The sequence below is a fragment of the Amphiprion ocellaris genome, chromosome 12, assembly GCF_022539595.1.
Source record: "Amphiprion ocellaris isolate individual 3 ecotype Okinawa chromosome 12, ASM2253959v1, whole genome shotgun sequence".
NCBI classification, from domain to species: Eukaryota; Metazoa; Chordata; class Actinopteri; family Pomacentridae; genus Amphiprion; species Amphiprion ocellaris.
In genome coordinates, this window is record NC_072777.1 from 11,329,036 (window position 1) to 11,401,124 (window position 72,089).

The window sequence follows — 72,089 nt, forward strand, 5'->3', positions numbered from 1 at the left end:
TCTCTGGTCCTTTGTAATTCAGCTTGAAGTTCCGGCAGTGCCGGAACCCGCTGAGTCCGCGAGTGGGGTCTAGAATTTGCCATTCTGAAGTTCCGAGTTCCGAGTTGTTCAAAGTGACTGTTCGAACTGCATTTATAGGTTTCTGGGGCCGCTCATATGACATCATAGCTGACGTCACAGAGAGAGCCACTGTGACGTGTTTGCAACCCAACACTTGACTGTTGCAAACACTTGACAGTAGCTCTCTGTGACATTTGTCATAGAGATCTACTGTCACGTGTTTGCAACGTCCCCAACACGTGACTGTTGCTATGCGCCAGAGCTCTGTGGTTGTCATCAGCTAAAACTAGTCCTAATACTAAATAAAGTAAACGAAATGAAATCGTAGTACTTGTTGAGTCTAACTGGAGGTTTCTATAAAACGCTGAAATCTTGAAGAAATAACGAGTAAGTGTTTACACACACAGGTGCGAAAGTCAGCTGAGCGGAACCAGTCTGCCGCTGGGTTGTTACCTGGGGCATACAGAGAGACGCACACAGCACCTGAGGAGGAGCTGGTGAAGTGAGCTTCACTTTAAAAACGCGTTAAGATTTGCGGCCAGCTGTGTAGGACTGATTCGTGTACAAGGCCCGGGTAGCAGCCGGCAAGATGCGGAACTCCGAGCGAGCTGAAAGCGTTTAACCCGCCCCATGTTTGCTGCTGCATCCTGTGTTAGCATTAGCTTTAGCCACGGACAACGGCGCCATTCACGAACCGTTTGCAGCTTTAACTTTTTCATGTCTGTGTGCGAATAGCCGTCATGTGTTTTGTAATCGGTCAGTTATAAGTCAGATTGCAGGTAGATGATGGTGCTAATTGGAGTTTTGTAGCTACGGTTCAAATGCCAGTTGATTTATAAGCATGGTGAGTGGTGGAAGTATTTAAAATAGTTTATAGAAGGTTATCGGTAATGATTTGTTATTTGCACTTCATTTATTGGATTTGGAAAAGATTGGACTTTAAAAATCACTTAATGCATTTTAAATAGATAATTAAAAAAATATAAGTTAAAAATATAAATATGTTGAAAAGTTAACATATAGGCAAATCCATGTGGTACATGATTGGGTTAAAAATTAGTCATGCCATAATTTATTTGCTTCAATTGTTTCTCATGTGAAAATTGTCAAAGTGTAAATTCAGGATAATATTTGTCAATGAGGTGAAGTTGGTGCATATAAGGACATGTTTGTTACTGTTTGCTATGAGTTGCAGTATGTGAACATTGTTCCTCTGTGTTTCTGTTTAAAGGTTTTTCACCTCATCAACTTGTGAAGTTGTCATCTTCTGAACTAAAACGGCTAACTGCAAAATAAAAGAAGGAAAGAAAAACAAATCAACTGTTTGGTCAGTGAGTGGAGTCCAGCTCAAGCACAGGTAGATGAGATCATCCTTTTTCAAGTGTGGAAACTGCACATTAACTCTGAATTTATCAATGAAAATTGTTTGTCATTGAAGGTGGGAGAACACAAAAAATAAACAGCAATAAAACAGCACTAAAATATAACATCTGAAAGATTTAAAAGTAATAAAATGTCACCATCCCGCAAGGTATTAAAAGCCAAGCCACAGGAACGTTTTGATTAATAGTAACAATAATAGTAATAATAATCCTTGAAAATATGAAAATATATGAATTTACATAAATAAATGAAATAATAGAAATAGTAACTTAAAATCTGAAAAATCATGTAAATATGTGAATTGGTAGGACGCGAAAAAAATTGTAATTAATTACAGGCTTCGTATTAATCGTGTTTTTGTCAAATAGCAATATTTGACACAGTAAGCAAAGTTTTTCAATTCAGATGAAAATTTTGGTTGACAACTGAATCGATGAATGAATGCACGTATATGTAGCTTTAAACAACAAACATGTTTGTTTTATACACACATGGACAAAATTGTTGGTACCCCTTGGTTAATGAAAGAAAAACCCACAATGGTCACAGAAATAATTTAAATCTGACAAAAATAATAATAAATAAAAATTCTATGAAATTAACCAATGAAAATCAGACATTGCTTTTGAACTGTGGTTCAACAGAATTATTTAAAAAAAAATAAACTCATGAAACAGGCCTGGACAAAAATGGAAAAATGGAAAAATTGGGGTGTTCTAAAACTTTTGATGTTGTGAATTTGACTATATAAATAAAATTGAATTGAAATTGAATTCTAGTTATCAACCCAAATATGACATGTAATACAACGCTGCATATTTATTTCAGTTAAAAGTAGACAAGAAGCACTTGTCCACACACTCACATTGTCTCTTAACTTGTAGTTCTTGACTGGAAGCTCATTGGTGTCAAAATGTCTATAGATTCACAGTCATCCAGGTCATAGTAATCCTACATAGGAGACTTGAGGATATTTTATTTGCTTTATTTGTCATTTTGTTTCTCATTTTTGTTGTTTGTCCATTATTTTGTCGCTTTGTAACTTTTTTGTCTCATTTTTGTTTTGTTTCACATAGTTTGTCTCTTTTTTTGTAGTTTTGTTACTCATTTTTGTAATGTTTTGTCTTGTTTTTATTGTTTTTTTGTCTTTTTTTTGTCTGACTTTTGTCATTTTGATCACAAAGTAAAATACTATATCATTCATTTCCAGATGACTAAATGTTTTGTTCCTTGTAGTTACAGATCACATTACAACCTGTAGTTGTAATGTGTAAATGATGAAGTGAGGCATAGTGTTGCTGAAATTATTATTATTTTTCTTAAGAAATTTGAGGTTCATGATGTTTTGTAAAAAGATAATTCCTTAAATGTGAACATTTTCAGAATGTACTTTTTTTTTGCACTAAAACAAAGGAAAAATTTGGAGTTGTGATTATTTATAGGTTGTCTTGCTGTGATTTTACTAGTCCGACCCACTTGAGATCAAATTGGGCTGAACTAAAATGAATTTGACACCCCTGCTTTAAAGCAAACTTGTTTCAGTTTAGTTTCATATAAACATCATTTCTGCAAGATAGAACTGAAATCTTCAGCGACTTTTGCCATTGCTTTTCTTTTCGGCAATAGTATTAAAAATACTAAAAGCCAATATTTGTATTTGTTCAGTATCTAACTAATCAATGTACAGTTATCACTCAGGTGTAAGAATAGTTGCAGCTGCCTCTCCAGCATATTGCTTTTTATTTTGTCACAGCAGATCCTCCATACCTGGACAGAAATACCCACAGAGTCAACCACAGGAATGAATGACAAACATCTGCTGCAGCTGTGCGTCACTGCGTTCCTGCTCGACTCTCAGGTAAGCTGCTGCTGCTGCTGCTACTGCTGTTACTTTCTGTCTTTTTCAGACACATTCATCTTTCTCTTTCCTCAACACATCTTCTTATGTGCCTGCAGCTGCAGTCATTAATCCTGGGAAACTTTCAGGCTTGTTGTTTGTTAACGTGGCGAAGAGACGGAGCTGCACAGATGTTTGTGTTTGCGTCCAGCTGCAGTTTGACTCTGAAAGTTTGACAGTTTGAGCAAAAACAGTCGGATTTAGTGTCAACTTTCCACTGTAGGTTGTGGCGACACACAAAACTGTGCCTTTAGTTTTTAATCATTAACACGTTCAGCGACCAAACTGGGTTGGAAGTTATTTCGTTCCATCTCTGGTCTTTCGTCTGAGCATGTTTATTTAATAGTAACAGAACTGTACTCATGTATCATGTAGAGATAAGTATAGAGAGCAGCTCCAAATGCTGATGTGGAACTTTATAAGAGTCTCATTTTTCTGCCTGTGGAGATCTTTCAGCCTGTGAATGATGAATACACAGTGACTTTCATACTTTCCTTTAGTTTGAGTTCTTACATTTTGCTGCTATATAAGTGCCCATAAAACAGAATTTTCCCTTTTTACAACCTTCAGCTTTTCTATAAGACTATTTTAAGTAAGTTTGACACATTTTTCAGGCGATTTTGGGTTTAATTACAATCTGTTAAATTGATTAAGTGGGACGTCAGAACTAATGACTGAAATTATGCTGAAAAGAAGAGTTTGAAAGCTGTGAAACAGTTAAAATATCTGCATGAATGACAGCACGAAGGGACGAGTGCTGTACACAAGAGGTACTGATACTTCCAGCCCATGCAGCTTTATGCTTTAACTGCAGCACATTTCAGAGGGAGATCCTGCAGTTTGTACAGCTCTACATTCACCTGTCAGCTGCCGCTACTTTAAAGATTTAGTTTTGTATCTGGATGGGAGACGGGTTCAATGCTTTCTTTCCCCATTTTTGTCTGTTTCAATCTTCTTTGGTGCAATTTAAAGTTTGTTATTAACCATTTCCACATTGGACGTCTCTATTCGAGGCCCAACACAACCTGCCATCATTGTTATAAAGCTACAAAGCGGTGGAACTGTGATTAAAATGAAAGCAGCTTCATTGCGCTTCAGTTCTGTTGCATTAAATTTGGCAGTTATTTTGAAGTAACATCAGTGTCACACACTCATCTTCTTAAAGCTGTTATTAACTCTCCATTTAGAGATTGGTTTAAGTTGAAGTAAAAAAAAAAAAAAAGTCAGTTTCTGCTGCAGTTTTTCAGGTATCGCTCTGATGGAGACATGTAGTATTCAAGGTTGCTACTGTTACTGAGTTTGAATTTTTCAAGTGGAAGCTTCTTGACAAGTTTAAAAGGAGACAAAATTTCAACAAAATACAGAGTTATTCAAAAAGAATGAACCGATTTCATTACGCAATATTTTAATAAGGAAAAGCCATAGAAAACTCCAGCCAAGTCAACTTTTATTTGATGTTTAAGGTCATCAAATGACATCAAATAACAGCAGTGATCAACTCAGTGGTTCGTGATATGCTGATACACGTCTGGGAGCAATTCTCTTATCGCATTGATGTTGCTCATGCTGCAAGTAGTGGCCGCATTGAACACTTGCATGACAGGAAATAAAAGTTGATTGGGAGTACAATACTTGTGACTAAGCTGGAATTTTCTATTGCTTTTCCTTATTAAAATATTGCATAATGAAATCGGTTCATTCTTTTTGAATAGCCCTGTACATAAATATGAGGGTGTTTAAAAAGGTTCAAGCAGAGATAACAAAGCAGGCATTATTCTCTTTCATAGTAATCATGTTTTTATTTCTTTCACTCTGACACATAGCAGACGGTCCACTAAAGCAAACAAAACCTAAACCTTCAGAAAACTTACTGAAGTTGTTGTAAAAGGTTGGCAGGGAAACAAACAAAATGCAGCCAGGAAATCCAGTTAATAAAAAGGGTGATAGGCCAAACAAAGTCCAACAATAAAAGCCCAAAGATTGAAAAACAGCAAGGAGACACACTGGAACATGGTTGAGTGATGAAGGATACAAAAGAGCACGAGCTGGATTTTAGTAAGTCAAGAGACGAACTGGCGAAGGACAGAGAGAAACACAAAACTAAATGCACCAACCTAAGTAAGGACATATGGAAACATTCACTGAATCACGGGGGTGGGAATGAGACAAAAACAGGAAATAAAGCCAACTAAGACACACAAGAATGTAACTATCAAAATTAAACAGTAAGTGACATTAAAGATTAACTAACACAGAAAACACGAGGAAAAGGAAAACACTGGAAAGAAGAAACAGATGAAAAACAAGCAATATGACGACTTGACAGCCCGGTCTTTGTGTTCTAGATTTTTTTATATCCAAGCCATTATAAATCTTAAGTGACTGCAGACAGATTTCAGAAGTAGCCCTGTATTTTCAGTTGGTTTTCTTGGCAGCTGTAAAACCAGAAGCTTCTCCTGTGAGTGCTTCAGGATCTGGAAGAAAACCAGCAGAGGAGGCTGAACCCTCTCACACTGTCCACGTTTCCTTGTTCTGCTAGTAATACAACTTAAACCAGGAAATGATCAGACTGAAGATCAGGTAAATGTATTGGTCTATCAGTAAACAGCACCATGTTTCCAGGTATTTAACCCTCCTTCCTTCAGTCCGATCACGACTCATCGTGCGTTTCGAACCTCTCGTCGCTCTCATTTAGCTGATTAGGAGATAATTGCTGATTCGTCCTCATCAGGTTCAGTCTGTCTCTGATTTCAGCTGCTAATGTGAAATATAAACAAGCTGTTAACTGATGCTTTCTCTCTCTCAGTCATGTTGTCCTTGGCCACCCTCTCACTCCGTCTCGTGGCCTCTGGTTGCCAAGGAAGCAGGCGATCAGTAGCAACCGTCGTCTCCGGCAACAAGACATCCAAGTACGTCCACATCCGAATTCTCTCAGGTTGTCCCACTATCTACCTTCTATCTCCCTCAATCACACCAGACAAGCCGGAGTAAACATTTTCAGCGGATTAAACTTGTAAATGAATGACCAGAAACTGATCCTGGGTCTGTGTGTGCAGGTTGGTGAGGGATAGACTGAGGATGGAGGTGGAGAAGATGAGGGGTCAGTTCTCAGGGTTCAGGCCCAGTCTGGTCGTGTTACAGGTGAGTCTGGTTTTACAGCTGAGTCCAGAGCGTAAGTGTCAACAAAACAACACAAAAGTCTGTAGGTGATTCTACAGTTGGACATTTAAACCTCAAAATCTGGACTCAGTCTGTGTATTCAGTTGTGAAAAACACCAACGCTGTTTACTTAACCTGGCATAATGCAACTGTTTTCATTTTTAGCAACCACTATGAAAAGAAAATTCAGTCTTTGTTTTGTTTTCATGACTGACCAATAGTGGCGTGTCAGTGAAAATGTGTCAACATCATTTTTAACTGGCACTTTTGTAGGATTTCTTAATATATGTTTATAAAGGTTAAATAGTTTCGCCGCCAATTATAACTGTAAGATTATTAATAATGTTTGTCCACCAATGTATAAAATGTAGGATAAATGTTTGCTTAAATGGGGTTAAGGGTTCTATGCAGAGTTATTACAGAGTCTACCTGATATTCGACCAGCAAAGTATTTAGATTAGACAGATATAATAATGCAGCACATGAAACACTTCTTGTTGCACTGTCAAGAAGAGCTGCAGGAAACGTAAGGGGAATTATTTAGCTTGACAGGTTATGTATAAAATTGAGGTAGCTGGAATCTATACAAGTTAGGGACCAAAATGTGAACAACAAAACAATTGAGGCACTGAACTTATGTTTATGTACATTTATTAAACTAAACCAAACAATAACAACAACAATAACGCACATTACGATGAATAACAACATCACAAAACAAATATGATGGTGAGATGTGAGTGAAGGAAAAGGGATGGAAGAGAAGGCAACATTTTAACGTAACACTGGGATTAAATATTACGCTTGAAATATGGTGTTCTGAGTCAAAGGGAAAAATAGACCACACCTGAAAGCAGCCGTCAATTTCATAGTAGGCTAATTTGTTAGCTTGTATATTTGCTCTTTGAAAAGATAATTTGGGAAAGTTGCACCAAGTTCCAGTGACTGAAAGGTACTTGTGTGCCGTGATGATGATGATGATGATGATGATGATGATGATGATGATGATGATGATGATGATGATGATGATGATGATGATGATGCCTCGGTGGATGGTCTGGTCAGCCTTTGTTGATGTGGGTCAGAACAGCGGTGGACAGAGTGGAGCCTCGGACTCGGGAGAACTCGATGGTAAAAGAGAGCTCTGATGGTGAAGGAGGACTCCTCCAAAGGAGGATTCTGATGGTAAAGGAGAGCTCAAAGTGGTGCTTTCAGATGTGGTCTTTTAAAACAGATTCTTGCATCTCATTAAGTAAGGGGGGCACCTGGACCAACCTCTGTTGGAGAGGGCTAAAGTCCAGATGTCCCTCGCATAATTGCATTTGCAGATAATTTTGTGGCATCTATAACTACAAAAATATTGTAATTTGGTGAACATAATTTACCTAGATGCATTACTGACAGACAGGGGATCAGAACGATACCAAATTTGATCATGTGAATGATAGACATGTTACGAATTATCATATTGATACCAATCAGGAGGAATAAAAGATTAAAGGCAAGGTAAGGTGTAGATTGACCATGAAGTTATTGAAAAGTTCATGTGTTCTGTGAAATGGATGTACATAAGAAGGAGTTGAGTCCAGAATTGTGGGATGATTGTCTTTGTTGGTTCTGACATGAGTCCAGAGCTCCCTTGTCAGTGAGTGGACTGTCTTCAAAGTTGTCATCCAGGTTCCTGAGCCTCCCTTCAATGGCTCAGGAATCAGTCCAAATGTTTATTGGCATCCATTTGGTCCCTTGTAGGCCTGATAGTGGCTGGGAGTTTAAACCAGTCTCTTGTCTGAAACAGGCCTAATTTACATCCTGGAGATCTGTGTAGGGGAATCCTTTAAAGTCTGGTCTGGTGCTCTCCTGCTGATTCATCACTTTGCATCCTCGTACCAGATCTGGAAAGCGTCTTGCTTGCAGTGTCTTAGTGTCTCGGCTCCACTAATCAAAGCAAGCCCCATCTCCAACCTTTGGCAGTGAAGGTGTTAACCCCAGAGCAGGAAAGAGACAGACAAAATCTGTTCTTGTCCTGTTCCACTGTGTAATAATGGCTGGTGGATCCTACACTTTTTGCCTTTATATTTAATAGGTTATAACAATTGTTACGATCCAATCTCTAGGGTCAGCTGGACGCAATAAAATAACCAGAATGTTAATGGTTCAGGTAAAGGAATTTATCGCCCAGTAGCAAATTAACACAAAAATGTTCACAAAGAAAACAAGACTGGTGGGTGTTGCCAAATTAAAGAACAAAATAAAACCAAACTAAGGCTAACAGAGTTTGTAAAACTATCTAAAACACAAGCAAAGTAACAAAACTCCCTAGCCAAACTTAAATACAGTAGCAACACCCACCACAAGTAACAGAAACTAATACAAGGAGTGCACAATTAACAGAAACTAATACAAGGAGTGCACAGAAGGAGCTAAACAAAACTGGCACCTCTAAACACAGACATTGTACACACAGTACATGAAGACTCAAATTACTAAACAGCTTCTTCACTAAGTTGGCGGACTGCTAACTGGAGCCTCAGTCTCCACACCAAATTAGCAACCGCCAATAGAAGCTCGAAATGTCCGTAGTACCCACCACAAGTAACTACGGACCGACGGCTCACACAGGAACACAAACAATACACCACTCAAACAGAGGAACCAGGACCAACTGGTTACAAATACCAGCCGCCTCAACTGCGAACTTGGTTGCCGATATACACCTATCTGTTGTGGTGGTGGCTGCACCCAGATGGCTGAAGGTGGAAGGGAACTGGACGGTGGACCAGTCAGACAGGTCGGAAGGCGGGGAGAACAAGGCTGGAGTCCAGGTTGTCTACTTCAGAGTCATCATTTGAAATGGCTGGCAGCTGGGGTTTCGGAGAGGCTCTGAAACCAGCCACAGCTGAACCCAAGTATGCCATCTCCAGACACAAAGGCCCAAAAGGAATCCACCCCAGAAACCAGACGGCACACAATTACCTGTGGCCGTAACACAGTTGTTTTCATCACTATCATTGCGCATTTCCTGCACCATAACATGAGTTGTTTCTGGCTCCGGACATTGGTTAGCTCCAGTCAAAATTACAGTTTAAAGTAATGGTGGCTACAGCAGAGATGGATGTGGTTCAGTGTAAATGTTTTCAGCAACCAGGGCGTTTGGAAAAAATGGGAGTACTTTGAATGAGCACAAAACGAACATCACCGTCAGCGTAATGCACGAACCCCTGAAGAGAAACACACAGGTGTAATTCACCGTGGAGGCACTTCTCTCCTGCTCTCTGTGCTCACATATAGTGTATTTCAATAAGGCCAGATTCCCAACAAAGCTGTTCTCATTTAAGTGTTTGGCAATGAAGCAAATATGAAACAATAACTGGAACACAGCTCAGAAGCTTTACCAACCAAAACAATAAGTCTTCTTTTGTATTTATTTGTATCATGTTGTAGTTGCCAATTTAACCCCACAGTTTTATACTTTGAAATGTTAAGTTTAGCTGACATTTCCTCCTGTGCTGCTTTATGCAGTGACATACCAAAAAACAATAAACTTGAAAGAGTCATTTTGCTTTTTTTGTAGGAAAACTGGCTGTTTCGATTAACTGACTAATCTGCAAAACAGTCGTCAGATTAACTGATATGAATATATTCATTGGTGGCAGCTCTGCTCTGAGCTCTTCATTGTGTTGAAGATCTAATCGTGTGATTCTGGTGACGCCTGGTGGTCGAGTGAAACTATCTGTTTATCAGGTCCTGGCTTTGCTCAGTGATTTAAATAAATTTAAAAAAAAAAAACCACCAGGCACAAGCTAAAGCTGAATGTTCTCTCGGCTCTGCTGTGTAATCTGGAGATCTGATCGTGATCGTAGTCAGAGGAGCAGCTGGCTCAGTGTACAGTCGCAGGAACGCAGATCAATATTCTGTACGTTCATCTGCTGACTGATCTGAACCTGCTGCAGTTACTGCAGCTGCTCCTCTTCTCATGAACAAACCTTCAGCCCTCCAAACCTGAGCCAGTCAGACCTGAACCAGTCAGATCCACCTGAACCAGCAGATCAAAACCCCAGCGCAGTTCATCCGTGACGTAAAGTCATGTTGATCAGTAACCAGCTACAGAGACTAACAGCTGTTCACTGCTGCTTAAAACACATATTTACAGTTATAGTTTTTCAAGAACATATAACTAACACAGCCTGATCCTTCATCAAGGTTTAATGTTTAGTTTGTGTTGAAACTGTTTGTTGACGTGTTGATTCAGCAGCATCATTCTTCAGCAGGATGTAGTTTGACTTGTTGAACTGCATTATGTTGCACAGAGGGGTGAGTCTGTTATTTAGTGAACCCTCACTGATATAAATATCAGAAACATCTCTCAGTATATAGCAACACAATTCAAGGCCAGCACAATTCAGAGGGCTGCAGAAATAATGTGTTGCTAGTAGCTTCACTCATTATGTTGCTTATATACAGCATATATGTGTGTGTGTGTTTATATATATATATATTTATATATATATATATATATATATATATATATATATATATATATATATATATATATATATATATATATATATATATATATATATACCTACCTACCTCTAATTTGCAGCAGCAGGATGTACGAGACCAGATATATTTCATAACATTTATAGACTGACTCGTTTTTTAAGGTTATATAATTTCCCAGAGGTTTAATGCTGTTGCAAGTTTTCGTACTTGAAAATTCCTCTCTGTTGTGAAGTTAAACAAATACTAAATATCAAAATATTGTAAAACAGTAAAATGTTCTGCCTGTAATTCATATCTTTGTTGTTCTAAGCATTAAGGGACCAAAAGAGAAGTTGTTCTACTCATTATATATTTTTTAAATTAATCGGCTGATTAATCAGTTATCAGAATTTTTTTCTGCCAAATATTGGAATCGGCCTCAAAAAATCCATGTCGGTCAGGCCCTACTAAACAGCACGTTGGCCCTTTTGGTGGGAAATTTGAATACAAAAAAACCCAAGACGGAAAAGTCGACAGAAATACAGTAATATGCACACTCTGCAGGAAGACGTTTTTTTTTTTTCACAGAAGCACTTCCAGCTTAAAGTACCTTGTTAACGCAAAACATGCATTAGTCGGGGATTCTAACATGAATCTTTAAAGGTGTTTAAAAAATACCTTAAGTGCACATATATTCTCTTCTTTCTTGAGTCTGTTTGCACAACCAAAATGAAACGTGATTAATATAGATTAAAAGTGAATGATATTTCATCGTGATGAATCAAAATTAATCCACAGAACCCTTGTGATTAGTGTGATTAAAAATTTTAATCATTTGACAGTACTAATATAAATGGTTGAGATAGCTAAAAGTAATGGTTGACAGGTTATTAGCAAAAAGTACTTCAGAAATGGTCAAAACATGGCTGCAAACTGGACAAAACTGAGCCAAATATTGACGGTTGAGCTGATTTTTATTTTATTAAAAAAAAAAAGGCAGTAGACATGACATCTGTATTAAACATCCAGTTTAGGAACTATTTCATCAGTGCCGCAGTGTGTCTTTTATCAGTTTTTGGACAACAATGCAGCTGTGGTGGCTCAGAGGACTCAGGCTTTAATAAACACGTTTCTTGTTAGCAGAATCAGATGTTGGTTCTGATCTTTTCATGGGATTTGTTGACATAAATAAGTGTACAGTGTGAACAGACTTACCTTGTACTCTCCAAAATGTGCACCAGCACAAAACAAGAAGCACCAGACTGGCCCTTTAAACTCCAAAGATTGGTTCCTCCCCCTCTTCTTCCTCTTCTTCTTCTTGGCTTTTATAGCAGCAGGTGACACATTATAACTGTCTCAAAGCCCTGACCCCCCCACCCTCCACCCCCATGACATCATCCCTCTGAGATGAGCTCACCTCTGACCCCCACACAAACACACACCCTGTAGGGGGGTCTTTCTTTTCTTTGTCCCAACACAGTAAATAGCTGCTTTTCTGCCACTGAATGAAGTCGTCTGCTGCAGTAATCCTGTCAAAACAAAGATATTCGGGCCCAGAGGAGCTAAAACCAGGATGCCATCTGAGCTACATTTTACTGAGGTCGAATATTTCACTGTGTTTTCTTCACCAGACGGATGAAAACATGCAAGTGTGAAGCAGCTTTATTGCAGAGAGTTAGATTAACACCACCGTCTGTAAGGGAAACGTGACAGTGGCGCTGGTTAAGTTAGCATGAATGCTAAAAATTCAGTCTTATTGGTTTATTTGCAAAAAAATCAAAGAATTCAAATTGTGGTTTTGCTACAGGTTATGTGTTGGACTGTTTCTTGGCCTTTTACTTTCAGACAAGTAAAGTTGTTTCTTCATGTTTGCACCTTAATGCTAAGCTAAGCTAAAAGGCTGGATTAGACATGAGAGTGGCGTCAGGCTTCACATCTGACTGAAGATGAGCCTGGCTGGATTAGAGAATGAGACCCTGAGTGTGCATTGTGCTGATCTGTTACGCAGTAATTTGATTCAGCACAAATGAATGCAGAAATGTGCAACATGTGAGCTAAATATCAGCTAAATTAATGTTGTTATTCATACTAGATTTTGATCCACTGCCTCCAGATCAGATCCTGAAAGACCTGCCATATCACTCATATTCTCAGAAAGTTATTATCACTTATATCGCCTCAAACCAACAGGAAGCATTTGCTCACTCTGCAGAGTTGGTTGTGTAGTTTTACAGTTTTGAAGGACTACATTTGTGCTGGAGAGCCCAAACACATGATGCCTCAGTGGATTCTTTACATTGTGACAGACTGTTGTCAGGATATTATTTCATTCATTGTAGATTCTTACATATGAGGTGTTCTTAGAGACGTGAAAAAGTGTGAATAGTCAGGTTTTTACAGAATAAGGAGGAAAATCTATACTTCCCCTTTCAGTTCAGTTCATGTTGGGACCCATCAGATTTGTCCTGGGACTCCCTGGGGGGTCCTAATCCCCAGTTTGGGAACCACTGCCCTAAATGCTGCTTATGATCCTCTGTCTGCTCTGATGTTTATGATTCAGAAGAAAGAAAAAAGGTCACAATGGCTCATCACCATAACTAAGATCCTATCATATTTTATCTCTTCTGAAATAGACCTGACCCCATTCAAAAATGTTGATTTTTACAAAACTTTTTGAATACTGTTTGGATTTATTTATTTTTTAATATCTACATACTTTAAATGTATCTTTAATTAACAAACACTTGTTCTTAAAATGCCACTGCTGAAAACTTGACTTCTGTTTATGTTTTTCTTCCCCCTTGTCACAATAAAATAATAAAACTAAATTTTAGCTGCACAAATTCTCCATAATTGTTCCCCAAAAAGCAGATACTAATGTTGACACTTTTTAGACACATTTCTGCTTTGGATTGAGATATTATAGGAATTTTAGGAGTCAGTTTAAGAACCAACGTGTCCAAAACTTCGATTTATTCAAGATTTTGACTTAAGGTTATTTATTTACAGGATAAAAGAGAAAAACGCTCTGATAATGCGCCTGATCATCATAAAATCCGCAACAGTCAGTTTAAAAACTAGATCATATCCTCATCTTCCTCAGTACAGGCTGGAATCAAACCACTCACACCTGCTCCAACTTTTATTTACCGTCATAAATACAGAGTTTATTAAAAACCCACTCACCGGTCAACATTATAAATAGATTTTAAAAAAACACAGTGGAGAGAAAAAACAACACTTGCGGTAAAAGTGACATTTTGTAGCAAACACGGCGTAAACAACAAAACAAATCTCACAAAGTAGCAAAAACCAATAAAACATTTGGTTTGGTCTGTTTTTTCTTCATCAGTTCGACTTCCGGCTCGTGGAAACAGTAGTTTTAGACGTGTTGCGCGTCTGAACGAGAGTTAAAGTCAGTTTTTTCAAGCCGGTTTAAAAACAGGAAAAAAGTAGTGTTTGTTGGAGAATTTTGTCTTTACATTAATTCCTGTCTTAAAAGGTGTTTTTGGACTGCTGGAGAAATGAGCCTTTAATAGGAGCTTCGGCTTTAACTTTACAGTTTTCGTTTTAATCTATTTTGTTTCCAGACTCAGTAAAATTTATCCTGAAATGCACCAAACTCAGTTTTTAAAAAAGACAATCTTCTCACTTCTGCAAATGAGCTCGTTATCATTTAACAGTGGCTTCTGTGCGGGGAACATTAATGAAAAACTAGAATTTTAAGGCCGAATGCGAGCTTATAAAGTGGACTTGTCGGTATATTTTCAGATGTCTCCTTCAGTTAAAGTCTTGTCTTCACCAGCTCCAGTGGTACATGTGCGCCAGCTGCTGCATCCCTGGGTGCTGCTGCGGCAGGCCGCCGTGCTCCGGCCCGTATGCGGGGTGCAGCAGCGGGGAATAGGCGCACAGAGGCAGGCTGAGGCCGGACCGGAGCGTCGCCTCCAGGTCGTGCGCCGTTATCCGGTCGCACGGCTTCCCGTCCCGGATCAGGACCGGGATGGCGACCCGGCGGGCCGGCAGCAGCTGCAGCGCGTCCAGGGTGCGCTCGGCCCGGGCGCGCTTCATCTTGTAGCGGTGGTTCTGGAACCAGATCTTCACCTGGTTCGGGGTGAGGCGGATCAGTCCGGCCAGGTGCTCCCTCTCTGGGGCGGACAGGTAGCGCTGTTGCCTGAAGCGCCGTTCCAGCTCCAGGGTTTGCGCCTTGGAGAAGAGGACGCGCCGCTTCCTGCCGCGGCTCTTCTGCGCCTCTCCGCACGGCTGCTCCCGATCTGCGTCCGGGGACTCATCCATGGAGAGCTCGGGGGACTTGGGATCGGTGCGGGACTCTAAAGACATACCGTGTACTGCAGGGGGAAATGAAGAGTAATCTGATTACTCTCGGGACTCTGATTATTCCGTGGAACTCAAAGAAACTTCCATCAGCGTTCACTTCTTTAAGAAGAATGAAATAATTCACTTCCTTTCCGACAGAAATCAGTGAATGTTAACTATGCAGATAAACACAGCTCAGATTTTATTCTCTAATCTGGGCACCTCTCCACCTGCTGCCCTCCCCATGAAGAAGAGAAACTGATCATCAGCAGCAATTTGAAATACAGGACTGAGTTTAACTGATCTAATAAGTAATAAGGGGGTTATTTAATTATTGTGAAATCATCTGGTAAAGTATGGCGATTAAAAGGAGACAAAGACAAAGACAAAAGGCGCAGTTACGCACGGGTATGCTGCTGTTCCATCAGAAAAATAGATTAAATCATAATCTGAGGTCATTTTTAGAAACTTGCTGATAAGACTTAACTGGTATTCAACAAATATTTGGTACATAAATCCCTATTTTAGTATATTAATACTATTATTTTCTTGTTATTTGGAAATTACGCGCGAGCAGGAGATGCAGATTATACCTAAACATACAGTCATACATGGGAATAAATGCACTTAAGTTATTTAGTTATTATTTTTATAATTTATTTATTGTTAAAAGCGTTTGTCCTCACATGAAAAATGCAGGTTACCGGATGCGCAGCTCCACCTTTCGAAGCCTCCACCGCCGCGCTCGCACAAACTCCGGCGGCTAAATCCCAGTTTCTGCGCGTTTTCCGACTCCGGAGCCTCCGCTGAGGCCTCTTCAGCATCGTCCTCCTCGGTCTCCTCGGTCCCGGACCCGCATCTTCCGGACCGGTCTGGAAGATCAAGGATATCCCGGACAGAGAATCCTATTTTTGCGCTGGTGCCAAATGACATGACGCGAAAGGAGGCGCAGGGAGAGACGGAAGCAGGAGAAATTCCACGTCTGTGTCCTCACGGAGGATTCGGCGGCTGCAGCCCGTTAAAGCGAAGCGGACAGCGGAGGGTTTGGGTCCATGAATGCCGTTAGAAGGGAGCTGGAGCCCGGAGCTGCTCGGGCCGACCGGCGAGGGTTCAACAGCATGAAAAATACATGAGGACGGACTTGAGAGAGTGTGTCCTCCGTCCTGAACAGGCCGTTAAAAAGGACGGAGGCGGGTCCAAGAGTCAAGTGGTTGAGGGTGTGAAAAGTAGCGGAGCGGCGCGTTAAGAGAGAAGTCGGAGCTTCAGGGAGGAGATGAATGTTTAATGATGGAGGATTAGACAGAAAGAAGCGACACATTTACATTTATTAGAGACACTGATCCCCCTCCGGTTTACCAAAGAAATACAGCCTGCAGTGTGTCTAAAACTGGCCAAAAATACCATTCTGCATGAGTAAATATATAGAATCTACTGGAATAAATAGAATATTAGTAATATTTTGGGACTATTTTTGCAAGATGAGACGTAATGCAGCATAAATATGATTTACAACATGTAAAGAAAATAGAAAAATAAACAGAAAACCAAGACAGTTCTTTGAATTTCTAGAAATATATAAAAAATGAATATGAAAAATATTCAATTTTGGTGAGATTTTTGTGGACTTACATGTCTCTGCAGGACTTTGGAAAAACCCACAACTTCTCAAGTTTTCCTTTATATTTAGATTTTATTCAAAGTATTTTTTGGTATTTTTCAGTAATACAATTGCAGTAAATTTTATCTTCCAACAAGAAAATCTGAATATTTTTGCTTTCTGACATCAATACCATTCCGAAGAACAAATATTGAAACCTTTATTCTAATTATTTTTTCATTTTGTTGATATAAAACCAATCTTTTAAAAAAAAGTGTCAAAAACAGTGAATCAGTTTCTAAAATGTCGAAAGTGTGAAATAGTTCAACAGTAAAAAGGCCATACCTTCTTTAATCTTTGCAAAATTCAACTTATAATAAAGAAATGAATGAAAATTAATATAAAAATGCAGTCAGTGTATTGTAGCATTTAGTTACATTTCTAAAAGTAAATTTAGAGGCATATTCAAACGTACACAGCAGTGTGTGTACCAAAGTGCACTGAGAAATTGTTGCATTTAAGGTGATTATTAAGTGTGTGAGTGTTTGTGCTGTTTGTTGTTGGGATCAAGTGAAGCAGCAGGTGAAGAGTCTCAGTGTTTACCCAGCAGCTGATAGACTCTCTGATACAAACACACTGCTCTCATTAGTCTGCTTTAATACATGTAATCCTTTATTTGTGTAATAATCCTCTTTCTTTCTTATCCATCTATTTCACCCAGATGTTTTGTGTAGCTGTCTCCTAGCGGTGTATATAGAATGAATGGATGGATATGGAGGGTGAAACATACCACAGCAAGTTCATTTGCATTCAGCAGCTTTTCCTTTCATGTGCAGACACACGTTTGTTCTGTTTGCACACATTTTATTCTGTCCGTTTATCCTCATTCTGTTTATCAGCTCATGCGTTTGGCTGTTCAGATGTCGAAGCGTAACCGAGAACACAAGTAGCAAATTAGCTTCAGCTTAAAAAAAAAAAACGCCCACTACATTTTGTTGCATTGGTTATTCGTATGTAACAATGTTTATCTGTGATCCCTGTTAGAGAAACTAATAAAGAAATATAGTCATGTAGTCAAGCACAAAGACTGGAGGCAGGAAACATTTAGCTCAGCTCTGCTCCAAGGTAACAGAATCCATCCACATGTATTAAAGCAGAGATGTAAAGATGGCAGTTTGTGTTTTCACAGGGAGCTCAGTGCTGGTATATTTCTCCACATGCAACAATTTATCTGTTCATCCATCCAGTGTGGCAGATTCACTGTATAAATTAGAGTGGAAATGATTTCTTTGTAGTCCCCAGAAACATGTTTTGCTTGTATTTTATGTGTGCATCAGTGTTTTCTGATCACACGAAGGATGTTTATACTTTCATCTACTGGAGAAGTTCCTCTGAAATCACCTTAAAATTTGTTCCAAGACAATTTTTAACATCTTTGAAACCTTCTGCTATCTAATAAGCAACCTGAAGAATTTTAATATGCAGATTATTACATCTAGCACATGTAAAATACAAGCAGGTACAATTTTAAAATCCGTAATTTATCAATCAGAGGAGAAAAGGTTGCTGTGCTGTTTCAAATCTTTTAGCTTTTTGTGGGAAAACATTAAATATTACTTAAATAATGTTTGATACCATATTTCATTTTCATCTGCAATATTTCATTATCATGTGTAATATTACTTTACAAACTCAGAATTATAGCCTGTTTGACTTTTTACTTTTCTATCCTAGTCTTATTTTAATTACTTTTTATTTTCAGCTGTTTATTGTACTTATGCCTTATTCCATCCATCCATTGTCTATACACCGCTTAATCCTCACTAGGGTCATGGGGGGGGGCTGGAGTCTATCCCAGCTGACTCGGGCGAAGGCAGGGGACACCCTAGACAGGTCGCCAGTCTGTCGCAGGGCTACATATATAGACAAACAATCACTCTCACACTCACACCTACGGGCAATTTAGAATGATCAATTAACCTCAGCATATTTTTGGACTGTGGGAGGAAGCCGGAGTACCCGGAGAAAACCCACGCATGCACAGGGAGAACATGCAAACTCCATGCAGAAAGATCCCGGGAAAGCCGGGACGCGAACCAGGGATCTTCTCGCTGCAAGGCGAAAGTGCTAACCACTACACCACTGTGCAGCCCCTTATGCCTTATTACTTCTTTTATTAGGTAATAAATGATTTTCATGTTACATAATTTGAAAAATACAATGGATTTGAAGTATACAAAATGCAGTAAAGAGAAAAACAAACTAAATCAAATTAGTATGAAATAAAACTCCTGCAGTCTAAACAGCCATGTATGAGGTTTGTCCTGAATCTCTGATGAAATCATCAGGAAGTACAATTAAAAATTCTTTTATGATGGTGCTGTTCTAAGGTGAAGGTTTGTGAGGTTTAGGAAAAGGTCGTTGAAGTTGATTAAGCAATCAGCTTTAAAGTTAGAGGATGTCTGTGGCCACAGATACAGTAATAGAGGCAATAAAGTTTTGAAAATGTCCTGGTTAAATTAAACAGTGTTTTGATGATCCATCCATCCACCCCGACCTCCTCCCTTATATTGACTTTTTGGCACCTTTGCTGCCGTCATAACTACTACAGCCACTAGAGGGAGTGTAGCTGGAATGTAAACGTGTTTTTTTGGCGTTTCATATGACTGCTAGAGGTCATCTGACAATAAAATGGGTCTTGATAAGCTTCTGCACAAACAATATATGGGGTCTTCTGTTTTAATCTAAGGATTTTTTTTGAATCCACATCAGTTCTCTTCATTATATTTGCATACAGGGCTGCACAGTGGTTCGCCTTGCAGCTAGAAGATCCCCGGTTTGCATCCCAGCCTTCCCAGGATCTTTCTGCATGGAGTTTGCATGTTGTCCCTGTGCATGTGTGGGTTTACTCCAGGTTCTCCAGCTTCCTCCCACAGTCCAAAAACATGCTGAGATTGATTGATTGATGGTTCTAAATTGTCCATAGGTGTGAATGTGAGTGTGGTTGTTTATCTCTATATGTAACCCTGTGATAGACTGGTGATCTGTCCGGGGTGTCCCCTGCCTTCTCCCTCAGTCAGCTGGGATAGACTCCAGCTGCCCCACGACTCTAATGAGGGTTAAGCGATGTATAGATAATAGATGGATAGATCGATCCATGGATTGATGGGTAGATGGATATTTGGATACCATTTTTGAGGTACTTTTAAAGATGATTGTTTCAAACATCCTGATTTCTTGTGTCTCTTCATATAATCACAGTCAGGATGTTGAGATCAGGACTCAGTGGGCTTTAGACCATATCTTGCAGGACCCCTGGTTCTTTTTGTGGATGAATATAGTTTATGATTTTTGCTGGATGTCTAGGCTCATTGATCAGACCCGTCCCTTGTATTACTAATGCTGACCAGACCTCCAACTCCTCTGCATTTAAAGAAGTGCAGAGGACACCCCTCCAGACACTCATCCTTGTAGCACTTCAGCAGACAAACCATCTTCTGTTAGAACCAAATAGTTCAAGTTTCGACTCATCAGTCCAGATCACCTGTGGTTTTGGTACGTAGGTGAGTCGCTTGGCTTTGCTTCGGCATCAGAAAAATGGCTGTTTGGCTCAAAGTTTTTTTTAAAAACGCTCCTTCTCACCTGACTCCTCCAGGCTGTAGATGGGTCCCACTGGTTTGAGCCTGCTCTGAGCTAACGGCACCACTGGGCATCTTCTGATTTTATGTCTTATCTGCTGCACTCAGTTTCGCTACATTTTGGGCATTTCAACTCTTTGACCTTTCTTGTTTGTGCACGTGTAAACACCGGTCTGTGTGAAGTTCACTGATGTCCTGCCATGGTGTAAGATCTTTACTGTCACTTCTTCAGCATCCTCAGCTTCATAGTGCAGCTGTGCGCCACTCACTTTCATTCCCCAACACTGTCCTTTAAATTTTGTTCCAGCTTACACATTATGTTGTTGTGCACTGACCAGCATGACTACAATTGCATTTGCTTGTTTTTATCTGGAAACGAGTCATATTACATTCTTTAATAACATATAAACATCTCCCTGGAATATAGTAGAAACAGATTTCTCTGTGCATCTTCCAGCAAATGCTGCCAAAACAGGAGCTTTTCAGCTTGAGGACGGCAAATTTACAGAGTGCAAAAATAGGCCTGATTCAAATTGTTTAATTCACAACCTTTCTCCCTGGAAAAATTCAGTATTTGGACATCAGACCTGGAGGATCAGAAATAACCATCAAAGACAAACTGCACTATAGTGTACATGTTGTTTTCTACCTCAGCATCCTGACAGACCATGTGTCTTTGCCCCAGATTCAAATTTAGAGAAGCAGCTAAGCAGAAAATTATATAAAATAACATGTTCCCCCCACTTTAATAAGTCTAAAACCAACTAGGACAAAAAGGATCAGTACTGAGAGCGAGGCTGTATGTCATTTACACATCTGCAGCTATATAAATGCACAGTTTTCACAATTTGAAGCTGCCTGGTGGTTTCTTTCCAATAGATTCAGTGTTTTCTCATTTTGTTGAATGCTGGAGCAGAAACTGAGCAACCAAGAACCTGTGGAGCTGAGGAGATAAAAGCAAACATAATGTGCAGAAAAGCGACTGACTGCTGCTGATGCTGAGAACAGACAGGATGGATGTGAGTCAGAAACATGATGCCTTGCTAATAACACGCTGAATAAAACACCAGAGTAAGTGGTAACCGGCTCGTTTGTGTCTGGCCTGTATACTTTTTTCTCTCTAGTTTCGCAGTAACCACAGCAGCTGAATTCTTTGTAGACAAACACCAAAATGGCATCAGTAAACAGAGCAAGAAAGTGAAAAATCTGAAAGAAAAATTTGATCTTCAGCTTTCTGATGGTCTGTAACCAAATCATGTGTAGCGTGCAATACAATGTTGAAAGTCATTTACAGCTGAGTTTTCATTTTTAGTATTTATTTATTCTACATGTTTCTACTGTTTGCACCAGATCCCAAAAGAAGCTGAAAATTCTGCACTTCTTGCTGCAGTTATGAAGCCATGATTGACTCATCCATGACTAACAAAACTATCAAAAACAGTATGCACAGGAGCAAGTTATTGGACAGTACATTCAGCATGGCAAAATATCATTCTAGAGTTAATGTACAGAGCCGTAAAAACAGCTTATAGAGGTAGTAAAAATACAAACTGTAAAATATATCTTATGTGAAACATCTGTAGGCACTTGTAAAAAGTATATTTTAACTCACATTTTTTCAATTTTTGACAAAAATTAAGTTAAATTATGAAAGAAGTCATTCGTATCCTTCGTTTTGTCTTTATTTATGGCATTACAAAGTTTAGGGGAACCCCAATTTTTGCACTTGTGCTGTTTCCATTAAGAGCAGGATTTTATATTGCAATAAAAAAACGAGTTCACAGTGAGTAAAAATGTGACAGGAGCAAAAAATGTAGAGAAACACCCTGGGGTTCAGGAGCTAAAACATCAAAAACCTCTCGATTCTGTTGATTTGTGTGCTTAGATTATGCCAAAAAATTTCCCACAATGCTCAAACCCAGTTCAGTGTAATAGTGTCTGTCATCTCCGTCACCTGGCAATGGTACCATATCACCTTCACCAACTGTGACAGTACACTACAGATGTGCTGGACTGTTTTTACAGCTGCTTTATCGCTGGTCATGCTCAGATTACAAGTTTGCGATATATTCAGTTTCTTTTCAGTCGTATCTCGTTCTGGTCAAATTTGCCTATTTGTGTTAATTTTGCATTTCCTTTTAGCTTTCATTTTTCATTAATTTGTGTCTTTTTGTTGTCCTTTGGAGTGTCTTTGTGCTTGGTTTGTGTCTTTAACAAGTCAGTGTGTGTTTGCAGTAGATTTCTGTTTCCTCTTGTTCCCTTTTTTGGCCTCTTTTTCGCAGGTTGCGTCACTTTACGGGTAATTAACTGATGGCTGTTTTGAGTTTTGACTGATACTTTGAAGTCATCAGCAAAGTGACAACTGTGAGACTGACGCTCTGAGCTTGTTCTGATTTCCGTTTTAATAGCACGTGTCTCCACCTTGCTGCTGTTTACACGGTTAATTTGAAGTTGTGATGATTTTCTTTTTCCATGAATTGAAGCTACATTTAATCTAAGTATAAAAAAAAAAAAAAACAGCCTGAAAACAGTACTTGAGCACAAACAGTTGAAAACATCAATTTATCTTTATTTCTGATATTTTATTGACTTACTGAGTGGAAATTACAACTGAATAGTTTCATTTCTTGCTCTATAAGAGTCTTGACCGTTGTTTGTGAGATGAAATTACCTAAAACATGCAAGATGAACATTTTAAAACACAGAGCAGACCTTCCAAACCAAACTACTTTAGAATAATTGTTGGTTTTGGGGCATCTCAGGGAGGCAGCGTTTGTATGTTTGATTGAGTGTCGGCCCTCAGTTTTATGTGTGTGTGATGCGTGTGACAATGAGTTGAGTGTGTGTGTGTGTGTGTGTGTCTGTGTGTGTGTGCTGGATCCTGCTGGGTGGTCGAACTCTGCAAACAAACACACGATGAGCCGACGGCCACAAAGACCGCACAGCCTCCACATTTATCCCATTTATTCCCCCTGAACACTTTATAATGGACACACACACACACACACACACACACACACACACACACACACACACACACACACACACACACACACACACACACACACACACACACACACACACACACTGCTGGGAATACATGTGAGGCTGCTGGGAGTTGTCATGGGATTCAGCTGCCTTCAATAGACCATCCTCTATATTCATGACCACACACACACACACATCCAGCAGTTTAACCCTTTTCCGCTGGTCAACATGTACAATTGCCCCCAGTATATTTAAACTGAATTATTGGAGCAAAAATATTCTAATAATATTAATATTAAATGTGATCATAAAAAATATTAATAAATTGAAGTCAAATAATTTTTCTTACATGATGGTAACAATGTAAATACATTGTAACAATAATAACAAAAATATCACGAGTTATAATAAAAATGCAAGACAAAATGAAAAATTACAAAAATTTAAAACAAAATAGATGAAAATAACATTAACAAAAGCACAGCAAAATACAATGTAGTAAACACAAATAAATATACAAATTGGAATAAATAAAATAAATTTTCCTTCATGAAAATGAAATTTTGTGGAAAAATAAAATTTAAAGAACTGAAAATATTAGGTGATTTAAAAGTCTTAACTAATACAATTAGTTCAAATAACACAAAAAAGGAAAATAAGAAAAATTCACGTTTTTGTGCACTTTTCTTTTTGTTACACCAATTCTAACTGATTTCATACCACAAACAAGAGATAATATGATCAAATAATATTAATAAAATCAAATAAAAATAAAAAGAATTAATCTATAAACATATATTATGAATATAAATAGAAGTAGACTTAAAGTTAGAATGATGGGACTCTGGTTTTTGTCCGTTCATTGATTATCCTGCTGATTTCTTGCTGCTTTTTCATGTTCAAGTTGATTTGATGAAAATATGATTCTTTTGTGTTTATGAATCCAAACAAACACAATAAATGCTTTTAAATTACCAATGTGGAAATTATTACAGCCTCCAAAATGTTTTTAAACCTCTTTTAAAACAAAAATGTCACTGTTATTTCCCCCTTAGTGCTGGAAAGTGTTATTCACACATGAAAAGAGCAGCTGAGACACTGGATTGGGATGAATGTGTGGAGAGACAGGTGAAGGAAAAACCCATCTTTAGAGCATGCTCAGTAGATTAGAGCTCTGGCTCCTAAACCTTTCAGTCCTAAACTCCTTTCCTCATGCATAAATAGACTGATTTGCTCAGAGGAACCTAAACAAATGAAACAAACCAAAAGCATTTTGTCTAAATAAAATTACCAAGAACATGAGCTGAGCAAATAAAAGAGTTAAAGTTTGCTTTAAGACACAGATTTTCACAAATTTCACATTTTGCTCCAGTGATTTATGGTGGTATTTGGATTTTTGTTCCAAACAAACTGCAAATTATCAGTGACTTTGCGCAGCTGAAGACAAACCCAGGTGATCTTAAATATCCAAAACACAAAAAAGAAAATCAGAAGTCTTGTACTATAACCTCATAAATCGACCTTGTTAGAGACAAAATGAGCCAAAGGCAGCTTTTAAAGGACTGAAATGTGTCCAGCTGTCAACCCTCCTCTGCTCAACCCTGAGCTCAGTCTGCCCCCTGCTGCCTGGTGGAGGAACTGCTGCTCTATAGCTACAGCTGGATTACTGTCCAGGAAAAACATGCACCTACCAAAGGGCCCCAAGACCCCCAGGGGGACCTATAAAGTCACAGATTTGCTTCAGAATTACAAATGATTATTCATTTTGCACAACTGAGTGTCAGCAATGACGAATCCTCCATCTTTTGGCCCCTCCATTGTAGACTTTTAGTGTTTCACTTTACATTGTATTTTACATTCAAATCACACTGATTTGTTCTTGTTTTTTCTCTAAATAAATGTATTTAAACTTGTCTGTCCATGAAGTGATAAAAACTAAGAGAATCTCAACAATTGTAGGATAATTATTTTTCTTAAACCCTCACTGGCACTCGCTTCAAAGTTTTATTAAAACTTCTGCAACAGATTTATATAAGGACCTGCTTTAAATTCTGTCCCGCTTTGCATCATTTTTGCTCTTACAACAAACCATCATTTACAATTATAACTCATCCAGAGGCTTTTTAATCCATCACTGAACCACTGTGTTATTTCTTAGTTACTCTTGTAAATGAAAATATGATTTTAATCATCAGGTATTCACTGTAAAAACTACTTTTCTGGTTTTCTCAGGGTTTTGTTTATTTGTTTGAGGCCTGGAGCTGCAAGTTTGTCATTGGTTGGTGTTTTTAAAAGTTATCAAAATGTCATAAAATTAGTTGTACTTTTTCTCTTTTGGCTTTATGATGTGTTGGAAATACCAATTAGAGTCACAGCAACTCATTCAGCCAGGTTGAGCTAAAAACACTGAAATCATTTATCCGTTTGTATGTCACAGAATTTAATTTATGAATATATTTTTATACAGCTATAGACCCCAAACGGCAGTACCATGAAAACAGTGGCAGAGACCCCAGTGGATTAAACATCAGTTGATTATTCAGTGTATAAAATATCAGTAAGTTGTCAAAATAGAAACATGTTGACTTTGCTCTCATGGAAAACTGATAAACTCGCAAATACTCACATTTAAATTTTTGACATTTTCACAGAAGTGTTCTCCAGATTATGTCTGGTTGTTGGGCGTCTGTCAAAAATCATTAAATCTGTAGTTTTACAGTTATGCAGCTTTCTAGTTAACCTGAAAAACTCATGAAATAAATTTGACAGCATACAGATTGAAAAATAACATGACATCAGCTGAGATTTAGGTAATTTATGTGTCATAAATAGAGTATAGTTTTTGTTGTGCAGTCAAACTCGCACTAGATATTATGACTCTCTTTGTATTTAGGACTCCATTACTCCAAAATAATACCTTCAGTTTGGTTCCGGTTATAATTCTGACTAGCGAGTGCCTGTTGTGTGGAAAACTGTAATACAGGAAATTGTCCAAAAGGAGGCGCCACTGCATTAGAAATAAAAGGCCATAGAGAATTTACAATTTGTTGCTGTGTTTGGCAGCTTAAATTCAGGAAAAACATTTTCATGTCTCACATTTACAACCTTCTTGGAACATATTTAGAATTAAAAAACCTCAAAGAAATAATTAGCGCGTGTTGTACAACTTTTTCTTTTTTGAAAAATCACACAAGGAAATTACTAAAAATGTAAGACCAATAAATCCCTGTAGTGTGACTCCTTTTTATATTGTAGTTCTCCTACACATTACAATAACATGTTAATCAGTCTAACTAGTTTGTCATTTACAGGAGTAAAGAATAGAAGGAGAAAATGATACAGAAACATCTAAGATCAACTAAAAATCAATCAAAACACAATTACAGCAGGAATCAGGAGACAAGGAATGAGCCACAGTACCACTGATTGATTGTTTACCTGAAACGATGCCACATGAAGTGAACTACCTGCAAATCTGCCTCTGAGAAACAGACACATAAGAACGTTAGACTCACCATAAGAATTATCAAAAGGAAATTAGTGTTTTAGTTAACCCTTGTGTCATCCTGCATCTCAAATTCATTTGTTTTAAAGTTTAAAAATGTGGGAAAAAATTACATTTTCACAGTGAAACTTCTGATGTCCACATTTTCAACATTTGTGGGAAGTTTTTCAAAATTTTTTGGTCGGAAAAAAAGAAATATTAAAAATGTTTCTTGAGAACATTCACAAAAAAAATCAACCAAAATCCAGCGAATTTCGCTGGATTTTGGTTGATTTTTTTTGGTGAATGTTCTTAAAGAAAATATTAGAAGTTTTACTGATGTATATATAATCACTTTAGATATTTTTAGGATTTTTTGGGTAGATTTTTGCTCATTTTTTGAAAATATTTACAAGAATTTTCTTGCCAAATTTGGGGAATTTTAAAAAAAACTTTTAAGGGAAACTTTTAAGGAATTATTGGAATTTTTTCCTGAAGGTTTTGCAAATTTTCAAACATTTGGGGATTTTTTTTGCTGAATTTTTAGATTTTTTTTTTCACACCAGGAAACAATATTTTTTGGTGCCCATAAATGAAGACAACAGGAGGGTTAAGCCTAGAAGTAGGAATGTTAAGATGTTGGGAGATGAAATTTATAGATGCACCATGAATACCTGTGAATATTTCAGAAATACTGGCTGAAAAGATCAAACAGGGTGTGATTCCAAATCTGCATAAGTTTGTCAGAAGAGGAATATTCCAGCATTAAAAACACAAAATCACACAAGAGAAGAGGATAAAAATGTGGTTGTTCTGGTCCTGCTCTGGTTTGTAGACCAGAGGGTTTTGGTTTTTAGTTCATATCAAACTCCTTCATTGCAAAGTTTCATCAAACTGCTTCATTTTTATTCTCTCCATCATGTAATTAACTGAAAGAGGAGGTTAAAGCTTCTGTTTCTTCAAACAACAATTATTTTATTATTAATATATCTGATAGCATTTTTTTAAATGATTGAATGTATATAAAATGTTAGAAAACAAGTTAAATATGTGCATAATTACTCCCTAAAGCTCAAGTTAACATGTTTGAATGTCCTATTTTGTTTAAGAACAGTCAAAAATCCAAATATCCTGAGTGTACTTCTGTGAAAAACATGTAAATATTACATTCTAGAAGCTCGTACCACAAAATTATTTGGCATTTTTGCTTCAAAACACAACTCAAGTGTTTCATTTGTTGAAAATACGTTTAATTTCCTCTGAAAATTGACTGATTGTTGTTTTAACTTTGACCTGCTCTGCTCCTGTTCTACGTTGGATTCCCACTCATTTCAGGTACATTCACTTGTAGTTTCATATCCAAATTAAGACTAAAAGTGGTTCTTCGCTTCTTGACCTTAATAAAAATTAGTGATTACCTCCAGTGTTTTAGTTATAACCAACAGAAATCATAACTAGACAGTTCATTTATGGATGTAATGTAGAGACCTTTTAAAGCTCTACTCAGCTCCTTTGTGTATTTGCAATCCTGTTGTATATTGTGCTGTTTATTTGTCTGTATGTTACTGTTTGTTGTGCACTGATGGGACTGATGCGTTCAGTGTCGACATGTGGAGCTTGGAGAAATGAAAACGCAGCTTTGAATTCAGAAAAGAGCCGTTCAGGAGCCCTCGTTCTTCTGGGTGCTAAAAACAAGCGAACCTCCTTCAGGAGGAGGAGGATGAACGTTTCAGATCAGCTCAGATCTCTGCAGTCGGACAGTCGGATGGTGAAGCAGCGAGACGCTGTGGACGGCAGCTGATGGGTGAGTCCGAGCAAAACTTCACTTTTACACAAAACAGGTGAAGCTGACACAGAGAAAGTGAATTCAGATTCAGATTTACTCTTGATTTGGGCTGTTTTGTTGTGGGAAAGCTGCTTTGCTGAGGCTTGATTGTCTTTTAAAACATCATCAGTAGGAATTAAGATGAACAAGTCAGTGAGATGCATTTACTCCAATCAACTGCTTCTTAAAGTTTGCTTGCATATAAAAAGTAGAAGCGTTTTTTAAATATAGAATGTGTGACTCGTGCAAGTCAACGCACTTTAACCTGCATATAATCATACAAGAATCCAAAAGAAACGAGCTGATTCAAGAAAGGCAACAACTGTGTTCAGTAACGGAACAAAAAGAAAACTACATTAAGAAGAGAAAAAGAAAAGCATTTAATTGTTATGTCTTTACAACACTATAACTGAGAAGTTATCAGATTGGGTTTCTATTCTATTTTACACATTTTGCTGAGATGCAACATACAGTCCAGAGAGCCTCTTTAATTTAACAATAATGCATCAATCAGGGCTGATAAATTCTGTGTTTTACTTTGGATATATTATGTTTGCCCCCTTTTAAGTAGAAAAACCTCAATGAGATTATTAATCTCTTTTTCAAAAGTGTCCTGACAAAGATCAGCAGCAACAATAAGGACTACAGATTAAATAAAATGAATAATATAAAATATCTGTCCCAGAAACACATCACAGATTATAGATTAAATCACAGATGAAGCAAATATGATCTTATGAGGAACAGTTAACATTCCTTAACGCAAGTGATCTACAGTCATTGAATTAAATGATGATGTAAAACAATAAAAGTAACAGATTAGGCTCTGAATGACCCTAAAAACATAAAGAGTCAGCTGGACGCATTTTTCTGTGGTTTTAATGAGCTGAAGGAGTAAAGAAAGATTGCTCAGATGTGCTGTGTTTCATGGTTTATTTTAGAAAATAGGATTTATCATGAAACAAAATAACCTGTTACAAAACCAGTCTCTTACATGTCCACATACCAAAAAAAAAAAGACAAAAACCAAATGAAATAAAATAAAAATAAACTCGTGAAAATTCATCAGTGTGGTACTAATGTTTTATTTTACTTTTTTCAACTTTCTCATTGGTATTTCAGTTTTATCTTTGTGGTGTGGTAGGAGCCTAGGCTAGTAATAACAATTACTATTATTATTATTATTATTATTATTATTATTATTATAAATCTGTTATATTGTCTTTTTTACTTACTATCTCAGATTTATCATGAAAGCAAAACAGTGAAAAGAATACATTTCAATAATATTATGCATTAACATTGAATACACAGATTAACAGTATAAAGAAGTTATTTATGATTATGCGAGGTTCAAATTTCGTTCACACGTTTTTATTGGCAAACTGATGAAAAACGCACACAGGTTAAAAAAAATCATGCATTTCAATTCAAAGGTTTAAGATTTAATTAGAGACGTGAACAAGGCTCTAATATAAGTGTTTGAAACCTTTTTTTCTTAAAAATGAGAATTTGTCACCTTGTTGCCACAGATAACAAAATGCATGATCATTATTAATATGGTTGCTGCAATCTGTTTTGTACTTATGTGAGAAATAATCTTTTTTTTAAAAAGTCGTGGCCCATTTAAACTTTCAATCACTCGCCTTTAAATGCATAAAAATGAAGAAGTGCGGCTGATTTTATTGAATCGTTCTATAAATGAAGTGAAGAAAACCTGCGATTGTTGATTATTAAGTAAAACCGTGTGATGGATCCATGTCCCTCCGTGCTGACTGGCCGGTGTGTGCAGAGCAGAGCTACGGGGAGGTGAACCAGCTCGGCGGGGTGTTCGTGAACGGTCGCCCGCTGCCGAACCCGGTGCGGCTGCAGATCGTGGAGCTGGCCCAGCTCGGCATGAGGCCCTGCGACATCAGCCGCCAGCTGCGGGTCTCCCACGGCTGCGTGTCCAAGATCCTGGCCCGGTACAACGAGACCGGCTCCATCCTGCCCGGAGCCATCGGAGGCAGCAAGCCCCGGGTCACCACCCCGGCGGTGGTGCGCAGCATCCGGGACTACAAGCAGGGAGACCCGGGCATCTTCGCCTGGGAGATACGGGACCGGCTGCTGTCTGACGGCGTGTGCGACAAGTACAACGTGCCGTCCGTCAGCTCCATCAGCCGCATCCTCCGGAACAAGATCGGTTCTCAGTCCCCGCACTACGAGAGCATCAAACCGGGCCCGGCACCGCTGCAGTACGGACACGTCTATCCGTACTCGTCCTACAGCGGCCCCGGGGCTCCCACCGCCTCCAGGACCGGCCTGCCCCGGAGCTGGCACAACATCCTGGGCTTCCGAGCCTTCATGGAGCCGCCAGGTAGGTCCAGACACTCTCATGTCACCGTGCAGCTTCTCATCAGTAGAACAGGAAGTCCAGGGTTAAAATCTTCATTTATAGAAGATCTTAACAGAATGATTTATAGTTGAAGACGTTTTATTTATATCCAAAAAAAAAAAAAAACCTCCCATCAATAAGTTTAAAACTCCTGATTTAAACATGAAAGACTATGGATTTACAGAAGAAAATCCTGATTTATAATTCATTTATGCAATAAAAACTTTTGCTGAATTCATTTACAACTCCTGAGTAATACCTTAAACCTTATAATAGAAAATGCTCATTTATAGCCTGCTTCAAAAACTCCTGATTTATAGCTAAAGACGTTTCATTTATACCTTAAAAAATGATTTAAAATTCCCAATTCAAAACTTAAACCTATATATAGTAGAAGCTATTGATTTACAGCCTACATTAAAAAGTCCTGGTTCCTGATGAAAACCTTTTACGTTTTAAATTATACTTTTTATTTATAGCCTTAAAACTCCTGATTTATAGGTCAAAGCATTTAATTCATACATTAATACGTGTTAAACGTCTGGATTTATAGTAGAAGCTGCTCCTGATGTATAGTCAAAGATGTTTAATTTATACATAAATAATACTTTTGTTCAATACATTTAAGACTCCTGATATATATACAATAAAAACTATGGATTTAATGTAGAAACTATTGGTTTGTAGCCTATTTAAAAAAAAAAAAAACACTAGATTTATAAATCAAAAGAATTCATTTATACATTTAAAGCTGTATTTTTTAATAGAAAAAACTATTAATTTACAGGCTACATTAAAGCACCAGATTGATATTTAAATCATTTCATTTATAAGGTACATATATTAAAAACTCCTGATTTATAAATCAAAGGGTTTAATAAATGCATTAAAACTTTTGATTTGCACCTCAGATTTATAGTAGAAGCTACTGATTTATAGCCTGCTTTAAAACATTCCTGCTTTGTAATTCAAAATGTTTGATTTGAACAATAAAAACTTCAGATGTATACATTTAAACTCTTGATTAATACCTTAAACTCATAGTAAAAAATAAATGATCAAATATGCACTTAATTTCTGACTTATAATTAAATACATTTGATTTATAGCTGCTTTAAAGACTTCTGGTGAATGAAGGATCTGTACAAACTCCTTATTTATGCACTGAAAACCATTTTTATTTATACCTTTAAAACCTTTGATTTATATATTAAACTATTGATTTACATCTTAAAAACTCAGATGAGATTTACACCTTAAAACCGATGATCTCGGTTGATACGTTAAACCCCAAAAACACACATAAGATTTATACTCTGATAATGTTTGATTTTAACCTTAAAAATTCACAGCTTAAACATTTTGCTGAAGTTTTACAGACAACAGAATTAACTCTATGCCTTCTAAAATTCTGCAACTGTATTTAAAATCAACTTTTCTGAAATTCAGTCTCACACATTTCATATCTTTGGCAAGTCAGAACATTAAACACTCCAGGCTCATGGTATTTTTGGTTTTTATCAGACTTCTACTTATCGATGGGACACACAATAAATAACAATATTTATGGTTTTATTCTCTTCCTTACTGTTGTTTTATTAATTTCTTGGCATTTAAATCACTTCTGTTTAAATTTGTCCGCCGTTTAGTCACTATAATCTAATTTGAGACCCATATTTTAGTAGTTAGAGTCAGTCACTGATGCTGTTTGGTGTTAAGTCTGACAGATAATAAAGAGATCAGCTGCTGCTCTTTCTGCTGGAGGAGAATTTTGAATCTTCAGACCTCAGTGAACTGTGATCATCCATCACTTATATTATTGTCCTCAGTGTTTACTCTGTACACCTCAAGAAGACAACAAACACAATTCAACGTTTACATGACAGAAAACAAGGCGAAAGAAAGTAGGTTTTATAAAAAAAACATTAAAAGGAGTCATTTTGGACGCTGGTTGCTATTTGACATTGCTCAAAGTATAAATATCACTGCAGATGAATAGTTTTTATATTATTTTAATACCTTTACATGCCATTAAGGAGCTCAGGATGGCAGTCGTCAGATTTTCACCTGATAACTGCACTATTTTTAAATTACTGCCAGGTGAAAGTCATTATAAAATGTGAATCATACTGCTGTACTACTCTCTGTCTGTGCTCGACTCATGCTCCACATTAATATCTCAGCCTACAAAGACCAACAGTGTGCCTTGGAATTATTTATATAACTGACAAATGCTAGTTTTCATGAATTGTAATTAATTGTAATTTGGGTGTCTGACCCTTTAGTTAATCCAGGAGAGGAGATGCAGGGGATGGTGAGGAGAAAAAGTTCACCCATAAAGTCACAAAAACACAAGAACCCAAATAAATAACCGTACAGTAACGTGCGTTTTATTGCTTCTTTGCTACCTGTGGTCATATTTCTTAGCTTTAATGATGAAACGTTCTGTATGAGAACAACCCATTAGAACAATTACTGCTGCGGTGAAACAGAAGAATTTACGTTTGACCTGACAGAAGAATATTTTTAATTTAGTAAATAAGTCAGATTTTTAAAAACAGTAAAATAATCTCCTTACAATGTATACTATCGTCACCCACACAGTTTCATGTTTTCCATGAAAACTCACACATTTATTCATGTACTAACATAACTGCACAAGGGTTTTCTTATCATCAGTTAGCCTTTCAACACCATTAGCTAACACAATGTAGCATTAGAACACAGGAGTGATGGTTGCTGGAAATGTTCCTCTGTACCCCTATGGAGATATTCCATTAAAAATCAGCTGTTTCCAGCTAGAATAGTCATTTACCACATTAACAATGTCTACACTGGATTTCTGATTCATTTAATGTTATCTTCATTGAAAAAAACTGCTTTTCTTTCAAAAATAAGACATTTCTAAGTGACCCCAAACTTTTGAACAGTACTGTATATTCTTATTTTTCTAAATAGCAGTTATAATAATGATTTATATCAAGGGCCGTCCTTTAAACATTGAGGGCTGTAGTGTCACATAAACAGGCCCAGCATCACCACTGAGCAATAATATTTAATAGCTATTATTTTATAGGATTCAGAGGAGCTGCAGAGTCAATAGTTTTACAACTCTTTCATATTTCCTGAAATTTAGCGTAAAGCCTCGGTGTCCACTGACATTATAGCATAAATAATATAAATTGTTTGTATTTGTGAGTTAAATTCTACATTTAATCTTAAGAATATTTAATTTAAAGCTTGTCCCGACACTGCGGCAGTTCAGGTTGTTTTGTTTCCACACTTCAGTCCAGTTAATCTTAAACCAGCTGGTCTGAGTCCGGAGCTGCTCTTTAATTATTGGAAGCTTCCAGTTCCTTTCTTCTGATGTTTTTGCTGTGCGATGAACTTCTAAGCAACCAGTCTGCTGCCTTCTGACTGCAGTACGCACGACTACAGTGTTGTTAATAATGCATCAGAGTAGTAGCACAGTTTGTTTGTACAGATGGTTTGTATGTTATAATGTGTAAGAATTAACTAGTTTCGCTATTCCCTGTTTTATGTAAAAAAAATAAAAAAAATACTATAAAATTTCAGTCCTTGACAACCTAAACTAGTTCACTGTTCACCTTTGTGCCATTTAAGGTTAATCACTGGACCTACAGTGTTAAAAGTTAAATAAGAAATGTATTTTAGAACCTTTGACATGCAACATGTAGCACATTTAGATTTGCTAAAAGGTTTAATTTGCATGAAGCAGTTTTTACGGCCTTATAAATAGTTTCAGGATATTCTTGTGGATAAAAGCAACAGCAATACTCCAACATGTATCCTGTTTTTAGAGTAAAAAGAGCTTGGAAGCATTGAAAACAGAGTGCAACATCTGGTGATAGTCTGGTCTTCTACCATTTTCTTGTGTACGCCTGCTTTTCACACAATCAAAGACTCTTGGTGCAGCTGAAAATGGTTTACACCGTTTGAATCGTGAAGACTGAGCTTTCAAACTCAGAAAAGGCCGACTGCAGCAGGAGTATTTCCACCGAGCCTGTAAAGGTGCTCCATGAAATGCAAGCAGCAGAAATGTATCTTTGAAATACACAAAAGCAATTATCAGTCAGTCCATGAGATCTAATGGTTTAAAGTTTGTTTTCAGTACGATATGCAAGATAGTGCAAAAGTTGCAAAAATGAGGAAGGTTTTGAAAACAATGTTTATATTCAAATTTCATGTTTATTTCATTTATAGCAGCTTAAAAGGAAGAACAGGTTTTGCACTAAATTGCTTTACAAAGACATAGAATGTACGCAGGACATAATCATAAAGTGTAAGTGCATAACAGGTTTTGGGGAAATAAAACAAAATTGAATTAGAACACAAGTTTAAATGAAAATAAATGTAGTTTTAAGGTACTTCTAAAAAACATCATATTAATTAACTTCATAAAAAGTGCACAAAACTAAATCAAATTAAGATATTTAATAGATTTGCACAGTTTTTAAGATATTTGGCAGGTAGGCTGATCCGAGCATCTTCTTCTGTGGTTTCAGTTTGTCTCAGTGTGTTCCGTCTCTTCATGCCTTCAGACTGACTCCATGTTAAAATCATTCTGTTATTGTGGCTGATTCTGGTTCTTTCTGACTCTGGCTGGATGTTGAAACTCGTTCTGCTTCAGGATGAATCTGGTGCCGATCAGAAGCTTCCTTGGTTTCTAATTTTAACGCTGCTTAAACTGAAAAATCAAAATGTAACCTCATATGTTTGGAAAGTGTTGCAGAAAAGTGTTTTTTTAAATTTGGTTTTAGCCGTTGTTGTTGCAGAAGTTTAAAAACCCACAGAGGAAATGAACCTCTTAAATGGAGCAGTGAAGCTGTTTCTCATGAAACTGTGGTCCACACAGAAAAATACCGTCTCCTATTCTGTGTCGAGTCCTAAAACTCAACAGGAAAGCTGTAGTTGTTTAATATTTATTATTACTGTCATGGATATTATTTAGTAAATCCTGTTTGTTTTTGTTTTGCTGTGAAATTAAGCAGTTTGCCTTAATTTCTTCTCGATCATTCTGAAACCAAGCACAAACCAAATGTTCTTTTTAACTCTTCATTTTTTTTGTTATTGCTTTATTGTTGGATTTTATTTATTCTCTACACTGTCAGGGATTTTATTGTTTTCCCATGTAAAGCACTTTGTTTATTTAAAAAAAAAAAAAGCTTCTCCATAATTTATTTAATGACATTATTCATGCATTTAATGTGGTCTTATATGTTCGGTTAAAATTTCTCCCAATACCTGCTGATTCAGTGTGAGTTTCCACAACAGTGTAAAGTCATCTGTTAAATTTGTGTTATTTAGTTTGAGCTCTGACTTTCCAGCTCTGTCTGGATCTGATGGACATGCAGCCAAAGTGGAGGACTGGACCAGTGTGACCAGTATGCCCAGTATGAGCGGCAGACCGTTTCCTTCCGGAATCAACGCAGCAGAGAAAACCAGTGAACTGAACCTCAAATACCCACAGCAGGTAAAAAAAAAAAATTAAAAAATGCATGAATATTATCTATAAATACGGCGTGTTTTGGAAAAGAAACACTGAAATTGTGGATATTTATTTTGACAAGAGATAAAGACGTTGACAATAAATCAGTTTTACTTAATACTAAATATATCTAAAACCAGGATTGTTTAATTGCTGGTATTTTTCCATTTGCCTGCTCTGATTTGATGTTCTAGCTGCTCTGGATCTAAGCAGAGCTCTGATTGGCCAACGGTCATCCAGACATTCCTGATGTTTTCCAGCTTGTTTAGGAGGAAACTACAAACAGCTGTTGTTGTTGTGAAGAATAACTCTTCATCTTAACATATCAGAGCGCCTGGATTTTATTCATGGGTAGAACAGAATCTGTGTTCACTCAACTGCAGCCTCATTAGTGAAAATGGATATTTATGGAAAATGAGGAATTGTTTTGGTTAATGAGATTTGAGCGTGAACATTCATGAAACATGTTCACCTATATATAGAAAATGGGGCTTTTTTTTTTAAAGTGCACATTTGTAGAGAGTATGGATGTTTTTGAAAACACTGGACATTTATGGAAAAAGAGGACAATTTAATTTTAGTATTTTAAAATTGAGGACACTTTTAGAAAGAGTGTATATTTGTGGAAAGGATTAGATGTTTATGGAAAAGAGTGGACATACACTACCTTCAAAAGTTTGTGGTCACTTAGAAATGTCCTTATTTTTGAAAGAAAATCTTTTTTTTTCCAATGAAGATAACATTAAATGAATCAGAAATCCAGTCTAGACATTATTAATGTGGTAAATGATTATTCTACCTGGAAACAGCTGATTTTTAATGGAATATCTCCATAGGGGTACAGAGGAACATTTCCAGCAACCATCACTCCTGTGTTCTAATGCTACATTGTGTTAGCTAATGGTGTTGAAAGGCTCATTGATGATTAGAAAACCTTTGTGCAATTATGTTAGCACATGAATAAAAGTGTGAGTTATCATGGAAAACATGAAATTACCTGGATGACCCCAAACTTTTGAGTGGTAGTGTACATACTGCATATGCAAAGTGAGGAGGTTTGTGGAAAGAGTGGGTATTTATCAAAACAGACAACTTAACCCTGTAAGACCCAAATATAGAAAAAAAGAGCAAAAAATAAAATAAAACAAAAAATATAAATAATAAAAACAATAATATACAAACTTAAATATAGGAGAAAATGAGCAAAAACATACATATGTGTGTGTGTGTGTGTGTGTGTGTGTGTGTGTGTGTGTGTGTGTGTGTGTGTGTGTGTGTGTGTGTGTGTGTGTGTGTATGTAAGAAATTTCAGGTTGTTCATAATGCTTTCTAAAAAGATAGTTAATTTAATGTGAACATTGTCAGAATGTACTTTTTTGCACTAAAACAAAGGGAAAAGTTTGGTGTTGTTATTTATTGGTTATTTTGTCATGATTTTTCTGGTGCGGCCCACTTAAGTTGAAGTTGGCCTGCATGTGGCCCCTGAACTAAGATGAGTTTGACACCTCTGGTCTAAAACATCTCAGATTCATGATCCCCAGAGGATAAATCCTGGTGATTCTGATGACAATTTGTACTTGAGCATCAACAGCAGGCTTTTAAAATATACTAACTGTGAATGTTCAAACCTCTTGTTTTGAATGGACTTCTGTTTCATTTTTAGGATTTCAGTATAGATGAGGTGCTTTAGAAGTTGCCATGTTTTTAATCTTATTTTTGCATCCTTTTCCTCAGCACTCCTCAGGTCTGTCTGGTTACGTCTCAGCTTGTGCATATTCTCCTCCAAACCAGTACAGTGTGTACGGAGCTCCTGCAACCAACTACATGAGCCCTGGACACCACTGGCAGGCCCAGTCCTCCAGTCTGACTCCCAGTCTGACTCCCAGTCTGACTCCCAGTCTGACTCCCAGTCTGACTCCCAGTCTGACTCCCAGTATGACTCCCAGTATGACCGCTGGTTTGAGTCACTCCAGTCCTGCAGCACCACTGGAGGCTACAGATTTCCATCCTACAACATCTCTGAAACCTTCACAAAGAGAAGGTGAGACTGATTCAAGTGTCGTCTTTACATAGATTTCGTGTTTAGAAGATCTAATCCAAATGTTTTGTCACAGGAATGATAATCTACCAGTTGCCCGTATTACTAAGATGAAACTAAATGCTATTTTAGACTCTAAATATCCACAAATTGAGGACCTAAACGCCACCTTTCAGTGTCCTGAAATTCACAATTTGTAATCCATCTCATTGTTGATATTCAGTTGTATTTCAGGCGTTTGGAGGATGGAAACTAAAGCGGAAGTTGACTTTTGTGGCCTGGCTGAAAAGTACAAATCAGTCCTGTGCTTGAAGCTATAAAAACACATCGGAAGGGATTTATTTTTTGCAAAATGCTGCGTTTCTCCCCTCAATGACCACTCGTGTGTTTTTTTTAAGGAGCAGGAATATCCGAGTTCAGATTTAAATGGTCCCAAATTACACAGGACAAGTAGCTCCTGGTTTTGATAGGAAAAAGAATAAATTTTAGTATTTATTTAGTGGGCTGCCTTGTTCAAAAATACATTACAAATTACACAATGCACCATATCTGCTGTGTAAACTTTATGTGTGTGTTTTGTTTTTTAAATTGCGACAAAACCAGTCTACTTTATGTTTGATTAATTAAAAAAAATATTTAAAAAAAAAAAAAAAAAAAAAACATTTAAGTGGGGTTTTGATAACTGTTAAGAAATGTGTCACATGAAAAATGGTGATGTCGGTTATTTAACTTTAATTAAGTTTTTACTAAAATGTTTCAATTTTTTGCAACAACAGAACAAAACACACATAAAATGTGTCACTGAAAGTCTAAAATAATGAGGCCAAATCTGATCTCCAACCAGCATGTAGCTTCAAGCCTCATTACAGCTGCTCAAAAACACACAGAACCAGTTCCTGATACAGATCTACAAACATCATTTTTATTCAACCTCCCACTGAGCTTCGCAACCTGATTTTCAAGGAAGTCGTGGCCGGATGGCAGCAGGAAGCTTCCAGCAGAACAGAACAGCACAAGCAGAATAATACTGAAAACAACAGAAGACGATGTAAGAAAGCCAAAGAAAAGATGAGCCACAAGGTAATTAATAGTATTAAGAAAGATAAAGTATGAGACACAGAGTTATTTTCCTTCTTTGTTAGGATTTCTTTCTCATCTCTGTGCATTTGAACTGATGGGTTTGTTTCTTGTTCTGTAAAAAACAGGAATCACTGTAGCACATTTTACACAATATTTCACTGTAAACTGCTATAAATCATCCATAGAAAACACAATCACTATAAACTCTTTAAAATAAAAAAAAAACAACAGAAATTTGCAGTGGTAATACAAAAATAGAATAATTAAAAATACTAATATTTTTGTATCATGATCTCACAGCTCTTAATTCAAGTTAATTCTCCGGAGAAGCAGGAAGGACTAGGAAGATGGAATTTCCTGCTCATGATGAATTTGCATTTTGATTCCACAAATATGAATTTAATAAAACCAGACAAGTTTCAGTGATAGTTGGTTCGGAAAAGATTCTTTTTTTCCCTGAGAATTAAGGTTCACATTTGTTGTTTTGTCTTGATTTTGCGGGTATTTGGAAAATCCCTTCTGTCTCAACTCTACCTTATCTAATTTGTCATCTTTTTGCCTTTCTTGTCTGAGTCATTTTTGCAGTTTTTTCTTGATTTGGACATCTAATCTCCTTTCAGTAAAAAAAAAACAGATCTGCAAATATATAAATTCTGACTGTAAAGGTTGGATTATAGGAATCCATCCACCATCCATCCTTTATCTATACACCACTTAATCCTCACTAGGGGGCTGGAGTCTATCCCAGCTGACTTAGGGTGAAGACAGGGGACACCTGGACAGGTCACCAGTCTATCACAGGACTACACATACAGGCAGACAATCACACAATTTAGAGTTACCAATTAACCTCAGCATGTTTTTTGGACTGTGGGAGATGAGAAAACCCATGCATGCTCAGGGAGAACATGCAAACTCCATGCAGAAAGATCCCAGGAAGGCCGGGATGCAAACCGGGGATCTTCTAGCTGCAAGGCCGAAGTGCTAACCACTGAGCCACTGTGCAGTCTGGATTATAGGAATATATAATGAACGTCCTCAAGATATAAAGAGGAAATAATTGTGTTCAGCAGTCTCTTGTCAGTTATGAATCACAGCAACAGTTGGTTGGTTGTAAATATGCTCAGATATCCTCCTCATGAAGGGAGGATGAAAAGACTGAAATATCGGCTGAAGAAGAATTATGTTTGATTTGGTTGCTGACTTGAGAAAGCTGATCCTGATATATTTTTTTCTGTTTTCTCTGCAGAGCAACAGAAACTTCCCCTCAACAAGCACCATTACGCTGCTCACAGATTATCTTCAGCCTCGTGACGACATGGAGGAAAAAAACGAAGCTTCACTTTTCCCGTGCTGGAACTGTGTGAAGGAAAACGCTCCAGACCACAACTTGATTTAGTGAAGAAGAGGTGAAGGAAGGACAAAAAAACAAAAGAAAAATCAAAGAAGCAAAAAAAAAAAAAAAACTTAAAACAGGATCAGCTTTTTTTTCCTTTTACCTCTGATTTCTTAAACTGTACATTAAAGATGGAAGTTGCCACTGTGACGTCTCTGACTGGTTTATGGACTGCAGCTTTGAGGCCTCAAGTCTGGATTTTTGCCGTCACCATCTTGTTTTTTGGAAACACAATGTCATGAGTGAGCTGTGGATCTGACTAAGAACTTGAGGACGCTGTGCATGGTGAGACGGTGGCAGTCTTCCAATCACAAGCTGGCCTCGCTCCTAAACATACCCTGCTTTAACGTCTGTTTTCTCTAAATGGAACCATAAGTTGCAAAATGAACATCATGCTGTATTGAAAGAGACTCGAAACAAGTGGTTGAAACCATAAACATACCAGGAAAATGTTTGCCATTATAATAGATCAAGTGAAAAGTAGTGTCATAGACTTATATACGGTTAGAGTCGCCTCCTGCTGGCTGTTAGAAAGAATGCAGGTTTGAGACGCTTCCTGGTGGCTTCACTTTTCTGACCCTGAGGCTACGTCTGTCTTTTATGCAGTCTTTGCCCTGACCTGAAATAATCTGGCTCCACGGTTTAAAAAAGTTTAAATTGCATTGAAGTTGTATCATCTTGTAAAGTATAATTTATATAATAATAAGCTGCAAGTATATTTTTCTAAAAATGTGCTTAATAAAGACTTAATCATGCAACATAGAAAGGTTTTTCCAGATGTCCACATGGAGCAGAGCTGGCAGTCAATTTCATAATAAAAAACAGTTTCTAGTTAAATATAGAACTTTTATGGAGTTGTGTGTGACATAAACAGACATGCTTATGAACTGAATGGGTTTTACAGAATCATCTAATTTTTTTCTAATCAGTCAGTTTTACCCTCCTGCTATTGAGGGTTAACATTAGTTATTATCTGCCTTAATATTAACATTAGAAGCTCACTGTTTAACTCCCACCAGCACAGTAAAATATACAGATAACCTGACATGGTAGTTCTGGTTTTCTTTGGTTTTTGTAATACAATCATCGTAGTATCAGCTGCTCATAGCAGTGAAAGTGTGACGTCTCCTCCAGATCATCTGCATTTACATAATCTGATTTATTGTAAATTAGCTGGCAAATTTTCTCCACTGAAGGACAACTTTAACTCTGTCTGATCATCTCTTTTGTGACCTTGTTTCGTGTAGACATTTTGTCACAATCTATATTTTAGTTTTTATTGAAAGCATTTTTTGTAATGTTTGTTTAACCAAACAGCTTTACTGTTTTCTATTTCAATTCGTTAACACACATAGAGGCTGTATTAATCCAGGGGTCTGCAAATAGTTCAAATCATAGTTTATTAAGAGGAAGCCAGTGTTTTCCAGGTGTGGTGGTGATGTTGGATGTTTGCAATTGGCATTTTCAGTTTGTTTATTTCTCTTAATACTTTTGTTTCATAAAACAGTTTGTTACAGGATTGTATCTGAAGGAAGACGTAATGTTTACCAGAGTAACACAAAATAGTTTGGCATAAAAACCACTCAGGTATTTTCTTTATTGCACTATGAGACTAGAGAGTAGAGATAAAGAATAATGTGAATCTCTCCATGTACCCGCTGTGTTGATCCATCATAGAAGCCTTTTTTTTTGTTGAGTTAAGTGTCAGAAAATGCTGAAAAGGATATTTCCGGAAACCCAAGTAAATGTTGTTAGATGTCAAGTTTGAGTTTTACAGTCATAAAAAATGGGAAATCAGCAAAAATCGACACTTGACATTGAGCAGAACATTGTTGGCAGCTTTGCTTTAAATAAATAACTTGAACAACGAATTATCAGCTCATCATTTCAGCTGTGGGACATTAGAGTAAACACATTTTAGAAAGGAGCTCATGTGCTTTTTGGAACTGTGAATGGAAATGTTCATGATCTCGCAATCGGTATTATATTGTAATGTGAAATTAGTGTTTTCACGGTTGATGTATCTTAAAAAATGGAAATAAGTTGTGTAAAATGGTGCTAAATGTGTAAAGAAATGATGTGATTAATTCGGTTTTTGTAGGTACAACTTTGTTAAATATAAATTATGTTTCTGCAGTAGTGTAAATTCAACCAAAAAAACCAACCGAACCCGTCAAACTAAGTCCAGTTTCATGCTGTTGACTCTCCAGGTCAGAAAAGGTTTCCTACTGGTAAACAACAGAAAAAGTCTGATGGTGTCAGATGATCCGTCAGCAAACAGCTCAAAGCAAACAGAAGCTGCCCATTAATACCTGAACAATCAGAGTCCTGCTGAGACGCAGAGTGACGGAGCAAACACCAGTTCATTGTTGAAAAAGTCTCTTTAGGAGGCATTTGAGTCCTTTGGGAAGCCAGTTAAGTCCTACTTCTCTTTTCCATTACCTGCTTTGTGCAGATCAGCAGCTTTCTGTCTGACAAACATCCACCTGGAGTCACTTCCAGCACGTCAGGAAAATTCTGGTGTCTGGATCCAACTTTTTGTATGTTTCTCCTCATTGTATGAATAATGATAACACTGTACTGACCAACTTTATTAACATTAAAACCTATTTTATTTGCAAATTATCTCACTTTATTTAGTCAAGGTAATCTCTAAAGAATTAGTTTGACTTCAAATATATAAAACAGATGTCAACAGCAGGTTTATGACTGTGTTTGACTCCCAGAGTGAAAAAGATTTTATCAGAAAACGTCCCAGCTGGCACCAATTTTGAAAACATTGCAGTAATATCTGATTGTGAGGTTCATTTGCGGAGAAATGATCGACAGATTTAATATTGAAATAAAAAAATCAACAAAAGGGGTGTATTAAATTACTTTATTGCACAATCCCTCCTTGTGTTTCCAGCTGCAGCCGTCTATGGTTTTTATTTGCAGGTGAATCCTGCTTTGTGAATTCCTCACAGAGATTCGTGACTGAACGCTGGTTGATTCTGACTGGACGCTCAGCTGTCAGTGTACCGTAGCCTCGCACAAAGCCCATCTCGGGCTAATTATTGCACAACAACAACTACGCTTCATGTTGTGAGCATCGGGCATCAATTATGACGGCTTAACCTGTCAGACAGAGAATCTCCTCTTTTCTCTCAGGTGATGGCAGTTTTCTCCTCGTCTGAACACAAAGTAATCCGTGTGTTTGTAATGCAAGAAGCTCCTCTGTTTTGTTTATTTTATCATAGTTGCAACCCTGTCTCAAAAGCTGAATCACAAATCAGTTTCAAGAAAAAACATTTCCATTGCTTTCTGTACGATTTCCATCATTACAATGCAATGCACTTTTGGGCATTTTGTTTGACAGTTAAACTTTTTTCACATGTGATGAACAACATGATAGCAGAGCTTACATCACTTTTACTCTTTCAGACAAACCCACCCACAGTGCATGTCTTTGATGTTTGAGATTCGAATACAAAATAGTACATTAATGAACAAAAAAATTAATCTAAACTACTTGAAGGTTTATCAAACTGTCCGAATAACTAACAACCTGGTTTATTTATGATTTCCTGAACACTGAAAACTCTCTCTATGTGTGATGATAATGTAACTTCTACTTTATCAACGGTAAAATAAAATTATCTTCTATACAGCCCTGAAAGAGCTCATAACTCAACCTGAGGCAGCTGCTACCTAACAAATGATTTAACTGAAGCTGACAAACTGTGACTCTGTGTGAAAACTCACCTGTCTGAGGTGAAGGGAAGCATCAAGTGTGACCTGCTGTTAGAGCTTCATCCATCCTTTCTCCTTGTCAGGGATAATTTATAGGTAGTTAATGAAAGCCCTGCTGTTGTTCCACATGTGTTAATGCTACAACTTATCTGATTTGTAGAAGCTTGCATGGATCCTTGTGCTGTCAAATGCTGCAGGTGTTTAATAAACTCAAAGAAAAGATCCCTACAAACAGCTGGAAGCAACAAGCTAAACTTCATTTAAAGTTTTCTACATTTACTAAAATAAGTCTCAAATGATGTGACCTGGCACAGATTAAGGAAACGGAGTGTATGTCTGAAAGAATCTTCAGTGACAGCTACAGTTAAAGCATCTTCCCCAAATGGCCTCCAGGGGCATCGACAAGCTCATTCTACACCTGAAATAAAATGTGACGAACAACACAAAGGAGAGACTCAAGCTGAAATGAATTATTTATGCAATATATTTGCAGTTTTTACAAAAGAAAGCACTTCACAAATGACATCTGGTTCAACTGTATATGTTCTCCAATGCTGTCGATATGAAAATTCCCAACAAAGCCAGAATCCACTTTGGTGAGGCTTGGAGAAATATTGTGGTTTAAACAAGTAAAAAAAATTAGACCTTTTCACTATTTATGTGTGCTTTCAGCTGCTCCAACATAGCAATAAAGTCCCCACACTTAAGTCGGCACAAGCATGAAAAGTATAAATAAAATTCAATTTGTATTTATACAGCACAAATTCACAACATATGTCATCTCACAGCGGTTAACATAGTATGATATAGAGCTTATGGATGTCAAACAGAGAGCAGATAATTCAACAATCCAAAGTTGCCCTTGGATTCAATATGAACAAGCAGTTAGCGATGGTGGGAAGGAATTAAAAGTGAAAATAAAAAACCCTCTGACAGAACCAGGATCAGGGAAGGCTGCCATCTGCCTCGACCGGTTGGGGTGAGAGTGAGTATGAGGGGAGTTCTGGACAGCAGATGGAGTCTTTAGTGATTACAATCAACACAACCATTTTGAGACTTTGAAGAAAGTGTTTACTTACACTGATTAAAAATGTAATTCAGGTGTCATTTCTATTGAGATTAAACCGCTATCTGTTATAGTGTGAAAAACGTGCATGTCTCAAAATGACTGTTATTTTCATGCATCAGATTTTGAAATGCTATTACACGGCTGTTGTTCACGGCTGTTGCATGAGAAAATGTAACAGGAACCTGGAAAACCTGTTCAAAAAGCGTTAGATATTATTTTAAAGATAACTTCAAATGCGTTTCTATTGTGGGACTAAGAGAAGCCACAGAGTGCAGATATCACACTGAAAAAAATCAAAAGCCAAACAAGCATTCCTTCTACGGACACGCAGCACGACATGCGACGTTTGTCTGATAAGGCGGCCGCATAAAGGACAATGACTTTACAAAATCACCAACATAACTGGCACATAGGGTCAGATTTGAGATGGTTCCCACAAAGTTCACCAGGATATCTTCCTTCTAGAAAAACCCCGCTTGTCTTTTGCCATCTGATAGCGTCTGATGAATAGCTGCTTGTACTGCAGGGTGCTGACAGACAGACATAACAAAGCAGTGAGGAAACAGGTTCATGTTGTGTGGGCAATCACAATTCCATCTTAACTATCTGACTGTCACCCATGATGCCTCACACCCAGCCGCCATGCCATCTTTAACCTCAAACACTCCCACAGAATAGTTCATAGCTGCCACCCAGGCTTTTCTGGCCAACACTTTTCTTGTTTTTGTGTTACAGTGAATGTTGTGCGTTGAGGCTGATGGCGGCTGGTGATAGTGCCACATGGGTAACTTCGTGCAGATCTCAGTCAGGTCCGTCTACCGGGTGGTGTGAATTTCAGAGGTGTTCAAATGCAAAAGTACATTTACCAGCAGAAAGACATGGAGAAGACTGGTGGGAAACAAATAACTGAAACACTTGCGTAAGACTGTCGTGTGGCAACTTACAGTTTTTTGAGTTTTCGCTAACAGCTCACGACCCATGAATTGTAGAAGTTTTTTTGTTTTTCATATCTACATATCTCTTGCAGCCCTGCAATGTACTGATGATCAGTCTAGGCTGTAGTCCGCCTCTTGCCCATTATGTCATTGCCCATTATCAACAGGGATAGCCCCCTGCAACCCTCTACAGCAGGGGTGTCAAACATGCGGCCCGCGGGCCAAAACCGGCCCTCCAGAGGGTCCAATCTGGCCCGTGGGACGACTTTGTAAAGAGTAAAAATAACAGAGAAGACATTAACTGCAGATTGTAAATTTGTAAAACAGTGAATTTAAAATTATTTCTAGACCATGACAAGCGGTTTTGATCATAAAGTAAAACACTAGATTGTTCATTGTTAGTTTGTCGTTTTGTGTCTTATTTTTGTAACATTTTGTCTTGTTTTTGTTGCTTTTGTCTCTTTTTTTGTCTGACGTTTGTTGTTTGTCTCATGTTATTGTTGTTTTGTTTTTCATTTTTGTCATTTTGTGGGGTTTTTTTGTCTCGCTTGTGTTGTTTGCCTACTTTTTTGTTGTTTTGTCTCTCACTTTTGTCATTTTTGGTCTCGTTTGAGCCATTTGTGTAATTTTTTGTCTTGTTTTTGTGGTTAGTCCATTTTTTGTCGCTTTGTAGCGTTTTTGTCAAATTTTTTGTCTTTTTTTGTTTTGTTTTGTGTCATTTGTCTCATTTTTTGTCATTTTGTGCCTAATTTTTCTCATTTTGTGTCTCATTTTTTAAATATTTTGTCTTATTTTTGTTGTTTTTTGTCTTTTTTTGTCTGACTTTTGTCATTTTGATCATAAAGTAAAATACTATATCGTTCAGTTCCAGATACCTGTGACTAAATGTTTTGTTCCTTTGTAGACACTCTGTGATCTGGAAGTTGTAATGTGTAAATGATAAACTGAGGCATAATGTTGCTGAAATTTATTTTTCTTAAGAAATTTCAGGTTGTTCATAATGTTTTGTAAAAAGATAATTCCTTAAATGTGAGCATTTTCAGAATGTACTTTTTTGCACTAAAACAAAGGAAACAAAGGAAATATTTGGAGTTGTGGCTATTTCTTGGTCATTATGTTGTGATTTTACTGGTTCGTACCCACTTCAAATCAAATTGGGCTCAATGTGGCCCCTGAACTAGAATGAGTTTGACACCTCTGCTCCACAGGATCCAGCAAACAAATGCTTAGAAGGACAGTGTTCCTTAACATTTACAAAAGTGGAGAAGGCGTGCTCTCTGTAAATAAAATAATGTAACTATTGAACACAAGGCTTTATTTCAACCAAATCACCATTGTGTGCCAACATAAGGCCTCTGAGCAACACTGGAAAATGTCATTAAATTCCACCACCACATGGCACCACAACAAACATATAAATGCTGATGTGACTTTGTTCCGATACTTTTAACTGCTCACCAGATTTGGTGCATATCCTATTTGGAGGACTCAACAAGCAGCAGTATAAATGGTTTTGTGATCATTCTGACCAAAGTTGAAAAGGCAAATATAGGTTGTTACATGAGCACATAAGGCCACAGTGCAATCCTGTAAAATGTCACTAGATGTTTGCCAACAGATGGCATTATAGCAAAGATGTGAATGTTAAAGATTATAAAGATTAATGTGTTTTCTCTATCATATTCAACAATTTTCTCCAATTTTCCTCAAAATTTGGACAGAAGACCTCAATATTAGACATTTAGATTCTGATAATTGGTTATCAAAATGGAATAGCTGGTTGGTTAACAGTTAATTTGAATGGAAGTGAGGATGCATTCATACAAATAGCCATGGAGTAACACTTCAAAAATTTGTGAAATTTTCTCACCGGATGTCACCACAACAAACATATAACTATAAAAATATATTTTTTGTAATTGATTACCTAAGAATGAGGCTTTGACACTTGGTTGATTCAAGTTGTTTTGCTTAACTCATTCCAGAGACTCAAGGGCAATAACGATAAAGTTTCTTCACTTGATTCCTTTCCAACAAACTCAGCTAAAGACAGTGTCAGAATAACTGAAACTGCAGGATGTCATCTCTGCCTATCACCACATCGTTTACCTGTGCTGTTGATCTGTTAATCCCCCCTTTAGATCTAAAGGGAGGATCTGGGCTTAGAAGCATCAACAGAAAGTCTCACAGTATTTGACCTGTGGGTTAACATCGAAAGGCTTTTAAAATAGTTGAGCAGAGGTGGAGGTGAAGGGGGAGATGAAGTGGTTCTTCCGGCTAAATGAAGAGCTCAGGTTTCACAGTAAAGTGGAGGTGACGGACCTTTTTCTCTGGATCCTAAAGGTGTCATGCTGCTTACATGTCATAAACTGTGACCTGAGGTCCTTTAAGCCTTCAGCATCTCACCTGTTTATAGTGTAGTTTAACTAATTACTTAAGTATGTACAGCAGGAGACATTGTGTTCTTTTGTCTTGTGTCCTGATTTCCAGTTTTTTCAACTTCGGTATACCCTTGGAACATTTTTTTCGCTTGCAATTTTCCCCTTTAAAGGCCCAGTGAAGCGTGCTGAGCAGCCGCTCTGCTCCGATTCTCTGCAGGCATGTTGCAGCTGGTCTGGACACCGAGAAAAAGAAGGAAACACATTTATGCATCCTATAACTGAGTAGATGTGTGGTACTTAGTATTTAGTTGGAATTTAAGTTTTCGTATATACATTTATGTATTTTTTGACGCACAGATGAAATCCCATTAAAAGTGTCAAAGTTTGAGGTGTGGTCATCCCTCCAAAAGCATTAGATGCTAGCCCTGTTTTCTTATAATTGTCATGCAAATATGAAGCACACTCTTAAAACATTTGTGTAAAAAAATCCTAATTAGGCTGTTTTCATCATTACCTGCTTTGAAACAAATGAACTATGTTGTGCCGTCAGAAGGTGGTGGTTTATGCGACATAATGTATGTCCATCATAAATAAAAGAAAAAAGTAGAAAAGCAGCTGATTGCCAACTACTGCAAAATCTCAAAAAAGAAAAAGGAACAAAAGAGAGAAGAAAATGTAGAGAAATCTTCAAGAATTTAGAAGTTTACCTTTGTGTCAGCAGGTATTGGCCATATTTCATGCAGTTCGGATGCATAGACAACTAAAGAAGCACAATTAGCTGGTCAATAATGAGAGTTCGGTGTTTAAAGCATCACAGTTTGATTGAAAAAAGTGTTAAAGTCTCCCACTATGCACATTAAACCTTTCACAGAAAAGTCAAAAACACCTCAAAATTTTGCGAAAGTTGGTCTTTAATTTATGCCATTTATAGTACTTAATGTGACACTTTAATAGAAATATATTATTGAAACAGGGCTTGTGTCATATTTGGAGCATTTTCACACTAACAAATAATTGTCAAGAGAAAAAGAAATGTTACATGAGTTGGCTGCAATTGTGTATTCAAGTATACATTAAAATTGTCAATGAACTTACCCAAATATGAATGTAAAATCTGATCTTTGGTCCTGAAAATTCCTCATATGTTGGTACTTGACACCTGTGGTCACTGGTGGTAACAGCAGTTTCTTTTGATGTGGTTTCGTATCATATTGATCCGCACATATGACGGTTTTTCTACATATTAGATTTTAAAAGTGGATGCCAATATTTGAGAACTGTACAATTAGATGTTCACAGCATCTAACACAGCCACATAGAAAACACAGTCATCTACAGAGTGTTGAAATATCGGTTGTCTGTAGCCTTTCTTTGGTCTTTCTGAGGCTAAAAGTGCTTGTTAGCTTAGTTCTGAAGGCTCCCATTCTTCTGACACAATGGAAAACAAATTTATGATGACTGAAAACAAGTTCCTAAAGTCTTCCTACCTCATTTCTGTAGAAATGAAGCAAGAAAAACATCTGTCAAATAATCAAGAATATGTCTTCCGCGATGAGGAGTCTCATCTCCTTGGAGTATTGGTCTCTCAAAGAAACTTTCTGAACAGGACAAGTGTAAAATCATCTTGCAAGAGAGTTGGAATCCCCCAAAATTTGCAAGGTCATACGAAAGTCCATCTTGCCAGGCTTCAAAGTGCGCTTGTTGCCACAGTTTGTTGGACCAATCAGCATCCTTCTAGGAAACTACAGGCAACTACAGTGTGTAATAAACCATAGAATACATCAGGTGAAGTGTGGAAGTCTTAAAAAACCAAACTATTGTTGATCCAAAGGGTTCATTAACATCTAGGTTGTCCTATATTTGGGTCAATGCAGTACTATAGTTCCCAGAATTCATAATAATATTGACACCTCACTAAACCTGCTGTTCTTATCAGATATGCAATAGAATAAAAACTTGTTAATCTATTTACAGCCAATCAATTCACTGGCTGCGAGGTTTCATTGTATTGTTCTGCTATTAAGAAGGCTCATGATGAACCGTTGTCTTCTATCATTACTTCCTTACTCAACTATGCAGTACGTTGCCTCCCAGTTTGCATTCAAAAACTATCAAAGAGTGTACAAAGCACTCAGATTCCTGCTGACACATGTGCGGTCACAGTGTGAGAGAGATTACAGTACTTCCGCCAACCTTAACAGACCTGAATGGACTGAGTAAAAGCCACGAGATAAAACAATTTGTAGCAGAATGAGGGTCCACTGGAATCCTGCAGGGATTAAACACCTGGGTGGTGCAGAGAAAGCAAGAGTAAGCATGAGGGCCAATTCATGCTTTCTCTGTCTGTATGGGCAGCCTGATAAGCAGACAGCAGACATAGCTCTGTTTATACTACAATAGATCCGTACTGGTATGCACAGACAGTCACATTTCACTTCATACTGAACACAAAAAAACACCTGGGGCAAATGTTACAGGATATAGCAGTTTCTTACAGATTTGGCTGTAGCAGTGAATATTCCTGAGGTGTGCTGAACACAGTGTGCAGACATAGCACAGAATTTCCAGAGAATGAAGAAGTCATTATATTGTTTGCGCTCTGCTGAAGGAAAGTATGTACAAATCAAATCACATCTGAAGTCCTGCAGCAACTATTTTAATTACAACTCTGGTAATGATAAATTCTACACCAGACGTCTTGAACACAGTTACAAGCTGTAAAGCCAGCTACAAATCAGCTTTTTCCCATTGACTAGTTGATAAGTGGATTCACGTGGACAAAGAGAAGGCCTTCTGAAGTAAATGTCTGTTGTCAGAGGAGACAAAAATTTGGCCATTTGGTCACAGCGACCAGAAATATGTTCGGAGGAGAGACAAACACAAAAACACCAAACCTTCCATCAAGCATGGTGGTGGCAGTATAATATTATACTCTCAATTATGAGGAAGAGGTATTACCGCGACATTCTTCAGGAAACCCTAAAATCATCAGCCAGAACGTAAGATCTTGGATGTAGCTGGGTGTTCCAACAAAACAAGGACCCCAAACAAACATCGAAAGTGATAAAGAAATGGCTAAATTAGGTCAGAATTAAGAGTTTTGAGTGGTCCCCCCAAAATCCTGACTTGAATCTCATTAAATAGATAGATAGATAGATAGATAGATAGATAGATAGATAGATAGATAGATAGATAGATAGATAGATAGATAGATAGATAGATAGATAGATAGATAGATAGATAGATAGATAGATAGATAGATAGATAGATAGATAGAAAATTTGACCAAATACAAAACACAACAAGCAGTTAACATGAGAGCAAAAATGCATTATAGGTTTACTTGGACTCATGTCCCATTTGCTAAAATAGGCTACAGTTTTACTGCAACCAGCCATCTGGGGGTGTTCCAGATATTTTGTCATGTCGTCCATCTTTACATACAGTCTGAGGTACCAACACATTGGCCCTTATTGAAATATTACATTTGTTTTCTCCATGCAGGGCTGTTGTTTTTCACGGCTGCATTTTCTTCCCAAACAGGACTCTTCAACAGAAAAAACAGTGCCACCTATAGAAACTACAATAAAGAAAAAAGTATACTCCTCAGTTATTTAAGCATCTGTGCAACTAAAAAACTAGAAAGGAAACCAAAACTTTACAGGGCAACACTTTAACATGTTAAGTATTTTTTAAAAACCTGGTCTTTGCATCAAGTCCTCTAACAGGAGGTCCACCACTGGCTACTGTTGGCAAAGTTTCACTCCTTGTGACCTCGGCTGGGGCTCCTGACCCCACTTTGACCTCCCAGAGGTTACCAGGGGAAGGAAACACATGTCACAGGCTTCCTTTATGAGATTCTTCACGTACAGAGTCCCTCAGCTCCCGTTAAACTTCGGCTGTTTGTTTTCAGAAGCTTCTGCTTCCGAGCTGTTGAGACATCAGTTGAGAAAAAGTGGTGTGTTTAGAGAAGAGAACAGCAACTGCAACGCTTTCACTGAATCTGAGCAGCTTAATAAGATACAAAAAAATGCATGACTTACTGAAATATTTGATATTAACATTGAAAGAAATAAAATATAAAATTTTTTGACCTAATTGAGGCATCAGAACAGCCACATTAGTTTACATCTGAGCACTGTTTAAAATTTAGACTGTGAAGATTTGTTTCATTTCATACTGTCAGCATTTTACTTGTGTAATTATCACCATAAATGTTCTAGCTATCATGTTAGAAACTGCATTTAGAAGCCTCTCTATAGCAGCAGCTCTATCTATTTATCTGACAGTTCATTAACTTTTTGCTTCTTAGCTTTGATAACTGACTCAAACAACTGAGAGTTCTTAGTCAACAGGAGCAAAACCCAGTTTAAGGAACAATAGAAAAACAGTTGGAGATGTTAGTAAGTTCTGAAACAAATCTTGAACCTGAGCATCCATGCAAACACTACGTATTTGTTGGCTTCCACTGCAGGCACAATGTAACGTGAACCTTTACATGGAACTGCTTCATAACCAGTGAAGTTATGGAGCTTTCTGTTACCATTGTGATGTAGAATTCAACAACTTCCACTGAGTCTGCCAAAACCATGACAAATAGTATTACTGGACATAACTCCAGTTCTTTGAGTACATATAAAATAGAACAATGATGTTTTATATGTTGGTCAATGAGGTCAGTTTTACATTGAAGATGCCAATGTTTAAGAAGAAAGGACTGAACTCAACGAGGACATAGGGATGACAGAAAAATTATGCTTGTTGTCATCTCTGAGTTTCAATCTTAGATCCTTCTTTCGCCACTAAAAACAGTCCCAAATGTAGCTCTATAGACTTGTCGCCCTAAAACAACCTTCAGATTCCTGCAGTGAAAAATGGCCTATTGTTAGGTAACCTAGCTACAGCTAACACAATGGTGCAGATGTTAGCTAACATTAGTTTACCACTAAACTCTCAACCTCAACGACTTTCTAATGCCAGAATCCAGGGTTTTGAGGGTAACAGTCCCATTCATTTTCTCAACATCCGATTTGATAGGATTTACATTACAAGTGGGGAAAAATAATTCCTTTGGGTCGATCACTCAACTTCATCACTCGAGATAAGATTTTAGAATTGACTGAATTTCAGTGTTAAACGTAACATATAAAGACATATAAAGGACATAATTACTAAATAATACCTTAGGTAAAAGAATCTGTCAGAAAACCACCTCAATAATAGATTTTAATCACTTTCACAGCAGTCCAGTAACAGTTGTCATTTCATTCATAGGTATGTAGCAAACAGGAGCTGCTAACAGCTAACCTGCGGCTGACATTATAGCATAGCTTAGTAGATGTAATTCTCTTGTGTGCTTTATTACCCCACCAAGGAATGTGGAGGAGTTATGTGACGATCGTCGTACGTTTGTCCGTCTGTTAGTCTGTCTGTCTTTTTGTGCACAACATTATTCAAAAATGGAAAAACAAATTTAGATGGAATTTTCAGGGAAAGTCAGAAATGACACAAGAATCAACTGATTAGATTTTGGTAGTGATGCAGCTTATAGTCTGGATCCACAGATTTGTTAAAGATTCCTGTATCATTGGGAGATAGCGGCCCGGCATCACTGTAACTATGACAACAAGTGAACACTACGTCAGCTGCCTGCTGATGATCAAATAATTGCGATCCTACTACACATCAGCCACTGCAGACTTAGTGGGACTTATCAGTTGGATATCATACAACGACTGAGCAGCCTTGGCGGAGAACTGCGATCTCTGAGTGCTTTTTTTTTGTTGACTACTATGTTGGATTCCAAACAGGCTTTTATGTTGACATGTTTCCATCAGAGATCTCCCAACTAAAAAGAAACCAGAGACTGACTTTAAACTTAAAGGGAAGCTGCTTTGGACAGGAATCAAATTACAGGAGGTAAACAAACAATAAGTAAAAGTGTCTCTATTATTACTGTCATATTTTGACTGGATTAAACATAATGATCAGGGCAAATAATATTAAAATCACACAACCTTCACTAGAGACATAATTGCCATCCAAAAGGGGTTTAAATGATGGGTGACTGAGGGTTCTTGGTTGAACATGCAGCTCTTTCTGTTAAATAATCAGTGCAAAAAAAAATCATTTAAAGCTGTTTGAAAAATCCCAATTCTTTGGAATGAATTAGAGAATAATTGTGCAGAACTGTGAGGTGTTTTTTTTTTTTTAATTATGACATAATAGGCTGCAACTAAAGAATATCATCTCTAAATGTAATTTTCTTTTTCAGTTCAGGAACAAAGATCAGATTTTGTACAACTTCAGCAGCTGTGGTACAGTTGTTGAAAAGTTTTGAATTCCTACAACTCCGATACGCCCTCAACCTGATACAACAGCTGAGGCTCATGGGTATTGTAGTGTTTAGAGCCACCTGCCACAACAGAGGCTGAAATGGTTACAACTGATGGTTGTAGCTCATGTGCAGCATCGTTAAATCATTTAGGAGCCTCCTGGGGAAACTACAACATCACTGAATGCAAAAATATCCAGTATTGACATGACAATTGTAAAATAGCTGCTGTTGAATGGAAACAAACAAACCAGGTAAGATTAGCGTGCAGTAAATCTCCCTGCATTAAACTACACGTCCTGCTCTCCTTAGCTATGAAAATATTGTCACCCTGATCTTAAGTCTGGAAAAACAATAAAAATTCCTGACCTGCAGCAAAGCGGTGTAGTAGCACTCATTAGCAGGAATAAAAGTGAAGTACTGGATGTCACTTGGACTAATAGCAGCTTTTTGTTTTTCTCCACTAACATTACCGTCATGTCTGCTGATAGAAAACTGCCTTCAGTCAACTGATCACAAGTGGAAATGTGCCTTTATGGCTTCTATAACAACCTACTAATAGACAAAATATTATATGTCACAGTGTTTCCTTCAGTAATTTGCTGCTACGTAATGGTAATCTAGGTTTAATTAACTGATTTAATGCAAACATAAAAAACAGAATTCCCCTGCAAATGCTCACAGAATTAGCAGTTTTAATGTTTCCTTTGTTCCTTTTTTTTTTTTTTTTAAATTAAAGCTCAGTCCTAAGCCGTCTTTATTTTTATATCTCCATAGATGCAGTCTGAACCTGACTCCTGGAGGCTCTGCAGGGTGGAGACCAGCAGTAAAAGCTCCGGTCTGATGTTGAAAGGGTCGGCTGATCAACAGCAGATGAGGTCGGTGACGGTCTGATCTGACGTCTCACGTCACTGGTTTTAAAAAGGCGAGTGAACCCCAGAAACACGGCGCCATTTATCCCATTAATCAGCAGGACAGTAAGGAAACACTGGAGCTGTGGATGGATGTCATGGCTGTCCAGTAACTGCTTAAACATGAAGCTGCATACGGTCGAATCACTTAAAAATCTTGATGTTTTTGGATAAATACAAGGTTTGAAAACAACTTGTGTTGGATTTAGCTGATGCTGGACAATGGATGTCAAACGTGGGATTTTCAATCTAGTCTTGATGTCTCCCACTAGTTACTATGGGTGGAATTATACGACTGAAATTTTCCTATAGCACAAATAAAAGTTTCTGAAGAATCCTGGCGAGAGCGGCTACAATAACTGATTTAACCAATCATTTAACCAAATGTCCCATCTAGAATCTTTGACATTTCAGATATCTCAACAATAAACCAACACAAGAGGATAATACACTCTAACCACATAAATTAAACCCAAACTATACTTAGCAAGCAAGACACTGTGAGACGTAGCTTTACATCTGTATGATCTGTATTCACAAGAAATATTCACATTAATCTTTTTTTAAACCCAAAACAACACCCTGCTAGACAGATAAAGTTGCTGAATTTCCAAAAGTTAAGAAAAGGCAATAATACAATATAGATTTTTGTAACCACTTCTTTACTTTTTGGGGGGGGGGAGAGTTCATATCATAGCTCTGAGTGACATAGTTTTTAAATTCAATTCAATTCAAACACTTTATTTATCCCAGAGTCACAATTAAAAGGCACAAAGAGCAGCATCAACAAAGAACAGGACAAGAACAACAGAACATCAGACAATGAAACCGACACAAAGTTCTATAATTTGAAATTTAGAAATTTTAAAAATTGCAGCGATTGTCCATGTCAATAAAGTGCTCTGTGCTTCACTTCAAGGTGCTGTGTACACTTAGTTGTGGGGTTTGTGCAATTTAGTGCAGAATCTGTAGGTATTTCTCAGTCTGATCTTACACCATGACTCTACTCAGTTTCAAAATAATACTGCAGTATTACTCCATTGCAGTGCATGCTCTGTGTTAGTTGGTGTTCAGTGGCTGCAATATTTTTAGTAGTACTTGTCAGAGACAGTTTTTAGTACGGTAGCTACATCTGAATGCTGATCTTTCTAGGTCATATTTAAGTAAATGTACTCTTTTTTTGTCCAATTCCAATAAGAGGTCAGTTTGTTATTTTTGAAGTTCTGGAAATTAAGATACAGGATTTATTTTTCATCTTTCTGTTGACTCAAGCATCCCTCAAAAGTCTGGCTGCACTTGTACATGTCAGCACAGCTCAGGTCCAAGTTCAACAGTCATCCTGCTCCTCTCAGTGCACCGTAAACATCTCTGCAGAGCTGTAACACATCAGATATGTTGCAGGCAGAAACTCAGGCAGACGTCTGAATCAAGTGTAGTTGGGAGGGTCTTTATTTCTGCTCGTCTCTGCACAAAATCAAAGCAGTAGGCTTACTCTTACACCCCACCAGCATATTTCCTATACTGCTAAAACCTATTAGTGTTTATTCACTTCTGCACAGTACAACAGCGGATTTTTTTTCTTTTTCTACTTTTACCTCGACATTGGCTTTGACTTGGCAGAAACGATGTAGCACCTTCACAAACATCAACACTCAATCAAGCAGGCCTAACAGACTAAATTATGAACTCTGGAGCCGAAGAAAACAGAATAGAACAGTGAATGAAAATGAGTTTAATTGCCAAAAAGGGTTTCACACATGAGGAATTTGGTGTTTTGGTGCATTACAGTAAATACTAACATGTAGAAAATTTCTAAAGGAGGATAAAAATATGAAAAAACATGTAAAAAAAAAAAGTGTTGCTAGTCATAGACATTCCCCACTTAACCCTCCTATTACCTTCAAATTTACTAACATCTTTTATACTTAGTGTCAATTTGACTCCAGCAATTAACACCTCCAGAACAATTGTTATGATTAAAATTGTTCCCCAAGTTTATGTGTCAGGTACTTCATGTCTTTTTGTTGACTACCTTAATTGCCCTTTCAATAAAACAACTCCCCACCCACGCCCTTATACATCCAGAATACTTGGTACGCGACTATGGAGAAATTTGCAGATCACAAAAAAGGACATTGAAAACATATCATCACATTAATTTCATATTTACCCAGTTGTTCCCATTAAATTAAGAAGACTCATTAAATACGAAGAAAAAAAATTATGTCAATCATTTATTTAGAGACGTTAAACATCGAATGGGGTCAAATTGACCCAAAGATAATAGAAGGATTAAAAATTTATATATGTATAATTACAATTTAACCTGTAAAAGGAATTCAACTGACTTACACTACCAGAAAAGTTGGGACACACCTTCTCATTCAGTGGTTTTTGTTTAATTATTTTCTACATTGTAGATTAATACTGAAGACATCAAAACTATAAAAGAATAAATATGGAATTATGTTGTAAACAAAAAAAGTGTTAATCTTCAATATTAATCTACAATGTAGAAAATAATACAAATAAATAAAAACCATTGAATGAGAAGGTGTGTCCAAACTTTTGACTGGTAGTGTACATCCAAAAATAAATCGTCAGACTTACAAGACATTTAACAGATAATTTTGCAAATATTTGTCAATTGCTCATGCATGCCCATGCAAAAGCTGATAAAGATAAGTGTGATATATTTGCACACAACAGACACACTGATGTGCCAAGACTTTAAATGAAACTTGTGAAAAAATAAATAGATAAAAAATTTGAGGTTAAAAATCAACATCCATAACATTTACAGACACACTAATTTTTTTTTAAAAAAAAGCAAAAAACATATTTAATCAAAGCAGTCACAGGGTAACAATATAAAGTAACTTTGGGTATAATTTGCTGTAGTCTGGATTGTCAGCGCCTGTTAACAAGAGCTTCTAGTACTGATTCATAAAATCTGAACAAAACGTGCAGCATCACTTTATTGCACCTCTTCCTCTCTGGTCTGTCACGACTCATCATCACTAAACACGGAGCCACTTACAGATTATTACGATGCTGAATTATTCGAGTGAGAACAGTGATTCATCAGGACACCGCAGCTCTAAAATATGCGTGAAAAAAAGCACATAAAAACGGCTTTCACATTAAACCTCACCAGCAGCCTTCAGGTCAGACCCGTCTGCAGATATCTGTCTTCATTTATCAAACTCGCTGCAGTCATAAAGGGATGTGTGATGGAGAAATGTGGACGGACCACCCACCCTGCTGAGCCTGAAACAGGGTCCACTGAGGGCAGTTACAATGTTTCCACAGGCCGCTCGTGTCCGACTTGTTAAATTTGTGAACCGGGAACAACACAGTGTGTGTATGAATGTGTGTGTGCGTTCAAACTCCAGCAGCTGGACGAAGACATCTGCTGTACAGAAGGAAAACAGGGTTAAAATTCAAAGCTTGACTCAGACAAGCATCTTCTCTGAGTCCTTATAACCAACCGAGTTTCAGCACGTTTCCAAAAGACTGTGACTGTGGACCGACAGCAGAAGGTCATAAATCTCCTCTGAGATGAGTTACTGCAGCTCAGGGACGCCCGGGTGCTTTGGACGGGGGGCTGGCATGTGAAAATAGCCAACATAATCACGCCATCGCTCATGGAAAATATCCAACCACGCAAAGAAATAGTTCCACAGAGGATATTCTGACATTTGTAGCCACGTGATGTGAGTTTGACTTTATGAGAGCAGTTTTCCTTCTAAAGACAAGAGGCTGATCTCAGCAGAAAGAAGCAACCATGTTTAGATTTTGTGCCTGTCCTGTAAGACTCAGATCTGATGTTTCCTCAAAGAAAAATGCTTCATGCATTTACATTCCCACTCTACCTCTTTGGATTTGAGTCAAAGGATCTTGATGTATTTAAGCTCTAAAATACATAATAGACCTAATAATTTTTAAAATCTTTTGGTAAGTTATTTTTTTGGGCCTCTTGTTGGCTTTATTATAGACGTTAGTAGAGGCAGATAGGAAAGTAGGGAGAAGAATGAGGGGAATACCTGAAGCAAAGAACCACGAGCTGTTGTTTTGTTAGGTTTAGAAAGGCTATGCTTTAGAATATAAGAAGAACATCATTAAGGCTAGAGGACCTATGTCATCATGGTTACGATAAAAAAAAAAAAAAAAAACAACATTTAAAACAGCTATGATCATGGTTTTGGAAGAGTCATAATGGAAAAGAATCAACAATAACTATTGGTTTGAAAGTCTGAACAAACATCAGGCTAATGTGTTACATGATTTGCTGACGCATCCATCCACCCCAACCTCCTCTCTATACTGTGGCTCTGTGCTTAATGACTAGCCAATGTGCAACAGTGGAAAAGAAAAGTAAATCAAGTGTCCATCATTTGTCAGACATAATGCCAGGCAATTTGTCTGTCAAGGTTTTTGAAAGTGAGGAATTGCTGCTTTTTTCAGCACTGTAAATCAAATATCTTTGGCTTTTGGAGTGTTGGTTGAACAAAAAAGAACTGGCAATCCTTAACTTGAGACTTTTTGTCTGACACTTTAAACACTAAACAACATTTGGATTCATCTGAAATACTCGACAAATTACAAAATAAGAAAGAGAATAAATGTTTTGCCTTTTTAAAAAAAAAAAAGCTTGGACATGATCTTGGCAATCAACTTGCAATAAAGTAGAATGTATTTTTACACTGAACTCAAAACACAGTTTGCTGATAGTCTGCACCTGGTTTTAGTTTAGCTGTTGTGTCCTCATTCTCTGCTTTATCTGCTAGCTTGTGTAAGACTTGATGCAGTAAAATCCCTGCTATGCAGCTTATTATCAAGTTCAGTCTGTTTGCTTTGATGGCTGTGTGTCGATCATAGAGTTATAAATTCTTGCCATGAGTCGAAAGAGACCAATCACAGCTTGCCATCATTTTACGATCTGCATGACATCATCATGAAGGAGGTATCTGGTGAAAAAAAAAATTCTGAGAAATTCTTCTTTTTTGCCAGGATGTCATGAGGCATTCAAGATGCTACATCAGTTGTCTTTTGCTGTCACTGTATTCAGTCCTGGTTTTGTCTGCTGGGTTGGGATGTTTACTGATATCATGCAGTCTGAACTCCAGCTGAGCACATGGAGAGGCTGCAAAAACAAGATGGCTGCCAAGCTTGCTGCATCAGTGGATGTGGTCCTATGGGAGAGCTGTGTCCAGACCCAGAGGTGGAGCAGGACAGTCGATGACAGACATTATGGAGACTTTCCTCCCCTCTGTTTGGTCTGCGGTCCTCTCTATGTACATTGATGGCGGAGCGGCCGGTCTGGGTTTGACGTCAGAGGGTGGAGGTGCGGTTACAGGCCTTCAGGACCGGTGCAACTGAGATCAAAGACAGTCAGTGGTTGGCCGAGCTGCTACACAACAGACAGAAGTAATAACACACATGGGTGGAACTGACTTCATGACATCATGGTGGAATAATCTCTGTTTTCTTCTTCAATGCTGCAAAAACAATAGAGGCTTATAAAGAGGAAAGCAGAGTGAGGTATATATTTCTGAGGCACAAATACAGTGCTGCAATCTCTCTTACTGAGTCTTATTTTAATGGATAAGTGAAGTTTTTTACTGCAAAAACAAAATATTTTGTTATCTTGTGAAATGAGCCAGTGGGGTAAGGAAAATCTACTAGAACAAATTATGGAATTGAAGTGTTCTTAGAACTAGGAAGACATGCAGTGAGGCTTGTTGTAGCAATGAATTGTCAAATTCAAGCTTGAAATGTTTGAAATGAAATGAGACCATTAAGTCTAGAGCACATTTGGTGCTTGACAAGATTATTTTTCCCTGGTGAGAACAAAAAAAAAAAAAAAAAAAAGATTCAATCATGGTTTGTGTACGGATCTGGTTATTGGGTTTTCCGTTCTGAAACGGGTATTGAAAAACAAAAAACGAGTGGTTATTTGATTTTCGTTTTAAAATACAAAAATTAAAATTGAAATACAAGGCGTTTTTCCTTTTCATGATCAAAAAGGGATATACGATTTTTTTAAAATGCTTTGATTTTCGTTTTATATTTAGAATAACAAGAAAGTAAAATCAGTAAGAGACAGAAACGAAAAAAGGTCAGTTTTTTCATTTTCTGAGACCGGAAGTGGTCATCAGCAAGTGTGGTGCCAAACAGTGTACGGTGCATAGACTGTACGTACATTTTCTTTCGTTAATTTTCATGGTCAAAATGAGAGATCAGGTGGCCGATCTTAAAATAAATCAATACTGATTTTTTTTATAGAGCGTTAAAGTTTTGCGAAGCCAGGGGGCGGGACTACTTGATTGACAGTCCGGTCTGGAATGATTGACAGGTCCTGTGGAGGAGGCAGCAGAGACTCTGCTCTCCTCGTTTGGATTAATTCTGATATAATAACTGTTTGTTTATTTATCGGTGGAGCAGCAGAACATTTTCCACAGACAGTTTTCCTGCCCGTTGGCTTCTTTTAACCAGTTTTCTACCTTCGGCTGATTCTACCAGCAGACACTGAAAGGACTCTAATAGTTCGGTAAGTAAATGTTTATTTTCGTATCGGTGCCGCTTTTAATGCACTTTATATGCAGCTTTAGTGTCAGATATAATGTGTGCCATGCACTTCAGATGTTGGTGGAGTTTGTTTCAGTGTGTGTTGACCAGAGAAGAAAGTTAGCATAGTAAATATTAGCTTTAATGTTAGCGATGCTAACCGAGCTAGCTGCTTAGTGGTAGCCTGATTAAAGCTAACGTAGCATCAAGCTAATGTGTTGAGTTTCATGTAAACAGCTGAAGTGTGTTGTGTTCCTGTAATGTGGTTCATTAAGTTCATAAAACTGTGGCTGGTTGACATTAATGTAATGTTCAGGAAACTTAAATGTGATTAAAACAGGAACGTTAATTTTCTAGTTGTCAGTAATCAGCTTTAATTTGACACTAAAACAGACTCTGATAGTTTTAAATGACATCAGTTTCATTAATTTGTTGAAAATTGTCTCATTTGTTGTTGTGATGTTGCTGCTGATTCATTAAAAGCAGATGATCCATGTTGAAGATACGTTTAGTTCTAGTATCAGAAGCACAAGAAGAAAAATGGAAGTTTAGTTCTGCTACATCAAAGATTTCAGGAATAAAATCACTAAATGAGTCTTTATGCCTCAAACTTTACTTTTACAATAAAGAAATAATGAAATAATCACAGATAATAAAAATATAAATAGCAGAGAAAACCTGAGAGATAGGGCTGGGCGATATGGCCTAAAAAAAAATCTCAGATTTTTTCACAAAAAATCCCGATTCACGATTTATCTGATTTTTGTTACCCCCTACCTAATCTCCTCACGCTGGAGTCCAGTCTACTTAATGCAAATGAGCTGCAGCCCTCTCCAGGTAAACACACCGGATTGCAGCTGGAAATGCGCCGCATGTGGCATGCTGGTCCGGTTGCGGTGCGTTTCCCGCTGCGATCAGGTGTGTTTACCTGGAGAGGGCTGCAGCTCATTTGCATAAAGTAGACTGGACTTCTACTTTATGCAAATTGGATGTAGCGTGCTGAGATTCCACGCATCGTGAAACTGTCCTCAAACTTCTAAACAAGGCGTCAGTGACCTAAAACGAGGACATTCAGCTGCTGCAGATTATTTCTCACCTCAAATGCTTTCAGAAATACTTTTCACTGACGTGTTTTTTGAAATAAAAGGGAAAGTTTGCGGCCAAGCCACTGTGTTTATCCGACTTGTCTGCCAGACTGTCCAGCTGAAAGCTCGGTCACGTGACCACGTAGCGGCTGCTGTTGCTCGAGCGCTATCAGGTGACCATGTTGTGGTCCGCTAGTGACCGCCCGCCGTCCGTGCGATTTTCAGATGCGGTGCATTGCCGTGCGGGAAAATAGCATCTAGTGGACACGCCTTTAGATCTGCACCGCTCGCTGCCATGTTGTGTATCAAGCGCGGGGGGGGAGGGGGGCGCGCACTCTGAACTACGGGAGCCCAGCGGGAAGGCGTTGGTGGCGGATGTTGATGAGAAAATCGATTTTCATTAAAACAAATCGACATTAAGTAGAAAGTCGAATTAATTGATAAAATCGATTTATCGCCCAGCCCTACTAAGAGAATAATTTCCTGAAAAGTCTGTGAAGGAAAAGCAGCTTTTTACCCTGAAAGATCAGAATCAGCTCCAACATCTGCATCTGACAGCATCAAGTCAACCAGAAAGAAAAGAAAAAAGAAAATGACTTCTTTCTGATCACATCTGTTCCGCTGCTCACAGTCTGCTGCTGCTCACATTCTTCACATTTATTTATTTTTTTTATTTTTACGTTTCACCCACAGCGTGCTTTAGGGCAGCCGGGTCAGACTTGATGTTTGAAATACTGATGACAGCTCAGATTTAACTGTCTGTCTTTAACTGTCTGTTCCATTTTGATGGGAGTTAAACTTTCACTCAAAGCCGCCAGGAGCTGGGTCTTTAAAATAACCGCCGTCTCGTTACAGAGTGAAAGTAGCAATTCCTCCTTAAGGTCAGAGATTGCAGCATCTGAGGGCCTCTTCAACAGAAGACGTAATTGATGAAGGCGTTCTGGAGCAGGACCAGAAAGACCACGACCAAGCAGCCTTGAGATCTTAGGCAGCGTCTCCCTCAGGTGGGTGCCCACAGTGTTCACGGTCAGGTCTGTGGTAATCCCATCAAAAAACAAAACAGAAAAAAAATCTAGATTATAAATCAACATGTAACCAAAGCACTCTGTGTATAACGCCATAGTATAGGATGTAGTTCAGAAAATGTCTAAGTATAGTATACTTTTCAAGAATAACGTAGTATGGCCTGTAGTTCATAGTATAGCATGTCAGCAAAAAACCCCAACTGATTATTATGTGGTTAAAAAAGTGCAAAATGATAGGATGTTGCCTGAAATTGTCATGTATGATATGTGGTTCAAAAAATGTCATAGTGCTGTATATTGTCAAAATAGTATGTTGTTCAAGAAAACATCAGAGTATAATATGTCGTCTAAAAAATGCCATAGAATAATATTTCATTGCACAAGTAAAAGTATAGTAATTTTTAAAACTGTTCAAATTCTTATACGTTGCTAAAAAACAAAAAAAACCTAAAAGAAAAAAAGTCATAGTAATATGTCAATTTAAAAAGCCTATAGTATAGAGTGTCGCCCAACAAACGTCATAGTATAGCATGTCGCTCTAAAAATGTCATAGTATAGCCTTTGGTAAAAAAAAACGTCATAGTATAGCATGTCACCCAAAAAACGTCATAGTATAGCGTGTGGCTCAAAAAACGTCATAGTGTAGCATGTCGCTCTAAAAATGTCATAGTATAGCATGTCGCTCAACAAACGTCATTGTATAGCATGTTGTCCAAAAAACGTCAACGTATAGCATGTCGCTCTAAAAACGTCATAGTGTAGAATGTCGCTCTAAAAATGTCATAGTATAGCATGTCGCTCTAAAAACGTCATACTATAGCATGTAACTCTTAAAGACGTCATAGTATAGCCTTTGGTCCAAAAAACGTCATAGTATAGCATGTCATCCAAGGAACATCATAGTAAAGCATGTCGCTCTTAAAACGTCATAGTATAGCATGTCGCTCTAAAAACATCATGCTATAGCATGTCGCTCTTAAAAACGTCATAGTACAGCTTTTGGTCCAAAAAACGTCATAGTATAGCATGTCATCCAAGGAACATCATAGTATAGCATGTCGCTCTTAAAACGTCATAGTATAGCATGTCGCTCTAAAAACATCATGCTATAGCATGTCGCTCTTAAAAACATCATAGTATAGCGTTTGGTCCAAAAAACATCATACTATAGCATGGCATCCAAAGAACATCATAGTATAGCATGTCGCTCTTAAAACATCATAGTATAGCATGTCGCTCTAAAAACGTCATTTTATAGCATGTCGCTCTAAAAACGTCATTTTATAGCATGTGGCTCAAAAAACGTCATACTATAGCATGTCACTCTAAAAACATCATAGTATAGCGTTTGGTCCAAAAAACATCATACTATAGCATGGCATCCAAAGAACATCATAGTATAGCATGTCGCTCTTAAAACATCATAGTATAGCATGTCGCTCTTAAAACATCATAGTATAGCATGTCGCTCTAAAAACGTCATTTTATAGCATGTGGCTCAAAAAACGTCATACTATAGCATGTCACTCTAAAAACATCATAGTATAGCCTTTTGTCCACAAAACGTCATAGTATAGCATGTCGCTCTAAAAACGTCATAGTATAACATGTCGCTCTAAAAACGTCATAGAATAGCATGTCGCCCAAAAAATGTCATAGTATAGCATGTAACCCAAGAAACGTCATAATATAGCATGTCGTCCAAAAAACGTCATAGCATGTCGCTCAAAAAACGTCACAGTATAGCATGTCACTCAAAAAAGTCATAATATAGCATGTCACTCAAAAAACATCATAGTATAGCATGTTGCTCTAAAAACGTCATAGTATAGCTTGTCGCTCTAAAAACGTCATTTTATAGCATGTCGTCCAAAAAACGTCATCGTATAGCATGTCGCTCTTGGAATGTCACAGTACAGCATGTCGCTCTAAAAACGTCATAACATAGCATGTCGCTCTTAAAACGTCATACTATAGCATGTCGCTCTTAAAACGTCATACTATAGCATGTCGCTCTTAAAAACGTCATACTATAGCCTTTGGTCAAAAAAACGTCATAGTAAAGCATTTCGTCCAAAAAACATCATCGTATAGCATGTCGCTCTAAAAACGTCATAGTATAGCATTTCGCTCTAAAAATGTAATAGTATAGCATGTCACTCTATGAACATCATAGTATAGCCTTTGGTCCAAAAAACGTCATAGTATAGCATGTGGCTCAAAAAACATCATAGTACAGCACGTTGTCCAAAAAACGTCATCGTATAGCATGTCGCTCCTGAAACATCACAGTATAGCATGTCGCTCTAAAAACGTCAGAGCATAGCATGTCGCTCTTAAAAACGTCATAGTATAGCATGTCACCCAAAAAACGTCATAGTATAGCATGTCGTCCAAAAAACGTCATCGTATAGCATGTCGCTCCTGAAACATCACAGTATAGCATGTCGCTCTAAAAACGTCATACTAAAGCATGTTGCTCTTAAAAACGTCATAGTATAGCATGTCGCTCTAAAAACATCATGCTATACCATGTCGCTCTTGAAAACGTCACAGTATAGCATGTCGCTCTAAAAAAGTCATAGTATTGCATTTTGCCCAAAAGACGTCATAGTATAGCATGTCGCTCTAAAAACGTCATAGTATAGCATGTCGCTCTTAAGACATCATAGCCTTTTGTCCAAAAAACGTCACAGTATAGCATGACGTCCAAAGAATGTCATAGTATAGCATGTCGCTCTTAAAACTTCATAGTATAGCATGTCGCCCAACAAACGTCATAGTATAGCATGTCACCCAAAAAACGTCATAGTATAGCATGTCACCCAAAAAACGTCATAGTATAGCATGTCGCTCTAAAAATGTCATAGTATAGCATGTCACCCAAAAAACGTCATAGTATAGCATGTCACCCAAAAAACGTCATAGTATAGCATGTCACCCAAAAAACGTCATAGTATAGCATGTCATCCAAAAAACGTCATCGTATAGCATGTTGCTCCTGAAACATCACAGTATAGCATGTCGCTCTTAAAAACGTCATAGTATAGCATGTCGTCCAAAGAACGTCATAGTATTGCAAGTCGCTCTTAAAACGTCATAGTATAGCCTTTTGTCCAAAAAACGTCATAGTATAGCATGACGTCCAAAGAACGTCATAGTATAGCATGTTGTCCAAAAAACGTCATCGTATAGCATGTCGCTCCTGAAACATCACAGTATAGCATGTCGCTCTAAAAACGTCATACTAAAGCATGTCGCTCTTAAAAACGTCATAGTATAGCATGACGTCCAAAGAACGTCATAGTATAACATGTCGCTCATAAAACGTCATAGTATAGCATTTCGCTCTAAAAATGTCATAGTATAGCATGTCACCCAAAAACATCAGCGTATAGCATGTCGTCCAAAAGACGTCATCATATAGCATGTCGCTCTTGAAACGTCACAGTATAGCATGTTGCTCTAAAAACGTCATAGCATGTCGGTCGCTCTTGAAACGTCATCGTATAGCATGTCGCTCTAAAAAAGTCATATTATTGCATGTTGCCCAAAAGACGTCATAGTATAGCATGTCGCTCAAAAAACGTCATAGTATAGCATGTCGCTCTAAAAACGTCATAGCATAACATGTCGCTCTTAAAAACGTCATAGTATAGCATGTCGTCCAAAGAATATCATAGTATAGCATGACGTCCAAAGAATGTCATAGTATAGCATGTCGTTCTTAAAACGTCATAGTATAGCATGTCGCCCAAAAAAGTCATAGTATAGCATGTCGCTCTAAAAACATCATAGTATAGCATGTCGTCCAAAGAACGTCATAGTATAGCATGACGTCCAAAGAATGTCATAGTATAGCATGTCGTTCCTGAAACATCACAGTATAGCATGTCGCTCTTAAAAACGTCATAGTATAGCATGACGTCCAAAGAACGTCATAGTATAGCATGTTGTCCAAAAAAACGTCATAGTATAGCATGTCGCTCCTGAAACATCACAGTATAGCATGTCGCTCTAAAAACGTCATACTAAAGCATGTCGCTCTTAAAAACGTCATAGTATAGCATGTCGTCCAAAGAACGTCATAGTATAGCAAGTCGCTCTTAAAACGTCATAGTATAGCCTTTTGTCCAAAAAATGTCATAGTATAGCATGACGTCCAAAGAACGTCATAGTATAGCATGTCGCTCTTAAAATGTCATAGTATAGCATGTCGCTCTAAAAATGTCATAGTATAGCATGTCACCCAAAAACGTCAGAGTATAGCATGTCGTCCAAAAGACGTCATCATATAGCATGTCGCTCTTGAAACGTCAAAGTATAGCATGTCACTCTAAAAACGTCATAGCATAGCATGTCGCTCTTGAAACGTCATCGTATAGCATGTCGCTCTAAAAAAGTCATAGTATTGCATGTTGCCCAAAAGACGTCATAGTATAGCATGTCGCTCAAAAAACGTCATAGTATAGCATGTCGCTCTAAAAACGTCATAGCATAGCATGTCGCTCTTGAAACGTCATCGTATAGCATGTCGCTCTAAAAAAGTCATAGTATTGTATGTTGCCCAAAAGACGTCATAGTATAGCATGTCGCTCAAAAAACGTCATAGTATAGCATGTCGCTCTAAAAACGTCATACTATAGCATGTCGCTCTTAAAAATGTCATAGTATAGCATGTCGTCCAAAGAACGTCATAGGATAGCATGACGTCCAAAGAATGTCATAGTATAGCATGTCGTTCTTAAAACGTCATAGCATAGCGTGTCGCTCTAAAAATTTCATAGTATAGCATGTTGCTCTAAAAACGTCATAGTATAGCATGTCGCTCTAAAAACGTCATAGTATAGCCTTTGCTCTAAAAAATGTCATAGTATAGCATGACGTCCAAAGAACGTCATAGTATAGCATGTCGCTCTTAAAATGTCATAGTATAGCATGTCGCTCTAAAAATGTCATAGTATAGCATGTCACCCAAAAACGTCAGAGTATAGCATGTCGTCCAAAAGACGTCATCATATAGCATGTCGCTCTTGAAACGTCACAGTATAACATGTCGCTCTAAAAACGTCATAGCATAGCATGTCGCTCTTGAAACGTCATCGTATAGCATGTCGCTCTAAAAAAGTCATAGTATTGCATGTTGCCCAAAAGACGTCATAGTATAGCATGTCGCTCAAAAAACGTCATAGTATAGCATGTCGCTCTAAAAACGTCATAGCATAGCATGTCGCTCTTGAAACGTCATCGTACAGCATGTCGCTCTAAAAAAGTCATAGTATTGCATGTTGCCCAAAAGACGTCATGGTATAGCATGTCGCTCAAAAAACGTCATAGTATAGCATGTCGCTCTAAAAACGTCATATTATAGCATGTCGTCCAAAGAACGTCATAGGATAGCATGACGTCCAAAGAATGTCATAGTATAGCATGTTGTTCTTAAAACGTCATAGCATAGCGTGTCGCTCATAAAACGTCATAGTATAGTATGTCGCTTTAGAAATGTCATAGTACAGCATGTCGTCCAAAAAACATCATAGTATAGCATGTCGTCCAAAAAACGTCAGAGTATAGCCTTTGGTCTAAAAACGTCATTGTATAGCATGTCGCTCTAAAAACGTCATAGTATAGCATGTCACTCAAAAAACGTCACAGTATAGCATGTCACTCAAAAAAGTCATAGTATACCATGTCGCTCAAAAAACGTCATAGTATAGCATGTCGCTCAAAAAAGTCATAGTATAGCATGTCGCTCTAAAAATGTCATAGTATAGCATGTTGCTCTAAAAACGTCATAGTATAGCATGTCGCTCTAAAAACGTCATAGTATAGCCTTTGCTCTAAAAATGTCATAGTATAGCATGTCATCCAAAAAACATCATAGTATAGCCTTTGGTCTAAAAACATCAGAGTATAGCATGTCGGTCTCAAAACGTCATAGTTTAGCCTTTAGTCCACAAAACGTTATGTCCCGGCTGTCTGAAGTAGGTGAGGAGCAACAGAAAAACAGTCCAAACGCTGGTTTCCAGAGGGTTAGACGAGTATTTATTTGAAAGAGTAAGTTTGCAACTGCACAACATGTGAGGAGGTTAAAAGCAAATGGGTGTTAGTAAAATAAGAAGAAATAAACAGAACTAAAGTGAACTTCACGTTGACATTGATGGACATTCCAACCATGAACAAAGTAAAAGATAATCAGTACGAAAAACAGCTCTTCTTGTTCACCTCTTAAAACCCAAAAACACACCGCAGTAGCATCCTAAACTAAAACTACCAATGGGTTCCCTGTTTTCCTTTGTGAACAATTCAAAGGTCCCTCTCTATCTCCCCACACATCCACCAACCACTGGAACACATCTCCAAAGTTCTGCCGGGCCAGCTCAGCTTCCCCTCAGAAGAAGTGCCGCCACCTGCCAGATGAAGGAGCCTTTTGAGAAGCAGCTGGCATCGTGATTGGACTGTACTTTGGTCTGTTCCAATCCAGCTTCAGCTCCAGAGACGGCAGGCGGGACGAGTCAACGGAGGCCGGGTGGACGAAGGCATGCAGCTGAGTCGAAAAAAAAATGCGATTTTTTTTCAACATGTTGTAAAAACGTGCCATATGATGAAATAATGTAACGGAGGCCGTGAAAAACACTATGGTAAGGTTCTCTTTGAAAAAAAAATCATGAATTTTGGCGCAAAAAAACGCCATAGTATACTATGTCGAAAAATGTCATTTTTCAACATGTTGTGAAAACATCCCATATGATGAAATAATGTAAAGCAGGCTGTGAAAAACACTCCAGAAAGGTTTTCTTTGAAAAAAAAAATCATCATGAAT

At 37.6% G+C, this 72,089-nt stretch overlaps 2 protein-coding genes and 1 long non-coding RNA gene across 7 annotated transcripts; 2 read left to right on the forward strand and 1 right to left on the reverse strand.

Annotated features, from left to right (window-relative positions):
* Window positions 1-3,191: 3,191 nt before the first annotated feature.
* Window positions 3,192-6,562, forward strand: LOC118471722 (uncharacterized). The gene is made up of 3 exons (XR_004849071.2): window positions 3,192-3,301; window positions 6,147-6,249; window positions 6,397-6,562. It is a non-coding gene; the product is annotated as an uncharacterized LOC118471722 (long non-coding RNA).
* Window positions 6,563-14,110: 7,548 nt separating this feature from the next.
* On the reverse strand, window positions 14,111-16,827 carry nkx2.2b (NK2 homeobox 2b). The gene is made up of 2 exons (XM_035957774.2): window positions 15,982-16,827; window positions 14,111-15,327 (listed from the first exon to the last, which is right to left on the reverse strand). The coding sequence occupies exons 1-2, from the start codon at window positions 16,226-16,228 to the stop codon at window positions 14,780-14,782; spliced, it is 795 nt and encodes a 264-aa protein (XP_035813667.2). The 5' UTR covers window positions 16,229-16,827; the 3' UTR covers window positions 14,111-14,779.
* Window positions 16,828-28,651: 11,824 nt separating this feature from the next.
* On the forward strand, window positions 28,652-58,579 carry pax1b (paired box 1b). 5 transcript variants are annotated; one of them, XR_002747341.3, is made up of 6 exons: window positions 28,652-28,806; window positions 30,620-31,183; window positions 36,550-36,695; window positions 38,445-38,751; window positions 39,712-39,828; window positions 41,078-41,215. XR_002747341.3 is itself a non-coding variant. In XM_035957775.2 (6 exons), exons 1-6 carry the CDS (start codon window positions 28,803-28,805, stop codon window positions 41,225-41,227), a joined length of 1,284 nt encoding a protein of 427 aa, XP_035813668.2. In that variant the 5' UTR covers window positions 28,652-28,802; the 3' UTR covers window positions 41,228-43,095. The 5 variants fall into 5 exon arrangements, 4 of the variants coding, with proteins under 4 accessions (XP_035813668.2, XP_023147235.2, XP_023147233.2 ...); XM_035957775.2 differs by having other exon boundaries at window positions 39,716-39,828; window positions 41,078-43,095; XM_035957776.2 differs by having other exon boundaries at window positions 28,717-28,806; window positions 30,625-31,183; window positions 39,716-39,828; window positions 41,078-43,095.
* The last annotated feature ends 13,510 nt before the right edge of the window (window positions 58,580-72,089 follow it).

Coding starts and splice junctions, on each gene's coding strand:
- pax1b (XM_035957775.2), top strand. Junction 31,184..36,549: donor AGCCTTCATGGAGCCGCCAG/GTAGGTCCAGAC, acceptor CTGACTTTCCAG/CTCTGTCTGGATCTGATGGA. Junction 39,829..41,077: donor AAGAAAAGATGAGCCACAAG/GTAATTAATAGT, acceptor TTTTCTCTGCAG/AGCAACAGAAACTTCCCCTC.
- nkx2.2b (XM_035957774.2), bottom strand. CDS start 16,228: ATGTCATTTGGCACCAGCGCAAAAATAGGATTCTCTGTCCGGGATATC. Junction 15,328..15,981: donor CGGTAACCTGCATTTTTCAT/GTGAGGACAAAC, acceptor TTCCCCCTGCAG/TACACGGTATGTCTTTAGAG.